Source organism: Saccopteryx bilineata, chromosome 5 (assembly GCF_036850765.1).
Source record: "Saccopteryx bilineata isolate mSacBil1 chromosome 5, mSacBil1_pri_phased_curated, whole genome shotgun sequence".
Lineage (NCBI taxonomy): Eukaryota > Metazoa > Chordata > Mammalia > Chiroptera > Emballonuridae > Saccopteryx > Saccopteryx bilineata.
The window spans coordinates 45,425,966-45,498,054 of NC_089494.1; the positions used below are offsets into that span (position 1 = coordinate 45,425,966).

A 72,089-nucleotide genomic window follows, 5' to 3' on the forward strand; every position below is an offset into this window, starting at 1 on the left:
CCCCTGGTCAAGGCACATATGAGAAAGCAATCAATGAACAACTAAAGTGCTGCAACAACAAAGTTGATGCTTCTCATCTCTCTCTTTTCTTGTCTGTATGTCCCTGTCATTCTCTTTCTCTCTTGCACGCACTAAAAAAAAAGAGGGGAAAAGCCCACAAATGTTTTCTTTTTTTATTTTATTTTTTCTTTTTTTATTTTTCTGAAGCTGGAAACAGGGAGAGACAGTCAGACAGACTACCGCATGCGCCCAACCGGGATCCACCCGGCACGCCCACCAGGGGCGACGCTCTGCCCACCAGTGGGCGATGCTCTGCCCCTCCAGGGGGTCACTCTGCTGCGACCAGAGCCACTCTAGCGCCTGGGGCAGAGGCCAAGGAGCCATCCCCAGCGCCTGGGCCATCTTTGCTCCAATGGAGCCTTGGCTGCGGGAGGGGAAGAGAGAGACAGAGAGGAAGGAGAGGGGTGGTGGAGAAGCAAATGGGCGCTTCTCCTGTGTGCCCTGGCCGGGAATCGAACCCGGGTCCCCCGCATGCCAGGCCAACGCTCTACCGCTGAGCCAACCGGCCAGGGTCTAAAGTTTTAACAAAACGTTTTGTTTAAAAAGACCCCCAACTTAAGAAACAGATAAAGTACAATAATTACGTTTGATTTTAAATTTATCTGAAGCTATCAGTGCTTATGCTGCTTCTTCCTTAACCCTTTCGTAATGGTCTCATTGGAGCCTTCACATTGGCCCACCTTAAGGAGCTGGAGGCAGCCAATATCTTTTAAATATCTGATTCCCCCCCCCTTCCTTATTAAGGACAAAAACCAAAGTAGAAACTATTATCACCTGCAAACTAATTCCTTCCCTAGTTATCAATGAGTCCCTTAAATAGGTGCAGTTTTTTTCTTTCATAAAATGAGAAACATAATGCCAAATTTGCTGGTTTGTGAAAAGGATTAATTAGGTCACAACTGTGACAATGAAGATAACCTTGCAAATTTTAAATACAGTTGCTATTTCTAGAATTTTTCCACTCAGTTCACGAAAGGGGAATAAACTGGATTGTAAAATTAGCCTCTTCCCTTTGTAATTAATAAATAATTTGTGGGTAAAATTTGAAGATGCAAATGAAGCTAAGTGAACCATGGTTTGAAATATAGCTAATTTTCTTTACCAAATCCCTCCATCTTCTCCGCCCTCTGAACAACACACAAAATACACCTCAACCTTTATTTTTTATTTATTTATTCATTTTTTTTTATTCTTTATTTATTTATTCATTTTAGAGAGGAGAGAGAGAGAGACAGAGAGAGACAGAGAGGAGAGAGAGATAGGGGGGAGGAGCTGGAAGCATCAACTCCCATATGTGCCTTGACCAGGCAAGCCCAGGGTTTCGAACCGGCGACCTCAGCATTTCCAGGTCGACGCTTTATTCACTGCGCCACCACAGGTCAGGCACACCTCAACCTTTAATCGAGGAATTCTTTCAGGTTTAGTCATGGATTATCAGTTTATCTGTAACTAACTTTGCTGTTGGACTCTCTAGGAAAATTACTTCAAATTTTATTTTTATTTATTTATTATTATTATTTTTTTTTGTATTTTTCTGAAGTTGGAAATGGGGAGGCAGTCAGACAGACTCCCACATGCGCCTGACTGGGATCCACCCGGCATGCCCACCAAGGGGCGATGCTCTGCCCATCTGGGGTGTTGCTCTGTTGCAACCAGAGCCATTCTAGTGCCTGAGGCAGAGGCCACAGAGCCATCCTCAGCGCCCAGGCCAACTTTGCTCCAATGGAGCCTTGGCTGCGGGAGGGGAAGAGAGAGACAGAGAGGAAGGAGAGGGGGAGGGGTGGAGTAGCAGATGGGCGCTTCTCCTGTGTGCCCCGGCCGGGAATCAAACCCAGGACTCCTGCACGCCAGGCCGACGCTCTACCACTGAGCCAACCGGCCAGGGCCCTAAAGTCTCTTTTAGAAGTGGTTCTGGTAGTCCTTCCTTTTCTCTGGTGTCACAACATGGATAATTTTTATTTAATTGGTCCATATGTTCCTTTATCATGAGCCAGACATTCATTTTAGTCTATCATCAAGTTCTGCTTCTTCATCATCAACAATAATCGCCGTTTTCCTCTGTTCCACAGTGAGTGTCCCTCAAGGACAGAGATGATATCTTTATACATCCAGTTCCAAACATTGTGCCTGGATACTTTTAAGCAGGTGTCTAACAAATGTTTAATGAATGAATTATTGAGTGATTGGATAGTCTTCATTTTTGTTCCCCTTGGCCTCTATTCTCATGGTTCAAGTTCAGCTTGACCACCTGAAGCTTCGCTGGACACTGCAACAGCACCCCAATCACTTCTTCCATGTCACAGCCAGGATCGGCTGAGAGCTCCTTGGAACACCTTAATTATTAAGGATCCAATTTTTCCTTTTGTTCCAATTATTTTAGGACTGTTTCACTTCCCTCCTCAAAAGCTTCTAATAGCTTTTCAAATTAAATAAGAACTTGGTGTGAGTCTCAAAAGATTTTATTTAGTGGCATTCTCCTTTCTGGATGTTTCATCTTTAATTACATTTTTATTTGAATTTTCTGCTCTAGTCCATTAAATTTCCCAGTGGTACCTAAATGCGACTTTTCTGTTCTCTAATCTGGGCCTTTCAGATGTGCTGGTCCCGAAGCAGTGCAACACCCTTTCACTTCTCTGCTTAAATCCCTGACTTTGGAATGGCTTGATATTTACTTCCCTTGGAAGCTTCTGCTGGAATCTAGACACTAGTAGCAACTAACCAGCTGATCAATACTCAGCCTACTTGTTTCCATATGTAAGTGTAGTTAAGCTTTGTCTGCATTGTAAAGTGATTACTGGGTTAGAGTGTAAAATGTATATGTAGTGCAGGCCACTCGGTTCAAAGGAGATTTGACAGAACAGGGTGCTGGACTTTGGCATCAAACAAGTGGACCAGCCCAGTAATACTGTACTTACTAGCAGCATGATAACTAATTATTGAACTCAAGACCTCTGTTTCCTCACCTGCAAAATGGGGGTGATAATCACCTTCTGGAGTTGCAGAGAGAATTAAATGTATTGCAGTTGGTCAGTGCTAAGAAATGATAAATTTGACAGATAGCCAATAGGCATATGAAAAAAATGTTCAACGTCACTAATCATCAGAGAAATGCAAATTAAAACCACAATGAGATATCACCTCATACCAGTCAGAATGGCGCTCATCAACAAATCTACATATAATAAGTGCTGGCAAGGATGTGGAGAAAAGGGAACCCTCCTGCACTGCTGGTGGGAATGCAAACTGGTGCAGCCACTACAGAAAACAGTATGGAGATTCCTCAAAAAATTAAAAATTAAACTGCCTTTTGACTCAGCTATCCCACTTTTAGGAATATATCCTAAGAATACCAAATTACTGATTCAAAAGAAGATATGCACCCCCATGTTTATTGCATCATTGTTTACAATAGCCAAGATCTGGAAACAGCCCAAGTGTCCATCAGTGGACAAGTGGATTAAAACGCTGTGGTACATATACACAATGGAATACTAAGCGGCCGTGAAAACGAAAATCTTATCTTTTGCGACATCATGAATGGAGTGGAGACTATTATGCTAAGTGAAATAAGCCAGGCAGAGAAAGACAAATATCGTTTGATCTCACTTATATGTGGAATCTAAGAAACAAAGTAAACTGAGGAACAAAATAGAGGCAGAGGTGGGGTCACAGGGAGCAGAGGGACAGCTATCAGAGGAAAGGAGGATAAGGGGATGGGATCAGAGAAGGTGAAGGGATTAGTGAAATTATATATACATAACACATAGATACAGATAACAGGACAGCAAATCCCAGAGGGAAGGGGGGAGTTAGGAGAGGGGGAGCAAAAGGGGTGTAAACAGGGACACGGGGGTGGGGGGATGAGGGTGTTATATTCAGTGGGACACTTGAATCCATGTTAATAAAATAAAATTAATTAAAAAAATTATAAAGAAAAAAAAAGAACAAACCTGTGAGCAATGTACCATAGGAAATAAATGTTTGTTATTCTTTCTAAAAAAAAAAAAAAGATAAATTTGATATATAGCACTATTACAATTACTAGATTGAGTATAAGCCTTGCCTGGCCGTGCTGGCACAGTAGACAGATAGTCAACCCAGAACACTTAGGTCACCAGTTCAAAACCTGAGGACTTGAAGTCCAAGGTTACTGGCTTGAGCCCAAGGTCGCCATGTCAGCCTGAGTTTGAGATCATTTGCTTTACAAGTACCTAGTGCTTGGCTTTTTAATAAGGGAGCATAGAACAGTGCCTTCTTTCTCCTGGAAACTATCACAAACTATCATGCTTAAAGTCTTGAGAAATGAGATCCTTCTCTCTTCACTTTTATTTTTTTCTCTTTGAATTAGGTAACCTCAAAATTATTTCTTTGAAATGCTAATTTTCATAAAAAGTATAAATTGCCTTCTAAATACCCAGAGTTAAGTACCTGGATATCTGTGGTATCTATCCATTATGTGAGCTGTCTTGTTGTCTTCTCATCTTTAAAAAACAGAAAGATGTGATCTAATTTAAGAGTTAGCCAATGCATGCAAAAGAAATTCACTCAATCTATATATGGCTATGTGACGATAGATTAACTGGCTGAATTCAAAAAGGAAAATGATGATCTAGTCCATTTTAACTGTTGATTGAAAACATCCCTACATTATGTTGCCAGGTACCTGAGGGTGGCAAATATGTAGAGTTGGCCCTTGAACCTGAAGGTTAGGGATGCTGACCCCCATCATCAAAAATCCACATACAATGTTTGATTCCTCAGTTAACTACTACAGGAAGTCCTACTGATTGTTAACAAACAGTTGATAAACACGTATTTTTTGTTAACATGTGTTATATTCTGAATTCTTGTCATAAAGTAAGCTAGAGAGAAAAGGTTAAGGAAATCATGAGAAAATACACATACAATGTTTACTAAAAAAAAAAAATCGTTGTGTAATATAAGTGGACCCACATAACTCAAACCCGCATTGTTCAAGGGTCGACTGTACTTTTTTAAAAAACGTTAACTAAAATAATGAGATCTGGGAGGCCTACAGTACGAGGACATGGTACCAAACAAATCACTTTTGTCTTCTGGGAAGGATAAGAAATAGGGTGGGGCTCGACCACAGACATTTGGTTTAACAGTTCACAGTTGGGGATGGTAGGTAGTCTCGGAAAACTGTAAGATGCCTCTGCTGAGCCAGTAAATGGTTAAGATTCCACCTACGTATGCACTTCTTCAGTATCTTCCTACACACTTGAGCCTAAGTGACCTGTCAACAGAGGGTGTCTGTGGCAGTTAGAAGAGAATGGCCTTACTTGATTAGGATTGTGTGTGGGTGTTGAACATGGTACTTCAACATAAATTTATGAAGTGCAAACTTTTAAAGCAAAGATGACTCATAAGCTTTCAGAATGTGTAAATATGAAGCACAATCTAACTTAGACCGTCACTGGTGCTCACCCAGAGCAAAACTAGCCTGTGTTGATTACCAAATTGGACTACCAGGAAATTCAGTTTGTCAATAAGAAAAGTTCTTTGGTTGATTTTAACAGTTGTGTGGCACTACCATTTTTAAACACTGCTATTTGTATCTAACCTGCACTTTGTGACATTGTTTGATGGGAGCATTCAATTAACTGTATTTCTCCAAGATTGTCAATTGTTTTGAGACATAACACTGAAAAACTTAGACAGCAATTATATAATAAAGTTAAACAAAACTTTCTCATTGAAGTGTCTTGAATCAGGCAATAAAACGAAAAAAAGGATCAAAACTAAACATTTCATATAGGTGTTGAAATAAAACTAAGATTAGTACTTTGTGTGATTCATTTCCCATGTTCCTTGTTTGAGAGTTGTATCCAATTGCTACAAAAATATCATAAAACTTCCTGTAATTAAAGATGAACTGTTTAAGACTAGACCTTTACTATTACTGTATTTAGCTGTCAGAATAACCTTGGAAATTGTGACCAAATAGATGCAAGCAGGAGACAGAGAATTTAACAGGATGTTGCTTTAATAATTAAAGATTTTGTAACTCTTAAAACACAGGAAGAATATGAAATAAAGAAATAAGCTTAATTAACTGATTTTTATAAATGGAACCAATCATTTTTCACAGTTCCCATAAAAATGGTTGATAAAATTTGCTAAACTTATAAAGATTTGTAACATGAACAAAAATATGAAAGAATAAAGAAATAAAGCTTAACTGATTTTATAAATGAAACCAATCATTTTTCAGTTCCCATAAAAATGGTTAAAATTTGCTAAACTTATAAAATTTGTAACATGAACTTAAAAAATAAATTTCTTACTAGCTTTTTCTGAACAAAAAAATAAAAACACCTTTGAGATTTTTCTTTTTCATTTTCATAGGTGAGTAGAAACAGAAGCCAGAAAAGGTTTTAAAGCTGTAACTGTTACATACTCAAAAGATGAATTAAAAAACTCCTTTTCCTGTCACTTAGCTTTTGATCACTTTTATGTAAAATAAGAATCATCCTACAGGGTCCTATAGTTAACAGTAAGGTTTTAGAGATTAAACATATTTACAATAAAAATGGATATACGACACTGGATCATTCTTTTATTAACTTCGGAGGCCCACTTAAGAATTTCATTGAGAACACTCACAGATAATAATGAATACCACCCATGCACACAGCTGGACCATAAGGTCATTTTTAAATAGTAGCTACCACATTTGGTCATATGCTTCAAACTGTTACAAACAGCACATTTGCTCAATTCTAACTTTGCCTATTTACTACTTGAATTCATTTATTAGAGACAGATCTCCCGGTTTCATCAGGTTAATACCTTGGTCCATTTTCTTTTGAAGACTCTGTGTATTAGTCATAAGCAAAATGGGGTATCGTGTCATTAATAAACATTTGAGTAGACAACTAGCAAACCATGTTAGGAAAATCCATGCATGTTTACTTAGGTTTAAGTCTTCAATACTATCAACTACAATTCTAAAGCTACACTAGGGGCTAGTAGCCTCATCATAGCCAAATTCTAAAGCTTTTACCCAAGTTGTTTTACTAATTAGGAACAGAAAAAAGCCCATTTCTTCTATCCTGTCTTTTGACATGTTCAGTGGGACAGTCAAAAGAATTACCCCATAATATCTAATGGGCATTCAGCTTCAAAATAAAATGGTAATTTTTAAAAGCTACCTCAGAGTGAAATGCACTACCACTGCGGCTCTGTATCATCCTACCACTTTCTGATAACTGCTTCAGTCCTGGCCGCTCTCCTCTGAGTCTCACTCACTGAATGTGCGTTCTTTCGCCTGTAAAGTGCCTAGAAACATCGAATGCACTTAAACGTCAGCTCCTATTCATTCCAAGTTTATAACACAAAAATCTGTGTTTTTATCTGAGTGGCATTAGTTTCGATTCAACTAGGTATTGGGCTCCCAAAAGGCAAAGAACATGTCTTATATTTCTTCTGTGGCCTCCACCTCACTGCAGCACCTGGCACATGATTGACACAATGAATATCTTCATTAACCTGCTAAAGCTCATCAATTAAAGTATTGCGAAACTTTTGCTTATTTTCTATCACAGTTTAGCTCAATTTCATATAATTTCCGTTAAATACTGAAGGCAAATCACAATAACAAATTAATATATTATAAATGTTAAATTCTAATGTTTTTACTTACTACTTAGTTGGTTAGATATAATTTTTAAAATGTCTTTGTAAACATCTTGTGAGAACACACCAAACTGTTGGACCAGAGTCAACTGAGTACTTGTTTGCTGAATAACGTTCTAGAAAGTAGGTGACAATATTTAGTCTTGATTTAAGACATAAGCCACTGGCCCTAATTCCCAAGCCCAGACCAAGTACTCGGGAGAGAGAGGCAGAGTAGCTAATATCACCTACTATGGAAAGTGCTATGCAGAGAGTTCTATGAACATAATAAATGTGTGAGGCACAGGAAATCTTTATTGCCACAGGAAGCAAGTGCACTCATCCCACCTCACCAACAGCTTTAAGAGTCACATAAATGCAGACTTCACATAATAAAATATAACACAGACTGAGGGAGAAATAGTCCCTTGGAGTATATTGGCTATAATAATGAGGTAACCAATTGACCTTGTTCAGTGAAAATACCTCTAAACACAATGAAAAAAATCAACCTGTTATAACATCCAATTCATATATACAATTCAAATAAAAATATATATTATTTGCTTCAATGTATAGCAAGTTTAATACATTAGTGTTTACAAAATAAAAACTGTATTCTACTGAAATTTTTCTTGTGCTTCCCTCTTATCACTAAGCTTGAAAGACCAGAGAAGGATGATACTGAAGGAAACTTATTTATGGGTTTAAAGATGCGGTTCGTCGGGTCATGAAAGACGGATAATATTAATTGGAAGATTACAGCATCTTTAAAAATTGTTGCTTATTAAAATCTACAAACTTGAACTGTAAGACACAATTTAAAAAAACTCACAAAATTTCTCCAAATAGATTACAATACAGGAAACGTTTCATGAAACTACTGAGATACTAACCAGTTCTATGGCTAATATTAAAAACTGAACAATCTATTTCAATCGTACTCATACTATTTCTAAACACAGTGAACAACACAACCACAATAATTAACCTCAAGCTAGCAACAAAGTTGCAAGGTCCATAGAAAGCTTCCTCAGTGGGCAAATACAGTGGTACAATTAAAACATTTAGGAAGGGAAAAAAGCCTTTTAATAGTATAGAAGTTGTTTACTGGTGTTTCTACTATAAAACTATTATACAAATCAAAATGAAAAAGCAATTATATATGTAACAGTGACCAGAGACTACAGTACAGATATTTCATCTAACATTTGGCTGATGAATTTTAGTATAACAGATTATGACTTAATCTTTTTTACACAGTTATGGCACAAGAGCAGAACTGAAAACCAAAAAACACGTAATTCCAAGTCAATATAATCTTCTCGGCAATATCTGGGTTTAGATGAGTCTGGAGGAAGTAGGTAAAGCTGTCAAACATTATCTCTTATGCCAACAGAAAAAAACATAAATTGGTAATAGTAGTATTTGTTTTTTTACTATGGATTCCAATGTGAAATTCTCAGAAGTATGCAAGTACATTATTAATATTCAAAAGCACCCCCACATATATGCACACAGCCCATTAATTAACTAGGGGGAATTAAAATATACTTTCAAATGAAAATAAATTTTAAGAAAAAAACTGCATTCACAAATCTGAAGGTGTACAAAAATGAAATTATAAAATAAATAATGAATATGCATCCACTAAACCGCCACAGAAATATGCCTGCAAATGTGGAGGTAGTGATTGTCCACACTTACGAAGGTCTGGGTGAGAAGACTTTCCCTAGGGAGGCCAGCTAGTTTCTCTGACTCCAGTACCCAGAGAAGGATTTCTGGATATAAAACGGCATTTATTATATATTACAGCCTTTGTTAACAGTCACCATCCTTATCACATTTAGGGTTAACTTACTATGTCTTAATCTCTTGAACACATTCTAAAATAGCAATGTTTAAGTCAAGGTTTTTACACATCAGTCCTCTTGTTTCAAATTCTCTGTCCAAGTAATAGCTTTCTATTTTTGTTATATTTTAACCAGCTATCTTACAATGCAATCTGGGTCAAATAGGTAAGAAAGACTTTCTACTGTATTTCTCATCTTTTTAAGTTTACTTCAGTATTTATTAATTGTATATCTATGTCTGATTAAGCCAGTAAAAATGACCTTTTACTACTTTAAGTGACATTTCCTATTAAACAAAATCAATTTCATCATTAAATTCAAAATATTTTCCTTGGTTTAAACTGTTTGCTAAATTTTATTTTTCCAAAGCCATTACAACCTTGCCAATAACTACATTACTTAAACTTTCTTTTTTATGACTGCAAAGATCCTAAACTCTCACATATAATATTTATGCTAAATACAATTAAAGTAGACAATGAAATTTCAAGTAAAATAAACTGTATCCACCCCTACTGGACTGAACAGGTCTCAACATCTAGATTTTATTTCCATAAATTACACAAATACATCATACATTCTTAAATAATAAATGCTTACAATATTAATTTGTAAGCCTTTCCACATAAAACAACTTACATAGGAATGTGAATGAATCAATATTTCTGTTACAACATTCAATTTTTTTCTTTTGTGGCTGTTGTTCTGTCTTCCTGGTTTCTATAGACTACTTATTAGTCCTTATGCTTTGGCTATGAAATCTGTTTGAGCTGAATGAGGCAACACTGGTTATTAAGGCTTATTTCTATGATGGAGCATTATCCTTAAAACTGATGCCATTTCCAAAGAACAGTGGGAAAATCACAGCTATCTTGAATCTTCAGGCTCTGTTTTGATGACTTTCTTTTCTAAAGTAAAAGCTGAGTGAGGGTAGTCTTTTAAAATCCCAAGGCTCTCTGCAAAAAAAATTGAAACAAAGTATATTAATACTTTAAATCAGCAGGTTACAAAATAAACAAAAACAAGCCCCCCAAACTCCACAGCATTGTACCAATTATTACTAATTCTGCAATTCCATATAAAAACTTTGTTTACTGCCCTGGCCGGTTGGCTCAGTGGTAGAGCGTCGGCCTGGCGTGTAGAAGTCCCGGGTTTGATTCCCGGCCAGGGCACATAGGAGAAGCGCCCATTTGCTTCTCCACCCCCCCCCTCCTTCCTCTCTGTCTCTCTCTTCCCCTCCCACAGCCGAGGCTCCATTGGAGCAAAGATGGCCTGGGCGCTGGGGATGGCTCCTTGGCCTCTGCCCCAGGCGCTAGAGTGGCTCTGGTCGTGGCAGAGCGTCACCCTGGAGGGCCAGAGCATCGCCCCCTGGTGGGCAGAGTGTTGCCCCCTGGTGGGCGTGCTGGGTGGATCCCGGTCGGGCGCATGCGGGAGTCTGTCTGACTGTCTCTCCCAGTTTCTAGCTTCAGAAAAAAAAATACAAAAAAAACCAAAAAAAACCTTTGTTTACAGGGGTGTGGTTAAAAGTTTGAATTCTGTGTTTAAATCCCATCTTTGCCAATCATTAGCTATAGCCATCCCTGAGAATTTACACGCCTCTCTAAGCCTTAGTGTCTTCATCTATAAATTGGCAACAGTATCTTGTAGGGTGGTGTGAGTTAAAACATGAAATGCACTTAGCATATAGAATATCTTGATTTTTATTTAATGACTGGTCCAACATGATAAATAAAGTATACTGCTCACAAAAATTAGGGGATATTTTATAGCTTCATATTCATTTTGAAATATCCTCTAAGTTTTGTGAGCAGTGTATATAAAGTAACACTAGTCACTCAGATACAACGAAGTTTCTAGCAAAATTTTTACTATCAACGAAGAAAATGAGACAGAAAAACATCTTCCATGTTTAGATATGGAACTATTTTTATAAGTTTCTTTAGCCACGAAACATGAAAGTGGGAGAAACAGGACTAAAAGAATGAAAACTTTACTTTCATAAGGAATCATTCCTCAGAGTTACATGTGTAGTTATTTTTTTATTTCTTAAAGTTATTTCAATGTCACACAAATATTACAGGATGACAAAAACTGTCATATTTATGTGACGTACTAATACTGGGGGATAATAATATACATGCATGCGTGCACACACACACTTAGAAAAGGCTTCTCGAAAGGTAATCAATACAATAGCTTATCTGAAATTAGGCAGTACTTACCCCCCCCCATACAGAAGTGGATTTTAAATTCAGTAAAGAGTAATAAAAATAGTGGCTACCATTTATTAAATTCCTATCAGCCAGGCAATTCAAATACACTACCTTGGCTAATCCTTACAACTACTCTATTAAATTATTTCTATTTTACAGATAAAGCAACTGACTTCAAGTGACTCTTTTTTTTTTTTTTTTTTTAATAAATTTTTATTAATGGTAATGGGATGACATTAATAAATCAGGGTACATATATTCAAAGAAAACATGTCTAGGTTATTTTGTCATCAAATTATGTTGCAAACCCCTCGCCCAAAGTCAGATTGTCCTCCGTCACCCTCTATCTAGTTCTCTGTGCCCCGCCCCCTCCCCCTCACTCTCTCCCTCCCTCCCTCCCATGTCCTCCCTCCCCCCCCACCCTTGGTAACCACCACACTCTTGTCCATGTCTCTTAGTCTCATTTTTATGTTCCACCAATGTATGGAATCATGTAGTTCTTGTTTTTTTCTGATTTGCTTATTTCACTCCTTATAATGTTATCAAGATCCCACCATTTTGCTGTAAATGATCTGATGTCATCATTTCTTATGGCTGAGTAGTATTCCATAGTGTATATGTGCCACATCTTCTTTATCCAGTCTTCTATTGAAGGGCTTTTTGGTTGTTTCCATGTCTTGGCCACTGTGAACAGTGCTGCAATGAACATGGGGCTACATGTGTCTTCACGTATCAATGTTTCTGAGGTTTTGGGGTATATACCCAGTAGAGGGATTGCTGGGTCATAAGGTAGTTCTATTTGCAGTTTTTTGAGGAACCACCATACTTTCCTCCATAATGGTTGTACTACTTTACAGTCCCACCAACAGTGAATGAGGGTTCCTTTTTCTCCACAGCCTCTCCAACATTTGCTATTACCCGTTCAAGTGACTCTTAATGTTAGTTTAACTCAAAGACTGAATGATAACAGATTCTTTCAAATGGTATTGTTCTCTAACAATTTAACTTTCTCTAACTCACTTCACTTGGTTGAAAAGTATGTAAACATCTAACTATAGTAAGGAAAAGCTTATCCCTTTATGGGGTTCAGTTTACTTTTGAACTATGATTATCATCTCCAAAATGTTTTTGCATGGAAAGTTTAGATTCTGATACACATGGTTTCTCATCATGAGAGCAAACGTAATCCATCAATTTCATACTATGAAAGGCCAGAAAAAAAAAAAAAGACAAAGTTATATAACTCAAACCAGCTTTTTATTATTTGGTTTAAAGTTTTGTATAAAGTCACCATTCACCGATAGCTAATCAAGATAATCTCAACCTTCCTGAGATTTTCCCCTGCCAACTCTTTGGAATACCATGTTCTCAAAAAAGACTGGCCATTATTATGGCAATTTATTATTTCCAAGGGGAAAAAACTGACTAGTAGTATTGTTAGTAATACATTTTTTGAATTTAGAAAGGTAGGGGGAATAGAATTAAAAGATGCTTTATTCAAATTTTTCTCTCCCTGATCATATCCCATATTCTCACCTGATGAGTGGGACTTTGTCTCACTGGAGTAAAGTCTATTCAGCTCCCCATCCACCAGAAAATGATGGGGTTGTCTGCTTTGTAAATTAGGCATTCGGAGATTCAAAGGTCTTTCCCCTAATGAAAAGGAAAAGAAAGCCATATAATTATTAAAAACACAACATGGTTTTTCTTAAAAATAATTTCCACAGACTGCCTCAACACTCCTTAGAAAAGGAAAAAAGTCAACAGGTGCTGAGGAATTTAAATAATAGTTGGAGACATATTTTATGAAATAATATAGGATGAAAATGGCAATTCCTGCTAGTCTCAAAGTTTATAATTATGCCAGGGCATTTTATGAACTAAACAAAAGACTGAGATTTTAAGTAAGCACTCTAACTTTGGCATATAATATAAATACATCCCCTGTGTAAAGCATTTTCTAACTAGTGCAACTTTTGCCAAGGCACATCATAACCGCATAACAAATATTAAGAGAGACAGAGATAGCTTCAAGCCAACTGCCTATTATTAAAAACAATAACAATAACAAAACCTACTGCAAATCCATGAAAAAAAAAGAATGATCACAGATTTGACAAAAATGCTTTATACAACAAAGCATATTCTGTCATAAACCTAAATCTACCCCACTTAGCCAATTGTCACCCCACACTGAATTATCCTAATGTCACAAATTGGTCATCAAAATCTTTCATTAATGCTTTACTTTTTAACTCTGAAGTCTTAACTGTCCCGGATGACTGAGGAAGTTAAACAAGACCTCAATAAAAAGTTCCTATTACATTTTAAAAAAGGAAGAAGATTCTCCTCCCCTACCCTGATCTGCTGATTGATATGTCTATTTTTTGCTCTATAGCCTGAGAATGTGTAACGTGGTATTCTTACTTAGAAATATTTTTTTTGATGTAGTGACCACCCTCTAGAAAAGAATGACAATAATATATTTAAAAAGAAGGTCCTACGAAATTACTGTTTTTCTTCAAACACTTATTGCTATTTGAAACTAGAGGATGTATTTCTATACTTATTAACCGTATACCTCCCTCCACTAGAATGTAAGCACCAACAGGCACGGACTTCATCTTGCTCAATGCTGTAGCGTCAGTGCCTAGCATGCCTGGCACACAGGAGATACTAAAAATAAATGTGTTGAAAGAGTAAATGACAATGGCTTGAGAATTTATTCGTGTGTGAATAAGAAAAAAATTTTTTTAAACGATATAAATAAAAAAATCATTGCTTTCTAAACCTAAGAGTTTAAGAGAATAATTTCCAAAGGTCACACTACACAAAATATTTTCATAGGGATTATAGGACACTGTGAAGCCAGAAAGGAGGCAAAATTTCTTCAAGCCTCTCCATTCTCATTCTGTCTCTTCAAACCTCTGTGCTCTGTCATAATATATACTTTAGGAAGCAGTCTCCACAGTCTCTTAGGAGCCAAGTGTTAGAAATTTCAGACAAATCTGTTTTTGAAGTCTAAAAAAATAGGAAGTTTTGATCTTTCAAATGATAAAGATCTCCCATGGAAACCATGTCTTTGAGAAAAATGATCTGTACAATCAACCTATATATTCACAGATTCCCCATCCACAGACCAACTGCAAAATAAAAAATATTTGGAAAAAGTGCTACCTTATTGCTGAGGTGTATCATTTACTTAGGCCTACAATGGATGTGGATGCATCCGTACTGAACACATACAACCCTTTTTATCTAGTCATTATTCCCTAAACAATATAGCGTACCAACTATTTATATAGCATTAACAGTATATTAGGTAGTATAATCTAGGGATGATTTAACGTATACAGGAGGACATGCATAGACAAATGCAAATACTGCACTGTTTTATATAAGGGACTTGAGCACCCAGCTTTTGGTATCCACAGGGGTCCTGAAACACTCCTCCACCCCCGCCAATGCCCAGGGCCAACGGCACTATTTCCATCTCCCATTTCCACCCACTCTTCACAAAATATGTTATCAACTGAGTGTGCCAGTTGTTACGGATGATAAAATTTAAAAAAACCCAAAAATGTTTAAAAATTAAATTTGAAGGGTGAATTCCTTCCTTTTTGGAGAAAGGGACAAATTGAAAATTAATTTTGATAGAGAACCTGTAATTAAGCTCTTAAAAATATTGAGATTTAAAAGTAAGCATATTTTTGTTTTTCTCTGAAGGGCACACACAGTCGGCTCTGCAGGTGCAGGGCTTCCCTGAGAGACGCACCTTGCCCCTCGGAGCTGTCAGAGGGCAAGCCATTCGGGCTGTGCTCTTCCGAGCTCTGCCTGTAGAGCCCGGTTGACAGTCTTCTCTCCCCGAGCTGCAGTCTCTCGTAGCCGGCTTGCGTGCACAGGAACTCCATCTGCTTTGCCGTCACCTTGTCAGGCTGCTAGTAAGTAAAGCAAAAATAAGATCAGTTAACTAAAACATTCTAGATTTTTTAATGGTTTAAAGATGCCAATTTCAGACTCCAGAAAATATATTTGGGATTCATTAAAATTAGTTCACACTTCATGTGATATACATACTCCATAAATATGCATAGATGTCTATATCATTATGTTAAAACATTAAATGTTGGATTTTGTGCAAAAGAAAAAAATCTTTTTGCTCAATCCCAGAGAATTCCGCTTTAGCTCAAAAAGCAAAGTGACCTTAGCTTTGTTTTCCAAAGTACTCAGTCCTGTGAAAGATCTATTTTTTTTTTTTTTTTAAAAAGGGACCTCAGCGCAACAGCAACACTGCTATGAACTACTTCTAACACAGAGGGTGAAATCTTGGCATTTTTATTTTAGGATTTGGCACCACACAGACTCTGATATGGTGACAGTATTTTGGGGGAGAAAGGGTATAAAATGGCTGTCTAGAAGAAGACAAACACTCCTCCCACTAAAATTAAGCAATGCAAATTATGCAGAAAAATATCAGTGCCAACTAGGATCTTCATCTTCATCATGGAATAAAATAAAATGGTATATATTTTCCAACCAATCATAAAAAGACATATTTTAAAATATACAACTAGTAGGCTAAAACAAATTTATCTCTGCATGTGTTTTATAAGTTCCGTCTCTATCTATGTACTCTAAATTACTTATATGTGCTATTCAAAGCAGTGTATTGGTGTTACTTTGCCACAGAGTAATAATCAAATGCAGACATGAATCATTACCATGCTATATAAAAAAGTTATACAAGAAACTGCTATATAAAATCATTTACAATCCTAATTCAAAATAGTAAAAATCAATAGGTGAAAATATATAATATTAATTCATAGAATAGGATAAAAGCTTAAACTTACACTATTTTCTCTGAATGCTCATAAACCAGATCAAACGAAACTGAACTTCAATTCATTTGAACTTGTTACTAATTAATTGATAAAGTTTCAATAAGACTTCTGAATGGGAAATGTATTTTTCATCCTCTTAACATGAAAAAACAAAACTTGGCACTATTAAATTTGACCAAAAGCAGTCACCAAAGAGAAGATCAACAGCAATAACGCAGTGTTTCCTAAAAGGTGATGTTTGCAGAAATGGCTTTTTTAAACGTTAATGTCAGTGTACACAATGAAATAACTTCATAGCTAAAGTACCTAAAGCTACATATTAATTGAACAATTTTTGTTATACTTTAATTGAAATGATTTAACAAAAGCTACTAAGTTAAATTAATATTTTATTGAAAACTAGTACTGCTTTATCTCAGAGTTGTATTTCACACAGACATAGTCAACATGGCTGCTTTCCCAGTATCAAATTACTTCTGAGTTTTCCTTAGTAGAGAATCTATCTTACTTCCTACAAAACTACAAAGAATAAGTATCACTGTTGTTATTCCTATCTTCTTGTTGATACAGCTGTTTATAAGAACAAGAAGAAATAAATTCAGTCCTTAAATGCTTAAAACTGAAACTACCTGAAGTAGCCATTAGTTTTCAACCCACAGATATTATTATAAAATATTAACTGGTGGTTTACATTACCTGTGAACTAAGTTCTTCACTCTTAGCTTTAGCCTGCTGGAAGAGGGTTTGCACAGAGTCCTGAAAATCTGGAAACCCATCCTGTAGATCAAAGAATAAGTTCTTTTTACTTAAGAGTTTGTAAATAAAATAAATTATCAAGACCTCAGAAGATAAAAGCAAAAGCAAACCTTGTTAACTGTACTACCACACCAATCATGATTAAGATTTTACTGTGCAATATTTCATTTCAGTCCTTTATGGTACAACTACCTTATTCTACAGTGGTATCCTCAGTAAAAACATAAATGAAAAAGATAAAAAGATTCATACATCCACATTATTTTACATTGGAAGGCAGAATTCATGATCATTGATAATAATGGTTATATATAACATTTCATCTAGTGATTTGACTATCTAACCATTACCCTCAGATTGGACATCTAGATTCCTTTTATTTATTTTTGGTTTGAAAAACATTTCAAATATTTCCACAGAAATAGCATTTCACATAGTTTAGATTATCCAATATAAGAGATTCTCAGGAGCAGAATTATCGCACAGAGATGAACACAAAATTTTTTCTTTCACATATTTTCTACGAGGGCCTTTAACTGGTTTGATACAGAATAGGCCATATTTGATAGTTCTCCAGGCCAGCACTGGGTGTTGTTGATTTAATTTTTGCCAATTTATTTTTGTTTTAATAGTCAAAAAATTCAAAAATTGTATATGCTGTAGCTGCATAACTTGGATTTTATTTTGTAGTTTCTTCTATTGGTATAATGTTTAGAAAAGCATTCTGCTTTAGAGATTTGAAAGTATTCAACTCTACCCTCTAGTTTTTCTAAGCCTTTATTTTGTTGTTTAGTTTTTAAATTTAACTGTTAACCCAACTGGAATTTATTTTGTTATATGTAACGTGGTAACTATCCAAAGTAAATTTTTGTTAAGGCACCACCCAATAATCTGAACCGGAATTTCTAAAGAATTCTTCCACGGTGGCTTGTGATTTCTCCTTTACAGTTACACCCAACACGCAGCAGAGCTGTGGAATTGGAAAAGACCTGCATCTGTGGTCCAGCTCTACCACTTGCTAGCTATGTGACACAGAACGAGTACAATGTGACCTTTCTAAACTTTAGTTTCCTCATGCAAAATAAGGATAAGAAAACCTATCTTTTAGAGCTATTGTGAAGACCAAAAGAGAGAGAGTAAACGAGATACTGCCTTTAGCATGTAATAACTGCTGACTAAGTATATCTTACCTACGAAATTCTCAAACAAAGCTTATTGCGGGCACTCTACTCTTGGACATCACTTCAATGTAATTGTTTGTTTTATGCTTTATATATACATATTAATGCCAATCCATCTACTACTTTTTGAAGTGGCTTCTTTTTATCCGTTTCTTGTTGTTCCACATGAAATTTGTAACTACAAAATATCATGGTAACATGGTTTTAGTAACTTTACTTAAAACTACTAAAGGATTCCTGACAGAAATTGTCATTAACTTCTAAAACATTTTTTTTGCGGGGGGGGGGGGGGGCAAGTGGGAGATGAGAAGCATCAACTTATAGTTGCATCACTTTAGCTGTTCACTGATTGTTTCTCAGACGTGCCTTGACCAGGGGACTCGAGCCAAGTCACTGAGCCCTTGCTGAAGCCAGCCACCATGGGGTCATGTTGATGATCCCACGCTCAAGCTGGTCATGTTGGGGTTTGGAACCTGGCTCTTCAGCATCCCAGGTCGATGCCTTACCCACGGTTCCACCACGGGTCAGGCTCTCCTCTTTTTTAATAAGCTATATATTTATCCCAAAGGGTGAAGCATTAAAAATCAAAGTTCTAACAATAACAACAGAAAAAGATTTAACAACAAAATATTTTATCTTCTTTGAAATACAAGATACTCATTTAAATATTTCTCCCCATCAGGGTTTTTCCAAAAAAGTATTTCCCCACTATAGACCTCATGATTTCAAATATTTCATCTACCAAAATTTACTTCCTAAGTAATAATTAACTGGCTATTTAAAAAATTCAATGCCGGCCCTGGCTGGTTGGCTCAGCGGCAGAGCGTTGGCCTAGCGTGCAGAGGACCCAGGTTCAATTCCCGGCCAGGGCACACAGGAGAAGCGCCCATTTGCTTCTCCACCCCTCCGCCGCGCTTTCCTCTCTGTCTCTCTCTTCCCCTCCCGCAGCCGAGGCTCCATTGGAGCAAAGATGGCCCGGGCGCTGGGGATGGCTCTGTGGCCTCTGCCTCAGGCGCTAGAGTGGCTCTGGTCGCAACATGGCGACGCCCAGGATGGGCAGAGCATCGCCCCCTGGTGGGCAGAGCGTCACCCCATGGTGGGCGTGCCGGGTGGATCCCGGTCGGGCACATGTGGGAGTCTGTCTGACTGTCTCTCCCCATTTCCAGCTTCAGAAAAATGAAAAAAAAAAAAAAAATTCAATGCCATGAAATGAAATAAAGAAAAAGCAAATAAATTTAACATCTTGAGATAGTCATATGTAGCTTTATAGCAGGTTATAATCAGCATTTTTAAACTATTGAAAATAGCTACCTTTCTAGGCTATTACATGTCATCAAGGACACTTGGCTTAGAGGAATGTATAGAAAATAATCATTAAGTGAGCTAGAATTATTACACAAGTATACGGTCTAAATTTAAGTCATTCAATTTTTCTCCTAAGAACTTATTTAGACCTAAAAACCCAACTTTCTCTTTAGCAATCTCTCCTTTGGGTTCTCAAGTTCAATGAAGGAAGCTGGTAGAACACTTAGCAACAATAAAAGCAGCTATTATTTTTTTGAGTACCTACAATGTATCAGTTCCTGAATATGTTCTTTACCTTACATACATTATCTCATTTAATTGCCCCCCTCCCCACACTGAGTTTCCCCCATTTTACAGCTACAGATACGGGCTTCCAAGCCTATGCTCAAACCATAAATTCCTAGAGTTACAACCCTTTATGAAACTCACAACAGTAAATATATGCATTTCTCATACAGTTCTGTTTTTCTTTTTTAGATATATTCTTTAATTTTTTCATTTATTTGAGGAGGGAGGAAGGGAGCAGGGGAGGAAAAGAGGAGAGGGGAAGAGGAAGAGAGAGAAGCATCAACTTGCCATTCCACTTAGTTTTCCGTTTAGCTGTGCACTCGCTCGTTATTTCTCCTACATGCCTCGACCAGGATGGAACCGTGACCCTGGAGTGCCGAGACACTCTATCCACTGGGCCACCTGGCCAGGGCACAGCTCTGTTTTTCAAAAGCTCAACTGGTTTAACTATGATTTGCAGAGTTTAAAATCCAATTCTACTACTTATTTATGCTAGACAGACCATTTAATCTTTGTATCTGTCTCACCATCTATAAAATGGGGTGACAGCAGTATTCAGCTAACTTTAGAACCATTTTAAGGAAACAAAAAACTCATGAAAAACAACACAATGCTTTGCACATAGAAATTACCCAATAAATTTTTGCTACTGATATGTATTAAGTGCCCCCACCCCCAAACCAAAGATTTAATCAGAGTAAATTAGATATCTTGCTATAAGTTATTTACTATACCTCAATGGTACTGCGGAAACAGAAATTTTAGGGATATTTACAATACATAGATACCTGAGAGAATGAGTAGGAACTAGGCATTCAACACTAAAACTGACTATACTGGTGAGGAACTGTTTTAGTGAAAAAAAAAAAAAAAAACAATGGAAAACTGGAAACACCTGTTTATTCATTCAACAAAAATATCCTGTTTTGCCCACCAGATTCTACATTCTGTGCTCAAGGTTGAGGATACAATGACTCCTGCCTTGTTGACAAATAAGTCTAGAGAGGCAGACAGAGATCAGAGCAGAGCAGAGGGCCCTGTCTCAGGAGAGCCAGAGGGTGTCACACCTAGTGAGATTTGAAAGAGAGAGTTCTCTAGGGCAGTGGTCCCCAACCTTTTTTGGGCTACGGACCGGTTTAATGTCAGAAAATATTTTCACGGACTGGCCTTTAGGGTGGGACGGATAAATGCACAAAATAAAATTATGTGACCGGCGTAAAAACTGTGGTATTTTTAAATATAATTGTTGAACTTATAAGACAAGCATCAAGAGTGAGTCTTAGATGGATGTAACAGGGTGAATCTGGTCATTTTTAAAAAATAAAACATCGTTCAGACTTAAATATAAATAAAACGGAAATATTGTAAGTTATTTATTCTTTCTCTGCGGACTGGTACCAAATGGCCCACGGACCGGTACCGGTCCGCGGCCCAGGAGTTGGGGACCCCTGTTCTAGGGGAAGAGAGCAGCTTATATACAGGCCTGCAGGCAAAGGAACAGCATACACTAGAGAAGCAGGAAGAAATAAATAATACAGGTAACACAGGGAATACCCTGAGAAAGGGAGTGGGGAGAGAAGAAGCTGGATACACAGTGCCCAGGTCTGCCAGGCCTGCTAAGCCCTGTGAAGAATTTTAGACTTTATCTTAAATGTAAAGTGAAGGAACACACATGGGAGGTCTCAAGAGATTAATTAGCTCTGCATTGTACAAAGCCCAACCCAATCTGGAAACACTGGGGACAGTGGACCGGGGTGGTTCTAGGACGGTGGCAGGGCACTGGGCGGAGGGCTGCAGCTGGAGACAGAGGAGTGGCCTCGCCCCGGACAGTAACGGACGGACGACGCAACGGAGAAACCCGAATTACTGGGCCAGGGCTCTGGCGGCTGGGAGTTTGGTGATAACAGGCACTAAAATAGGGAACTCAGGACCGGGAAAGCGGCTTGGGAGGGAGCACAAAGCTGATGAATTCAGCTGGGGACTGGGGTCAGACTGAGCTGCTGGGAGACCTCCCGGCAGATGACCTTGTCAGGCAGGAGCACTGAGATGTGAGGCAGATACCCTTGTCAGGCAGGAGCACTGAGATGGGAGGTAGATACCCTTGTCAGGCAGGAGCACTGAGATGGGAGGCAGATACCCTTGTCAGGCAGGAGCACTGAGATGGGAGGTAGATACCCTTGTCAGGCAGGAGCACTGAGATGTGAGGCAGATGACCTTGTTAGCAGGAGCACTAAGATGTGAGGCAGATACCCTTGTCAGGCAGGAGCACTGAGATGTGAGGCAGATACCCTTGTCAGGCAGGAGCACTGAGATGGGAGGCAGATGACCTTGTTAGCAGGAGCACTGAGATGAGAGGTAGATACCCTTGTCAGGCAGGAGCACTGAGATGTGAGGCAGATGACCTTGTTAGCAGGAGCACTGAGATGTGAGGCAGATACCCTTGTCAGGCAGGAGCACTGAGATGGGAGGTAGATACCCTTGTCAGGCAGGAGCACTGAGATGTGAGGCAGATACCCTTGTCAGGCAGGAGCACTGAGATGGGAGGCAGATGACCTTGTTAGCAGGAGCACTGAGATGAGAGGTAGATACCCTTGTCAGGCAGGAGCACTGAGATGTGAGGCAGATGACCTTGTTAGCAGGAGCACTGAGATGTGAGGCAGATACCCTTGTCAGGCAGGAGCACTGAGATGGGAGGTAGATACCCTTGTCAGGCAGGAGCACTGAGATGTGAGGCAGATGACCTTGTTAGCAGGAGCACTGAGATGAGAGGTAGATACCCTTGTCAGGCAGGAGCACTGAGATGGGAGGCAGATGACCTTGTTAGCAGGAGCACTGAGATGAGAGGTAGATACCCTTGTCAGGCAGGAGCACTGAGATGTGAGGCAGATGACCTTGTTAGCAGGAGCACTGAGATGTGAGGCAGATACCCTTGTCAGGCAGGAGCACTGAGATGGGAGGTAGATACCCTTGTCAGGCAGGAGCACTGAGATGGGAGGTAGATACCCTTGTCAGGCAGGAGCACTGAGATGTGACGCTGCGGCAACATTAGGGCTAGAGAACCACACTAGAGAGTTCCTCCAGTTCATCAACAGGCCCTGAGTGGAGGGCACCCAGGCCAGAACCTCTGATATCTCAGTACTGTTTTTAAAGGAGCTTACAGATGAGAAAGGAGTGATCTAGTCTTCTTATGTTAGGAACTAGATGTGTGAGTTCAGGCAAGAAAGTTAACCTCATTCTTTCCAGTGTTTCCAATTTTTAAATGGCGACTATGCCATCTGCTTTATCTGCCCAGTGGAGATTTGTGGGGATTAAAGAAAGAAATGCAAACAGTAGGTCTTTGAAAAGTACACACTGCTACACAAACATACGGCGGCACCAGTGTCGGGATTATTCAGTCCTGAGACCACGGAAAAGCTGGGAGGGGAAAGTTCACACGGTACATGTGAAAATTTTGGAAAATGGACACTACTCCCTCATTAATAAAGAGAAATAAAGACAATAAATAACAGTATCCAATAATCAGTAGTCCCTGCCACTGAGCACATCTGTCATTCCCGTTTTCTTCTACAGTCTCTGACAGTTCAATGTGGATGGAAAAACGACAGGATTGAGTAGCTATCACTTCATGACATACAAAGTAGGTTTGAGAAACCCAAAATATCTGACTTAGAAATAAAAGTGAGAACATTCCCAAGAAACTGGTCTCTTTCACATGTTTGGTAGAGGACTTTTGTTATGTCTCTCAAGCTTTTTTCCCAAGAAACCAGCTGTACCATGCTATGAGCAATTTATCTTCATGTCATATTCTTGGCTGCTGCCATTAATCACAATGTTCCTTTACTGGCGAGACTCTGAGTGTCAGCACTGAGAAAATAAGATACAGGGTGGGATGCTGCTTGTGACCTAATTACTCTCATCCCATTGGTCTCCACCTCTACGCCTCCTCAACCTTCCCACCAAACCCTAGCAAGTTGCTTTAAAGTTACTGCTTAGCTGTCTTTAAAAACGACTTGTTTCAGCAGATGTTCTCAGCCTCACACGTGCGTTTTCCTTTTTTCTTCTCACACTTTCTATATGAATAGCAGATTGTAATGCTTCTGTTTTTCTGATCCAGAGGGGAAGAATCCACATCAAATTAGACCAGCTTTCTTTTCAACAAGCTCAGTAACAGCGTAGGTGGGTATTCTGACCCTCTACCCCTCCTCATGCTCCCAGCCCCGCCCCGCCCCACTGGAACTGCTAGCAGATGTTTCCTGAGTCTTTCCTCTTCAAGGCCCAATTCTCGGACTTTCTGGTCTCTATTAACAAACTTCATTTCTTTCATCCACTTATCTCTGATTGCTTTGCACTCCCAGCCCACACAGGGTCAAGAATGCTGTCATCTCTCAGCCCTCTGCCTAGTCCCCCGCAACTGCAGCGAAGGAGAAAAGCGACAGCTGGGGCCTGAACCGGAGCAGCCCTCTGCTTAGCTGCCGCAGCCAGTCCTGGGACTGGCTGTTTTCTCACACGTGCTCCCTCTGCTCCTGAGACACTGCTCGTAACGCTGGAGATGATGACAGGGTCTGTTCATGGCACACAACCTGTTCTTAATGAAAAAGGTTATATCAACTGAATCCACTTCTAACTGATGTTTCAAAAAAAACGAGAAGACAAGAGTGCCAGAGCCTTCGGCTCTTGATTTTTCATCTCCTTTAACTACTGGTCAGGCTGTCTTCAATACTGGCTGCCATAGGGACAATATAAATAAACCCAACTACTTTTTTATTTACTGTTTATCTTTCCAACAGAATTTTTCCTCATTCAAAACAATTAGTCAAATGGTAATGTCATATTTCTATTGTTAACTTTTTATAATTTATACTGTTAAGTGTATTTTATTTATATTGTAATTTATACTGTTAAGTTTTCTACTCAAACTTTATAATTGTTTATTGGATAAACGTCCTTGGATAGGAAAATGATAACTGCCACTCTTTCCCCCTTCTTCAAAGTTTACCAGTCCTCTGCATACTTTGCCCTCATCCCATACCAGAAGGAAGAAAAGTATAATCTCAATAGTGTTTTGCACACCTAAGGTGCTTTGTGAAACGCCCCCGGGCAGCCAGGAAGGCGGGATGCTCTGCAGTTCAGGGGTCAGACCTGGATTGGAAGCCCTGGCCCTGCCACTAGGTAGCAGTGTGGCAGCTTGGGCAACTTCCTGAGCCTTTCCACGGCTCTATACAAAGGAAATCATAAAGCTTTCACATAGAGAAGATAAGAAGGTTTGTGAGAATGAATTTCAAGTGCCTAGAAGAGCAGGCATGTAACAGTCAATAAAAAGTAGTTATATTTGCAATGGCCCCAAGAGCTAGATTTGGGGTCTCTGACAAAAAAGAAAAAGAATAACTATAATCATGTTCGGTTTCAGTTTAGCTGAAACTGGACTCACATACAAGGTCGTCATCGCAGGTGGACAAGCTATTCATCTAGCCTGGGCAGGAGAAATACTCCTGAACCTCACTTACTAACGTGGAAGGGCTGACGAGCTCTCCTCAGAGGCCTCATTCCAAGTGATGGGTTCCCCCGAGGCTATCCAAGCAAGCAGGCTTTCCCCTTGTGTCTATCTCATACATTCTAGGAAACGGAGAAATCAAGTTCAAAATCTCTATGCTTTTTAATCTAACATGCCCTGTAGGAAGCAGTATTTCAGGACAACAGATTATCCTGAGTACTTGAACACAGCATGTACACCAATATTAAACACCACCAGCAAAAATAACCAAATAAATAGCTAGCTATCCTTAAGGGGACAACCTACTACATAATAATAATGAAAGTCAAAGATTTTAAAACTTCATTCCACCTAATATTTCACAAAGAGATCAGGAAAATAAAACATTTAGTAACAAGAAATCATCTTACTGAGCTTAAACAAAGCACTAGTTTTATTAGTGTATAGTAATGTATAGATAATGGCATGGAAGAAAATATTTTTCTTTCCCTTACCTGTCTATTAGGATGTCATTTCTATTTTACCTACTGGACATTACATTTTTTTTCTGATTACTATAAAAATTGTCTTTTTAAAATGAAAAAAATGTCAGCAACTTGGCATGTATGCTCATTCGTCACTATCAAGGATTTTGGAAAAATAAAGATAAAAAGAAAAAAAATTGTCTCATTAATTTGGGCCTTGTAATTAGGACTCTTATATTTTACAATGAGCTAAGTTTACCTTTTTATTACTAAGCTAAGAATCACAAAAGAAATATTCAAATAAAATAAAAGAAACAAGTATGTTCAAAGAATTTCTACAACCTTTCTAGTTTTACTTATGAAGTCCTCTGTGTCACCTATTCTGTTCGGTTTTTTTTTTTTTTTTTGTATTTTTCTGAAGCTGGAAACGGGGAGAGACAGTCAGACAGACTCCCGCATGCGCCCGACCGGGATCCACCCGGCACGCCCACCAGGGGCAACGCTCTGCCCACCAGGGGGGCGACACTCTGCCCCTCGGGCGGGGGGGGGGGGGTCGCTCTGTTGCGACCAGAGCCACTCTAGCGCCTGGGGCAGAGGCCAAGGAGCCATCCCCAGCGCCCGGGCCATCTTTGCTCCAGTGGAGCCTCAGCTGCGGGAGGGGAAGAGAGAGACAGAGAGGAAGGAGAGGGGGAAGGGTGGAGAAGCAGATGGGCGCTTCTCCTGTGTGCCCTGGCCGGAAATCAAACCCGGGACTTCTGCACGCCAGGCCGACGCTCTACCACTGAGCCAAACGGCCAGGGTTGTGTCACCTATTCTGGACAAACTTGTCTCAATGCTCTCTAAACACACATAGTATTTCCTTACCTTCCCGTCTCTGCCCATACTAGTCTATCTCTGTGATGCCCCTCCATCCTCCAACCCACATTCCTACCCTCTGAAATCCTACTGTTCTTTTGAAACCCAGTTCAAATGATAACTGCCCAATAGAACCTCTCCCAATTTTTTCTCATGCCAGAAATTCTCCTGCTCCTCAGCAGCCACAAAAAGTAGACATAAACAAAGCACTAACATGTGGTAAAAAGTCTTACGAAGGTTAATAGTAGTGTAAACAGCCAATGCTAACTACCTTAGTATCAGCTTCCAAAACCAAACGAATAGCTCTTGTATCTCAAATTTAACTTAGAGCACACAAGAAAATTTAGACAATGATTTATGCCAATATTGTATATTTTGCAAAGAATTACACTATATATATATATATGTGTGTAGCTATAAACACATACTGCACACAGACACATACACAATAAAGATATTGATGCACTGAAATATGTGAGTGTTCTTAAAAAGCAAACCAAAAACCAACAAAAAAAGTAAACTAATGTCCTAAATTCAAAGCTATAATACCTATTTCTGGGGAACAAAATCAAGTTTAATGTCTATAAGAGTGATTATAGAAGCTTGGGATTGATTACTCATTGTTTTATTTAGAAAAGGTTAGAATTGCTATTCACAGATCAGGAAACACTCATTATCTTAATTCTAAATTCAGAACTGTTCAAATGGCTAAACACCAGTAAAACAGTAAACTAACCATATAGAACTCGAACTCCATTATCGCTAGTGGAACATATATATTGAGAGGAATAGAAGGGCCACATCTAATGTTAAAATCCAGTATTCCAAGCTACTAAAAAAACTCAGAACACTGTAAATGTGTACAAAAAACATTTTGCTTAAATTTCACATCAGGGCCATTAACAGAGCCAGAAAGACTTATCAATAAAACCTAACAAGATCCTTCTCAATAACATGAATGGACCTGGATAACATTATACTGAGTGAAATAAGCAAATCAGAAAAAAACTAAGAACTATATGAACTCATACAGAGATGGGACATAAAAATGAGACTCAGAGACATGGACAACAATGTGATGGTAATGGGGGGTGGGATGGGGGATGAGGAGGGAGCGAGGAAGGAGAGAGAGGGAGTGGGGGGAGGGGAGGGGCACAAAGAAAACCAGATAGAAGGTGACGGAAGACAATTTGACTTTGGGTGAGGGGTGTGCAACATAATCAAATGTCAAAATAATCTGGAGATGTTTTCTCTGAACATATGTACCCTGATTTATCAATGTCACCACATAAAAATTAATAAATTAAAAAAAAAACCTAACAAGAAAAACTGGAGCTCAAACAGTCCATGAGATTCATGATCTCAAACCTCAATGTTCAACAGTGGTCCCTGAAGCCCGATAAAAAGGAAAGTGGGGTTTAAATGTGAAACAGCCTGAATCACGACCACATTGAGGGCCAATGGGGAGAAGGAGAGGTGGGCGTCGTTTCCAGCACAGCAGCTGACTACCCTTCCAGGCCACTGGGGAGGTTCTGTACCTCTTCCTCTCCACCCCCTAACGGCACAAGCTTCCTCGGCAGTGTCTGTGTTAACCTGACTTCCCTTTCAGTGGCAGAGGCACTAACAGCTAAATCTGCAGGCAACCTCTGGCTTGTTATCTTGCAGTGCAATAGGACAAAACTAGTTCACTAGTTAAGATCATCTTTCAAAGGCCTTTTAGATAACTTCCAAAACATTTTGAGTCGTACCTGAGGCGAACCCATCTTACACATTACTCCAGAGTTAACAGTGAGTTAGCTTATAAACAAAAGCACAATTTTTAAAAACATGGCCCCTTTTTAGACAAAATTCTTCTTTTCTTTGAGGACCATTGGTTTCGGCTAAAGATTTTAGAAGTCAAAGATGCTTATTCAGAGACAGTTGTTATTTCATCTAACAGATTTTATTAAGAGCCTATTAAGTGTAAGTTACCACTAAATTCAGTATAACATAGTAGATACACAGATAAAAGCTATATTCACATTTAGTGAGGCAGAATGATAATAAATTAAAAACAAATATATAATAGTACCAGATACTAGTAAGTACTAGGAAAACAAACTAAACAAACCCTGAGAATGAGTCTAAATGTGATTTTAGGGTACGGGTGTTCCTTTTAGAAAGGCAGGCAGCGAAGTCAAGGCAACTTATAGCCATGAGCTGAAACCATAGGAAAATCTCAAGATGTAGTAGAGAGAACAGTGAGTGCTGAGGCTCAAAGAGATTGGCCTGTTCCAGGAACAGAAAACCGGTCCATGTAGCTGGGACGCAGTAAGAATGGGGCAATGTGGTAGCAGATGAGCATAGAGATGCAAGCCAGAGCCAGATTATGTGGGGGTTTAGATGCCTCAGGAAAATGTAGACTTTATTCCATGTATAGTAGAAAGCCACTGGAAAGATTTAAGCAAGAAAGGGATTCATGTTTTTAAAAGATAACTGTGGCATTGGTATAAATGAAAGACTGTTCCATACAAATGGATGCTTAGTAAGAATAATTTGATGGATATTTGGGGTAGTCAAACATAGCTTACTTGCTTTAACTTGAAATTAAATACCAGATGGCTAAAAGTACTAATCCCTATCTCCTACCCAAGATAAAAAGGAAGGTGCCAACTGACTTCAAAATCTCTATTCTGCTACCAACTGGCCTCTAAAAAAGTACAGCAGCCCCACCGTATTCACTAGGAATACACTCCCAGACGCCCAGTGGATGCCTAAGACCACCAATAGTACTGAACCGTGTATGTACAATATTTTTTCCTAAAGATACACAGCTGTAAACAAGTTTAACTTATAAATTAGGCACTGTAAGAGATTCTCAATAACAATCGAAAAGAACAATTATAATATACTGTAACAAAAGTTGTGTAAATGTGGTCTTTCTCTCTATAGTAATTTTTGTACCTTTCAGCCTAAACCTACTCCTGCATCTGTGTAAACGTCCCTTACTTGCAGTAAATGGCTTGGTGTCTTACATACAGGCTCCATGGTTTCTGGCACAACACTCTGCCATCAGTAGAAACATTTTCTACTCGTGTCTTCCCCCCACAAACTGAATGCCTTTTCCATCTTATCTCAGCACTTATCACACACCGTGGCCATAACTTTTACAGCTTAAGGTACAACAGCAAAATTAACACAAATTTCTTTTTCCTCCCCTCCCCCACCCCAGTTTCACGGACTGAAAATGTTCTGACTGTATATCTTAGTAACATCAGCATATGATTTTCTTTCTTTCCTCATTATGTCAAGAACTTTCACCTTTTCCCTGCAGGAAGCACTTCCCAGCTTCTCTTTGGCATATTCAAAATGCCAGCCATCACTCCTCCAGCACTTTGAGCCCTTATTAAGTAAAATAAGGATTACTTGAACAAAATCACTGCAATACTGTCACAGTCAAGCTGGTAACCTAGCTGGCTACTGAGTGACTAACAGGCAGACAGCACACACAGCATGGACACACTGGGTAGCGGGATGTTATACGTCCCAGGCGAGACAGAGCAAGATTTCATCATGCTGCTCAGAATGGTGAAGAATTTAAAACTTATGTTTATTTCTGGAACTTTCCATTTAATATTTCAGACTACAGTTGACTGTGGGTAACTGAAACCATGGAAAGCGAAACCATGGCTGGGGGAGAGGAGACTACTGCACTCAATCCAAATTAAGGAACAGCAGTTCTGAAACTATCCTATGGTTCTGAGAGCCCCAGAAGAACACACTTCTCTGGCTCAGCCCCCACCTTTCCTCGGGCAGGTCTCCCATCAGACGAACAGCCTCAGCCATGACCCCCTAAGAGAGGCTTTAATTAGGGTCTCCATACTCTGTACCTACTAAATCGTAATTTCCCTCAGACAGTTAACATAAATTAAATTTTAGCTCCTCTAAAAAATTTGATGATTAATGATATAAATAAGATTATAAAATAGTTTAAGCAATAGTTTCATATTTGTAAAAAAAACTGTTCACAAATCATAAACTGATTAGACATCAATCATATCGTTGTTGTTTCTAAGAACTTCCTTAGTATTCTAGTTCAAATTACTATAAATACTTCAAGCAAAAAAATTCACTATTTTTTTTAAGATTCTACAGTTCATATTTTTCATTAGTTTATGGGACCATTCTTTTTTTTTTAGTTTGTAGTACTAAAGCAAACATTACTGGCATAAGAAAAATATAATACATAATCATACCTCCACTTTAATTCTCTTCGGGGATAATTCATCTCTTTCTCCACATTTTGACCTAAGGGGAATTGGGAGAGAGAGAAAAACTTGAGGAAAGAAGTTTTAGTCTAAAGGCATCTCTATCTATAAACTTCCACCGAAACATATCATATATCCCTGAAACCCTGGACAACAGAAATAAGACAAATGAATACTAAAATAATGCAAACTAGACTTTTCATCATTTCTAAATTACACTAAAAATATGCAGACACAATTATATTATACATTTAAAAGACCACTACCCAGAACTCCCCACACAGAAAGTACTCATTAAGTATGTAATTATTATCACATAATGAAAAAATAAGTCAAGGAGGATTGTAGTCCATAATATCCCTTTATGGATCAGTAAAAACAATTTAGGACAAAATGACAATGGCCATTTAAGATGAATACTTGAAGTTACATAAGATTAAAATGCGGCCCTGGCTGGTTGGCTCAGTGGTAGAGCATCGGCCTGGCATGCAGGAGTCCTGGGTTCAATTCCCGGCCAGGGCATACAGGAGAAGCGCCCATCTGCTTCTCCACCCCTGCCCCTCTCCTTCCTCTCTGTCTCTCTCTTCCCCTCCTGCAGCCAAGGCTCCATTGGAGCAAAGTTGGCCCGGGCGCTGAGGATGGCTCTGTGGCCTCTGCCTCAGGTGCTAGAATGGCTCTGGTTGCAACAGAGCGACGCCCCAGATGGGCAGAGCATCGCCCCCTGGTGGGCATGCCAGGTGGATCACGGTCGGGCGCATGCGGGAGTCTGTCTGCCTTCCCCTTTCCAACTTCAGAAAAATACAAAAAAAAAAAAAAAAAAAGATTAAAATGCATTTTTGCTACCTACAGAAATTAGAGATGCATTTCCCCTTGACTAGAGATCCCTTTGCTGGGAATCTAGCCCACAGAGGTGCCAACCCACACATGAACTACTACTGCCAATTAAACTATGACGAGCCATGAATTATAAATTACTCCAACATAAAACATGTGAAAAAAGTATATCTCAGAATCAACAAAGTAAGATATAATGTTTTTTGTTGTGGTATTATTTATAATGAAAAAGACTAGAAACAACTCAAGTATCCATCAATAGGGGAGTAGTTAAATGAATCATGGCACATCAATGTAATGCTATGCAGCTGTAATAAAATAACTAGAACGATATATACGTAGTAGTATTTATGGCAAGATCTCTAAGACATGTTAAAATAAAGGCAAAATACAGAATGTAGACACATACATGCTACCTACTGTTTTTTTTTTTAAAGAAAGGTATAAATGAGAAACTATAGTTATATTTCTTTGCACGGGTACAAACAATGCAAGGATAATAAACTTTAAAAGCTATCCACCTCGAGGAGAGAAACAAGGTAAAATGAGGCAGAAATGAGAGCAACTTTTTGTACTACCTATTTACATAGCTTTGTCTTAGGAATTATGTAAAAGTGTTATGTATTTTAAAATATATTTAACTTAAGAAGGAAATAAAAAGGTAAATACTACAAGAAAGAGCTAAAATTTATATAAGTGGTTGCCCCCGGGTGCCGTATTGAGAAGGGGGGGGTAAAGGGTGGAGCAGGGGACTGCGGAGTGTCACTGTGAGCCTTGTGTACTATATGACTTCTCAAATCATGTACGTGTACTACTCTGAGTCAAGAAGATGATTTAAGTACAGCACTGAGAAGGAAAATTTATATAATGAGTCAAGAAAATGAAAAATCACTAAATCAGCTTTTGATTAGCCAACTCCCCCACCAAAGAAACTTGTAAATAATCCTGTAATATTGCTGTATATTCTTACCCTGTTCATTTAGTCTGCAGTTTTACTTGTCAGTTTGTAAATATGTGAGCTCCTCAGTAGGGTAAAATATGAAGTTGCTATGAGTTAGGAAAAATAACATCGATGACAGCAAATGCCTATTAAGTGTTGTTTTCAAACTTGAATTAAGCACATGAATCACCTAGGATGCTTGTGAAAGTCTGAATTTCAGGCTCTGTCACCAGAGATTGTGATATATTAGGGTGCTCAGGATGTGGCTTTTCAACACATGCTCAGTTAGTCTAATTCAAGTGGCCGTCTGCATTTACTCAGAGAAGCAGTGACACACACAGATGACTATGTGCTGGAAATCAGAGTCATGTGGAGCCAAGAGAACAAAATCAGAATGATCTTAGACCTGCAGACAATGCTTAGGGTTCAAGAGAGGAGAAGGTGAAGATTAATATGGTCTGTTTACATTAAATTTTAAAGCCATCACTTTTTTTAAAATTAAATTTTTTAAATTTCAAACACATGTTCTATATCTCACTTGTTAGTTAATTAAAGTATCTTCGAATATTCCCTTAAATACTGGTCAATGAAGTCTTTTTTTATGTATTCAGTTCATCTCATTAGAATGCAAACACCTTGCAAAAGGAACTAATTTGCTTCCTCAGAAGTTCAAATCCATGTAGTTAGTGATGTACAAATAAGTCTAAATCCTGACTACACCCCATCATCATACTCAAAACCAAAGCATCTACATGAAAGAATGTCTAAAACCCTACCAGAACAATGCTACAGTGCTAGGGAACTATTTTTTAAAAGAAAGATAAAAGAGAATTAAACAAAACAACAACAAAAAAACACTTTAGCGATAATGTTTTAAAAAGTCAGTTTAATTTTATAGAACTATAATCACACTTTTTCCAGAAATGCTTATTATACGGTATTGCCAAGCTCTACTTCTATCAAGCAATACAAAAGTGCTGCCAATTAGTTAAACTTACTTGGTAGTTCTGTAAGTGTATTTATAGGTGACTTCTCGAGAAATCTGCCTAGCCAGGGCAAAAAGTTCATCTCTTCTTGTCAGGAGGGCATTATCCTTCACACAGAGCTGAGCAGCTGCTTCATTAACAGTGAGCTGCATACCAAAATAAAATGTTACAAATTATAAGCATTTTTATTTCATCAATATATAAAATATTTTCCTTAAGACTATAAAAGTGTCATATCATTATATAATGGAATCGTAATTTATAAAAATCAGGATAGTCCTAATTGCTCCTAATGCCAAATTTCAAACAAAAATCAAGTCATCTACCATCCCTCAGAACTCGAACTAATCAAAATAGTCATCTTAGTTTTATTTATTGATATGCTTTATTTATTTTTGTTTAGCTATGAAAGTTTATGTAAAATAAGCAAAATAAAAATAAACAGTAGAAAATGTTCTGCATCTCATTTTTCTTATGAAAAACCAAGGGATTTGACTATGTGATAATATTTTCCTAACTGAAAAGTGAGTATACATGGCCTGACAAATTATTTTTCAATGTGAGCTGACATGAAAATACCTGAAAAAATAAAAATTATATGATTTTAGTTAAATATTTACCAACTCACTTAGTAAGATTGCAAAAGAGTGCTATAATGGAAAAGCAAGGTCTGAGAGTCACTGAGTCTCTAAAAGTCACCTAAGTCTACTTTTTCCTCTAAGAGTTAAATATTGCCAATACAGAGTTGTTAGCTGATCAAACACCCTGTCTTGAAGTTTAAAATAGCAAATGTTATCCAAAATTCAAAACCTGCAATTGTTTAATGAATAGAATTTTTTTTCACATAATTTTGTCAATTTAAATCAGGGGTCTCAAACTCAACTCAGCATGTGGGCCGCAGAGCAAGATCACAGCCGTTCGGCGGGCCGCACTAGGTCTACAAAAGGCAACTGTTATGCAACACTTTTCTCACTGCAGTTGAAAACAAAAAAAAAATCAGTACAACAAGCACAATCGTACATGCAGTTTACTCAGTGTCACAAAATGACCAGAAACTGTAGTTCGCATCACAACTGCTGTTAACTAAGCTAATAATATCTAGCTAGGATGTTAGAGAAATGAAAAATACAAGTAGGCCCCTAGGCTTACTTAATTTTATCCAAAATATTTTGAACTTCGTGGATTAGTCCGCGGGCCGCACAAAATTGTTTGGCGGGCCGCGAGTTTGAGACCCCTGATTTAAATAGATGTAGGGAACTGCCAAGAGTTATCATGTACCTTTAAAAGACGCACAAAACATACTCATTCAAGGCATGATTGATGGCAAAAGAGAATGGGATCTGATGGCAGACAGACCTGAGACGAGTCTTGCTCCATCATTTACCAACTATGCAATTTTGGTGTAAAACTCACAGTCTCAATTTTCTCAGTGCCCAACAGGGATAATATCACTACCTCAAAAGACTCAAACAAGAAGTAAATGAGGAGAGCCTGACTAGGCGGTGGTGCAGTGGATAGAGCGTCGGACTGGGATGTGGAGGACCCAGGTTTGAGACCCCGAGGTCACCAGTGGACTCATCTGGTTTGAGCAAGGCTCACCAGCTTGGACCCAAGGTCACTGGCTTGAGCAAGGGGTCACTCAGTCAGCTGTAGCCACCCCCCCACTCCCTACCCCCGTCGAGGCACATATGAGAAAGCAATCAATGAACAACTAAGGGGCCGCAACAAAGAATTGATGCTTCTCATCTCTCTCCCTTCCTGTCTTTCTGTCCCTATCTGTCCCTCTCTCTAATTCTCTCTGTCTCTGTCACAAAAAAAGAAGTAAATGAGGAAATACTCCTAGCACCAAGTTGTTGTTAGTGTTCTTGTTCTTTTATAAGAAATCAGGCATTTACTGTTTCTCCCTATTCAGGCATCCCACTTTATTAACAATAATTTTTCTTAAATTAAAAAAATACAGAAAAGGCCTTGGCCAGCTAGGTCAGTGGTAGAGCGTAGGCCCAGTGTGTGGAAATCCTGGGTTCGATTCCCGGCCAGGGCACACAGGAGAGGTGGCCATCTGCTTCTCCATCCTTCCCCTACTCTTTTCTATCTCTCCTCCCTTCCTGCAGCCAAGGCTCCATTGGAGCAAAGTTGCCCGGGTGCTGATAATGGTTCTACGGCCTCTGCCTCAGGCACCAAAATGTCTCCGGTGGCTATGGAGCAATGCCCTAGATGAGCAGACCATCTCCCCCTGGTGGGCATGCTGGGTGGATCCGGGTCAGGCATATGTGGGAGCCTCTCTGTCTCCCCACTTTTCACTTCAGAAAAACACACAAACAAAAAAATACAGAGGCAAAAAAAAAAAGACAAATACAACATGCAATCCTTCCATCCAAACTGACTTAATACTTCAGTGCCTATGTGTCCAATATTTCTCCATGTACATATACATTTACAGTCTCCTTTTTTCACTTATGTATGCTGTATACTTTTATCATGTATTAGAGCAGAGACTTGGCTTGTTTACATCAGCATTTGGCATGGATTATATGATCAATAAATATCTGTGAGAAAAACTTGGGGTAGTTTAATGTCCAGAGTGAGGTTGATTTAAATATACTGACTGATAACGTTTCAGAAGTACCAGCTTATACACAACTACAGAAAATAACTTTTCAACATAAACTGAAAACAATGTTCTAGAATTCCTTCCATCATCCCACCAGAAACCAAGAAAAACAAACATAACACATTCTTTGTTTCTGAATTCAGGCTCCACCAAACCAAAAAGGTGGACTGAACTCTCCAGACCCTCAGGGAGCTTTCTGGTATAAAATTAAGGCTGGAGAAATAACTATAGCTCACCCTAACTTGTAGGAAGAAGCCAATCACCAAACTTCCCCATCAAAAATGCATTTTATGTTAATGTTTTCTAAATTACATGCTCCCAGTCACTAATAATTAAACCAACTATTATATTTTTAAAATGACGCAAATACTCCAAAACAGTAGCTGCTCATTGTGCCACCATGCTAGTTTTTAAAAAATTCTAAGTTTCTAATTTTGTTAAAAGTATAAAATAAGATAGTCTCCCTAAGTGGTTTACTTACTCCTCCACTTCCTCTTTTCGGGGCCCAAAATAGCAAAATTCCATTCATAGCTTCATGTAAAAAATTTCTCAAAGTTAGCTTTCTATCCTAACTAGACTTAAAAACTCTCTTTATTGGTAGTTAAAATTATAACCTTTAACAATCAAATGATTGCAACTTGAGGTTCAGTGTTGTTAGCATATACATACTATGTGAGTTCTATGTGTCAGAAAGGCTCAAAAACAACCAAGACTTTCATTCCCAGCACAGGGAGGGCTAGGTATCATGACTGGCCCTTCTCAAAGATAACAATGAAAACTTCTAGGCAAAATAGAAGGGAAAAACATTATCTTAAATACATCAACAATCAACGAACCAACAAAACAGTAAGGACCTATTTAAGTCAAAGTGAATGAAGACAGTAACTCAAAGGAGTACATTAAGGGTAATTGCTAAACCAGATGAATCTGAGCTTCAACCTTCACACTTCATGGGGCTGGTGAGAACGGAAGGAGAGTCATGAGAGGAAAAGTGAGTGTGAGGTTCAAGTAGTGAGAAGAAACACCCAGGATCCACGAAAGATGAGGAGTCTAAGACCTCTTCGCCTCAAAACTGAAATCCCAAAGCACTATACAAACAATGTAAGGCTGACTTAGAAATACACCTGTACCCTCAGGGGCAATGCAAGGGAAATTACCCGTCTTGAGTCTTGTGAGAGAGAACAGAAGATATTTTCTTGGGGTTTCACAACCTTAAATCAGCCCTCATATATTTTCAGCCCTAACTCACACTAGGTAGGCTGAGATTTTATTTTCACAGGTTCCCAGAGTAGTAGTGTGCAGAGGACAGGTGCCTGGTAGAAGCAAAAGCAAAAGCAAATAGCCTCTAGTCTAGGAGATCTATTTCACTGCCTAGGCCTCAAAACATTCCCCCAGTTCAAAAACAAAAAAAGAGAGTTCATAACATCCAATAAAGCAAAGCATCAAAAATAAAAACCAGCAGAAACAGCAGATTAAAGAATCAAAGACTTCATTTAAAGAAATAAAAGAAAATACAACTAGAGTAATATAGTAAAAAAAAAAAACCACCAGCAAAAGGAGAGAAGAAACTGGGCAGACGCAAACAGATTTCAAAAACAGGCAATAGTCAGATAATCACTGACATCTAAGCACAACAAAAAGAGCCAAAAGCCAAGGAAATGTTATCTCCAATTACTAAGACAAAATAACGGACAATATAGAATTTAATATCCAGAATAAATATCAATTTAGAATCAGGGCAAAAAGAAAAAAAAAGAATCAGGGCAAAATAAAGATATTTTCTAGTGGGGTGGGGAAGGACAGAATTTCCCATCAGTACACCATCATTAAGAAAATTCTACACTGCTGAGGTCCCCGGTTCAAAACCCTGGGCTTGCCTGGTCAAGGCACATATGGGAGTTGATGCTTCCAGCTCCTCCCCCCCTTCTCTCTCTCTGTCTCTCCTCTCTCTCTCTCTCTCTCTCTCTCTCTCTCTCTGTCTCTCCCTCTTCTCTCTAAAATGAATAAATAAAAATAAATAAAAATAAAAATTTAAAAGAAAATTCTACACGATGCACTTCAGGCTAAAGTAAACTTATTCCAGATGGTCACTTTGACATATAGAGTTGGAAACACAATACAAATTAACAGATATAAGTTCAAAATATTAGTAAATATAATAAATGTAAATGAACCAAATATTCTAGATAACAGACACAGAATGTAAGACTGGATTTTTAAAAAATCCAGCTATTGGTATTTATAAGAGATGTATCTAAAACATGGACTAGGAAAGACTGAAAAGGATAGAAAAAAGATCAAACAAGCTATATATATTACTAACAAAAAGGAAGCATATGTATATAATGAATATAAAAAATAGGTTTTTAAAACAAAATGCATTATTAAATATTAATAAGGTTTACTGCAGAATACAAAGAGAAACAGACAATTCTACAATCACAGCAGGGGATTTTAATGCACAACTCTGTTACTGATAGAGCAAGTAAAAAAAAAAGTAAGACTAGAAAATTTGAATAACAGTTAATAAGCTTGTAAAAATAGACACATACAGAACAGTCAGTCTACCACAACTGCAGAAACATAAAAAACACTCATTATATACTGAGCCATAATTAAAATTTCAACTAATTTTAAAGGGTTGGCAACATGCAAACCATGTTCTCTAACTACAATGCAATTCAGTTAGAAATTAATTAGAAAAAAATAATTAAGGAAAAATATCCTCATATTTGAAGAATGAAAAACACTTCTAAATAATTCATGGGTCAGAAAATAAATTACAAATAGAGAAATAATCAGAATTGAGAAATAATAAGATAAGTTTGTATCAAAACTTTTAATTTTAATTCAATACATAATGGGAATTTAAAGCCTTAATTGCATATATTAGAAAAGAAGAGCTGGACATTAATGAATTAAGCACCCAACTTAAATTAGAAAATAAACAATTAAATAAACTGTAAGTAAATAGAACGAACACACACACACAGCACAACTAACAATGTCAACTATGGCTGACCTGCGGTGGCACAGTGGATAAAGCATTGACCTGGAATGCTCAGGTCACCAGTTCAAAACCTCGGGTTAGCCTAGTCAAGGCACATACAAGAAGCAACTACAAATTGATGCTTCCTGTTTGTTCCCTGTTGCCTTTCTCTCGCTCTCCCTTCCTACTCTTTCTTAAATGAATAAATAAAATCTTAAAAAGAAAAAAAAATAAACTAAGCCAAAAGTTGTTCCATCAAAAAGATTAGGAGTTGGAAAGCTTTTTTTCAGTAAAAGGTCAGATAGAAAATATTTTGGCTCTATATAGGCCAAATAGTGTATGTTACAACTACTGAACTCTGACATCACAGCTCAAAAGCAGTCACAGACATAAACAAATAGGTATGGCTGTGTTCCAATGAGAGCGTATCTGCCAAATCAGGAGGTGGGCCCTACTTGGCTCACAGGCTCTAGTCCGCAGCTCCCTGAAAAGATTAATAAAACTGACAAAGCTCTGGCAAGATTGATCTGGGGAGGGGGGAGATTTAAATGTACAAATACAGTAATATTAGGACTTAAAGACTACAAACAACTTTATGCCAGTGAGTTTAAAAACTTAGATGAAATGAATACAGTCCTAGAAAAATGTAACTTACCAAAAATAACTCACAGAGACTATCCTAAAAGTCCTATAATTCATTTTTTAAAATGATCTAAAGGAAATGGCCAACATTTGTTTTTAAGTATTAGATGCTGAAATCTATCCATTCTCAGCTGAGTGTTCAAAATAAAGCATCATAACTTACTAATGAATGTGTTCAGGTCTATGGGTTTCCCAGATTCAGCATTCCTTTCCAAATCACAGTTGTTGAACTTGGCAACACTCAGCCTTGATTGCTCAACATTACAATGAAAACTGACTTAAACTTGGCGTCATCATCCTTGTCTTGATACTGTCCTTAGACTCCCAACTCCTGTACAGGTTCCACTCGGTCTACAACTTAACCCATCGACTCTGTCTACATGCCCCTCTGCCCCTTTCTATCTTTGAGTTCCAGAGTTCTTTGGCTGGAAGTTGCTACCCCTGACAGATACTCTATAATGCCAAGTTGTCTACTTACTTATATTTCTGAATATTACAAGGGCCCACATTCTTTATCATCTTACTATTTTCAACTTGTAGTTTACCGCTCACCATCCACACTGATTTGAGACTGACACACACTGCTTGTTTAGTTTACCACATACTCTGCTAACACATCTTTAGATAGAACACTGCCTTCCTGGACCTCTTTCTAGTCTTGCTTCTGGGTTTGTGCCTTAGCACCAGCCCTCCACCAACAATTAGTGTGGTTCTAAGCCTCAGCTCCTCACACTATCTTCATGGTTTTCTTTAAACCAGGCCAAACCTAGCCAGTTCCTAAACCAGCACTGATTCTTTAGCTTATAAAAAAGTATTTTATAACAATAATTCATTCCATAATTGTGAGTTGAACGAAATCTTTTCAGATGTAGATAATCTCTAATTTTCATCCACCTGTTACTGATGTACAGCTCTGCCTTGAAAGATGAAAAGAACACTGTCCACAGGCTTTAAATGAAAAAAAAAACACAAACAAACCAAAAAACCCTCTCATAAATACTACCAACAGTGAATTAATAATAAGTCATAAATTTCCTTATTTGGAAATTGAGGATAAACCAGTGACATTTGTTAATCTGAGGAATTTAGAAAAACTCAAAAATCTTTCTCTCATTTTAGCCTGACCTGTGGTGGCTCAGTGGATAAAGTATTGACCTGGAATGCTAAGGTCACCTGTTCAAAACCCCGGGCTTGCCTGGTCAGGACACATATGGGAGTTGATGCTTCCTGCTCCTCCCTACTCTCTCTGTCTCCTCTTTAAAAATGAATAAAATCTTTTAAAAAAAAAAATCTTTCTCTCATTTTAAATAAGTGAAAAAAATGTGAATTATCATAATACGTAAAAGGTACACTTAATAGTACTTCATTTCTCTTAATTCTCTCAATATTTCATAACTTCCACCAAGGTTTTGAATGGTTACTACTTCAAAAAAAAATCCTAATTTATAAACTTCTATCTGGAATTCTATTATTGGATCAGATTCACAAACTTGAGTTACAAATAACAAGTGGTATAAGTTAAGTTTCAAAAACACAAGCCACATTTTCCAAAGTCCTTACCCCCACATCTCAGCCTACTAGCATTCATTTTAAGTGTTTCCTTATTTTGGGAAAACCATGATGGTTTCGTTACTTAAATACCATCTGTACCTATTTACCCAAAGAAGCAGAGAGCCCCTTAGCAAAAGGCAAGTGTAAAATAATTTTTTAGATTTTTTAAAGGTAGGTTATAATTTTTTTAAAAAAGTGAAGTTGATTTGGTTTATTAAAGTCATCTCTTTAACATACTTTTGCTTTGATAAAAATACAGGTCTTTTAACTATGTGTTTCATTTGCTATGTTTCAAAATTATAAGCTGAATAAAAAGCATGTAATAAAATTGTCAACATGTTATACCCTTTGTTTTCTATTACTGACAACCATAATAGCCTTTTAGTAGATTCTTTTAGGGTTCATAGGTAGTGGAAGTATCCAAGTGTATCTAAATTATAACATTAAGTGTATTTTCTAGTTCCACTCACAAGCTCTCCTGAGTCAGTTATTGTGTGGTAACAATAATACATAATAACAATTGCAAAAAGAATATTCCCAAAATAGATCAAATCACAGATTCACTGTAAGTAATTTTGCTAACCAATTCTCTGATCTTAAGCTCAAGTATACTCATATCTAAAATAATTTATTTAAAAAGATCAAATCGTAAAATTGCTGCAAACATGATTAACATACAAATATAGCCAGTGAGAGCAATATTTTAAAAAGTGAAAAAATATTCATTTATAATTACATCCCTTTTATATCTTATATATTTATATATCCAATATAAACAACATACATTTACATGTACATATATTATAGACATTTAACATATATGTTATTTAACACATATATAATAGAATATAACATATATATAACATGACATTTAACATATGCATATATAAATATATAAAATACAAAGCATATGACCTAACAAGTAATGTGCACAACCTACATGATTAAAAAATCACTGAGGAATATAAAATATCTAAATAACTAAATGCACACACTGTATGGGAGTTTTCATTATTGTGTCAATTTTTTTTTCACAAATTAAGCTATACTTTTAAGCATTTCTAATGAAAATACCAGCATAAATTTTAGGGAAATCTGATAAATGCATTAAAAATTTTCATTTGGAAGGAGAAATACATAGGATTACCTAAAAACAGAAGCTTTAAAACAAGGCTATTGAAGGGGTGCCAGACTTGACAGACATCAAACTATATTATTTAGCTAAAGTTAAATTAAAATAACTCTATACTGGTGAAGGGCTAGAGAATCATACTATTGGATTCCTACAATGCATAAAATTAAACTTCCACATGGCAAACCATCTGATGGTCAAAGGACAAATGAGAATCTGGAAAAATGTTTACAATATAAGACAAAAGGTTAATATCTTTCAAATATAAAATGTTTTTACCAATCAATTTTTTAAAGGTAAGACAATGTGAACATTAAAGACTGTAAACATAAAACTGATTATCTGTTAAACATATGAAAAGATATTTATCACCACTAAGCAAAGTGAATTTGAGCAATGAAAAATTTTCCCTCTACTACACTGGCAAAGATGAAAAATAATAATAAATAGTCAATAATATTGTAATAACTATGCATAGTGCCAGGTAGACATTGGAAATATTGGGAGGAACACTTTGTAAAGCATATGATCATCTAACTATTATGCTTTACACATGGAACTAATACAAAATACCAAATGTAAACTCGTAAACTCTAAATTTTTTTTAATTAAAACAAGAATGGTAAACACATTATTTGCAAAAGCATGGAGAAATGGGCAGTCATATAAGAACCGTGGAAATGTAAACTGCTGCAGTTTTTAGAAGGCAAATTAGCAGCATCTATTAAAATTTTAAATCTACATAGCCTTTGAGCCCAAAATTTTACATGTTGGAATCTATTCTATAGTAAAACATGCAAAAATCTGTAAAGGTGCATGTGTATAATGTTCCAGTAAAACCATAGTTAATATAAAAAAATGGACACAACCTAAATGGTATCAAAAATTGAATGGTTAAGATAAATAATGGACTACAGTAAAATGCAAGCCATAAATAAGATAGCTCTATGTGTACTGACTTAAAAAATAGCTAATAGTATATTAGCATATAACAGTACTGTGAGTGTACTGCTAAGTTTTCAAAAGAAAGGAATTTGGAGAACTCTGCAAAATATATATGACCCCATGTTTGTCTATGTAAAGAAAAATATCTGAAAATTCACAGATTCAATCACTTTATATTCTTCTGCAATAACTGAATGCTTCTGCAATAAGTATACTGTATATTCCTTTTTGGTGTTAAAGTACAAGTCTGAGGGTAAGATCTCATGTTTCTAACATGAAATTTTGCATCCAACTGAACATTTTTTCAAAGAGGACTTATCCTTTTACAGTTTGAAAATGCATTTATTTTCCAAGCATTTGTTGGGTATGTTAGGCTCTGAGGATATAAAAATGAATGAGACATTTATCTTGGCCTGGAAGAAATCCAAATATACTGAGGGGGACCGACCAGTATACAAATAAGTACAATAAGGTATTGAAGTTGTATAAGTAGAGATAGAAATGGAAAGAAATAAAAAAAGTCCTTCTAATTGAGGGACAACACATCAGAAAAGAGATAAGGTTATGCTGGAGCTAAATCTTAAAGATGATGTGTTGGCCACACGGACAAAAGAGAGTAAATGCAAATGAGATATATATGCAGTTTTACACTTAAGAAGAATATTTCTGGATAGAGTGCTATGAAGATAAAACAATTTTAATGCCAAAAACGTCAAACCAAAACAACATAAATCCAAATAAATAAAACCAAAGTTATCATAATTCTTCCAAAATTTATCTAATATAGCCTTGCATTCTCTGCTACCTAAAAATTATTTTAAGTTCTGGTTCTTTCTATAAATTTTTTTTCCCTAAAATAATGTCTACAAAATGTTTTTTAAATAAATGGTTATATTTAAAATCCTATTTGATCCCTTAATTAAAAAACAAACTGCCTTGTAATTGCAAAGACCTTATACTTTCACTGTTTTAAAAAGTCTGACATTTTTTAAATCATCCTACAATGTAGTTCCAAAGTATAACATGTTTGAGTTCAACATAAAACTACCCTAACAATAAAAATGGTCTATTTTCATAAAAGACTTCTATTTTGCTAAGACCTAAATGTTTTCAATACCTCTTTCAGGTAAATTACCTCCTCAGATGCAAACTATTACCAAACTTTATTCTAAGGAACACAACATGCCCCATCCAGAGAAAAAAGTGGGTTTTTTACCTCATGAAGCGTGAGATGCTTCCCATCCTTCCTCTTCGAGTCAAACCTGCCATATATTGCACTGTATTTTCGAATTTCTTCCTCTTTGTGTGGGTCATCATCGCTCATCTCAAAGATGTGACCGATCATTTTGGCCAACTTCTTGTTGGTTTTTAGCAGCTCTTTCGCTTCGCTCAAGTCACTTTTCGGCAGCGTGGAGGCCATTCGCTCCACACACTCGGCTACGGAGAGCGCAGCGGCAGCATCCAGAGCCTCGCTGCTTTCCTTTGGGGAGGCTGGGGAGCCGAGGTCTGCTGGGGAGAGGCTGTGCTCGCTCTCGGTGGCATGGTGGCCTTGCCAGAGTCTGGACTCACCAAGACCTTGCAGTGCTAGGCTCCCCACCACATCGGATTTCCCCTGTCCCAAGCTCTGCACACAGGTGATGGCCGCACACTTGGGGACTTTGACATGAGGTTCCCGGGCACTGCTATTCCTTTCATAACTGTTACAGGATATTCCCAGCCAGGTTGGTGACCCCTCTGGCAATTTATAGATGGGTATGCTACTAACAGGCAGGGAAGTCAGCGGCTGATTGAAAAGGCCAGGGTTTGTAACCCAGTCTCTCAAAGCCTTCTGCAGCCTTCTAACATGGAGGGGCTTGCTAGCCATGCCCACAAGAGCCATGATTTCCAAGAATTCCTCTTCTCCAGCTTCACAGAGTTGCTGGACATCATCACCACCTTGTTGGATAAAGGCATCAAAATAAGAAAGCAGATTGGCTTTTTGTAATATTCTGTACAGTTGCAACTCCCCCAGGGTCCTGGGTAAGGCCGCAGCCATTACTGTAGATGTGCTTAACCTGTAAAGAGAAGAGAGGAAATATTCATCACATGTGCCCCAAACTTTTTTTTTTTTTTTTGTATTTTTCTGAAGTTGGAAACAGGGAGGCAGTCAGACAGAGTCCTGCATGCGCCCGACCAGGATCCACCCGGCATGCCTACCAGGGGGCGATGCTCTGCCCATCTGGGGCATCGCTCTGTTGCAACCAGAGCCATTCTAGCACCTGAGGCAGAGGCCATAGAGCCATCCTCAGCGCCCGGGCCAACTTTGCTCCAATGGAGCCTTGGCTGTGGGAGGGGAAGAGAGAGACAGAGAGGAAGGAGAGGGGTGGCAAAGCAGATGGGCGCTTCTCCTGTGTGCCCTGGCCAGGAATTGAACTGGGACTCCTGCATGCCAGGCTGATGCTCTACCACAGAGCAAACCGGCCAGGGCCTGCCCCAAACCTTTTAAACCTAGTATTTGTTAGACACTACAGGATTTAAGAATGCAGCATGAGAACAAAAACGAGAAACATTAGTATAGCAACTAACTGTTCAGGAATCATGCTCTGCATGTAAGTTATCTCATTGTACTCATCTAACAATCCTAATGATCACTAGAACTGTTTCTACTTTAAAGAGAAAAATATAAAGATTCAAAGATAGTAAGTGCCTGACCAGTCAGTGGCGCAGTGGATAGAGCGTCAGACTGGGACACAGAGGACTAAGGTTCAAAACCCCAAGCCCACTGGCTTGAGAGTGGACTCACCACCTTGAGCACAGGGTCACTGGGTTGAGCCCAAAGGTCGCTAGCTTGAAGCCCAAGGTCACTGGCTTGTGCCCAAGGTCGTTGGCTTGAGCAAGGGGTCATTCGCTCTGCTATAGCTCCCGGGTCAAGGTACATATGAGAAAGCAATCAATAAACAACTAAGGAGTCCAAGGAACCACAACAAAGAATTGATGCTTCTCATATCTCTCTCCCTTCCTGTCTGTTTATCCCTATCCGTTCCTCTCTCTGTCTCTCTCTCTGTCACACACGCACACACAAAACATATATAAAGTAGTTTGTGTGAGATCTCTCTCACAAGTAGTTAAGCAGAAGTTCAGGGACATAACCCAAGGCTCACAGGGTTCTCTATCCCATATTTCTAACTGCATTTGCTGCTTCTGTGGTTCATGGACATGAAGTGAGAGATAATCAAGTCAGAAGGAGGTAAGAACTATATTATTCTACCATTTGCTGAATACTTATTTTGCGCTAGGCAATATGATATTACATTATGTCTCATCCTCACCACAGCCCTGCAAGATAGGTACAGTTATTCCCATGTTGTCAAGAAAAAAATAGCAACATGAGCCTGGCGGGTGGAGAAGGATAGCTTTCAGTATGAAGGTGAGAAGACAGAAGGTAAATATATCAGGAACCGAGAAAAAGAGAGGCAGGAAAAATTCAAACAAATAAATGACAAGACTTGGTGATCATTTAGGTAATAAGAGATGAAGGAGAAAAAACGGTTCCCATTTTTGACACTTTCCATGGTTCCAGGAAGGAAAAAGTAACAGATGCCTGTGGGGTTACACATGTGAGATCCAGAACTGTTAAAGACATTGGGGACACAGACAAATCAGGATGAGATTCCCTTTTGAACACATTGCACTTTATGGCACAGGACTGGAGTCTAAGTGAGTGTAAGGGGAAGAGAGGATGAAACCAGGGAGGATGAGAGAGCCCCCCAAAGAAGCAACAGCGAGCCTAAGATAGACCCACGGAAGAAACAAATTTTAGAGCCTAAGCCAGACACAGAAGCCTACCTTTAAAGAGAAAGAACAAGACCCAGCAAAGTACTTCTTGACCTCCCGGCAGCCTTTAAAAGTTATTCACAGTTGCTTGGAGACCTCCCACATACAAAGGAGTTGGCCAGGCACTTTCATTTAAGAGAAAAAACCTTGTAATAATGCACTCTCTTGGGATTAAAAGGACCTGTAGCCCTCTATGGAGAAAATTACAGAAGGTCGAAGAAAAAAACACACACATCAGAGGAAAATGGAAGCTCCACTCTCAATTCAAAATAGTATGGAGCAATCATTAACTGGGAGATAGAATATTAGGAACATCCCTGAAAGCTAGGAGACCAAATCTGGGACCTCAACTTTATGCCATCAATCAGAATTCTAGTCTCCATCTTCCATTCCAAAGAGAATGCATCTCCCTACCACCCTAAGGACTGACTTGTGGGAAGCCCCATCTCCTGGAACCTCTGTTGTCATCCACGATTTGCTTTGATCAACTAGTGACCGCCTCAAATTTTAAGGCTTTTTATTTTATAAGAGTATTGCCAGGTGAGCTGATGACTTTCTGGGAGACATAAAATACACTGAACTGGAGTCCAGTAGATTCTATGAACAGCCAGGAAATCACTTGGTGTGCTTTTTGAAAATACAATTTTCCAGGTTTCTGAGTTATGTCTTCTCATGAAACTCCCAGGATTTGACAAATTTGGCAAACTACACTAGAAGGTCCCTATTTAGTATACCCGCTGGGCCTCTCAAACTCCTGTATGTTGTGATCATCTCTAGGTTAAGGTCATTTTCATGATCGTGCCACCTCCGTCCTCTGGACAACATTCTTCCATCTCCTAAATCACCCACAGGATGAATCACGTGTCCTCCCCTCCAGGGGTGCCTCTCCAGGGAGCGAGTCTCTCTCCCAGCTGGAAACCAACCCACAAAAACACAAATCTCAGGAATTACAGACACAAGTTAAATTGGGTGTTTTATTTTTACCATAAAACCCAAAAGAAAGGCTACTAGAAAGTATCTAAGGTAGAAGAAAAGAAACGTCCTTTCTCATCATACACGTAATGCAATAAGCTCCACAGGCTATGAACTCAAGAGCCTACAGCCTGACCAGGCAGTGGTGCAGGGCACACAACAACGGACTGGGACACACAGACGAACCAGGTTCGAAACCCCAAGGTCGCCAGCTTGAGTGCGAGCTCATCTGGTTTGAGCAAAGCTCACCAGCTTGAGCCAAGGTCACTGGCTTGAGCAAGGGATCACTCTGATTGCTGTAGCCACCCCCCACCCCCCCCACCCCCGTCAAGGCACATATGAGAAAGCAATCAATGAACAACTAAGGTGTTGCAATGAAAAACTGATGCTTCTCATCTCTCTCCCTTCCTGTCTGTCCCCATCTGTCTGTCTCTCTCTGTCTCTGTCACAAAAAAAGGAGCATACAAAAAAATACATTTACACACCTATGTGCATGCACACATACACAAAATCTTTTTATAAGAGGATAAGAGGGTTATAACTTGGCAAAGTTTATGATATCATCAATTATATCTTCATATGTACTCCCTCAAATTATGAAATAGGGAAAACTGAGAAAATCTAGAATAGAGTTTTAGAATCTTTTTATGAGCAATAAGAAAAAAAATACATATATATATATACACGTTAGACAAATTTTTAAAAGGAAACAAAAAAGAGAACTAAAGATCCAAACTTAGGTTTTATTGTAAGACAATGATTTTACAAAATAATTGATTTTCACTTTTTCCTTTCATTTTTCTTTTTTATTGAATTATTGGGGTGACACTGGCTAATAAAATTACACAAGTTTCAGGAGCACAATTCTACAACACATCATCTGTACATTGTATTGTGTGTTCAACACCCCAAGACAAGTCTCCTTCCATCACCATTTATACCCCCATACCTGCCCCTACTGGCAACTACCACACTGCAACTGTTTACCCTTTCTCGTCTTTAACCATAAATAAAGGAAATTCCCTAGTTCCTAAGATAAAATGCTCATGTCCAGGTGAGCATAGTAGTCACGATTATAATCTCTCTCTAAGGACTGACAGGACCAAGTGTAATTTCCAAAGATACCAAACGAAAGATAACCAGGTGAACTGTCGAGTCCCCGGAGGCCTTCCAACGGCCCACACTCACGGCTGGGAAAGGAGCCTTCTCCCTGTGCTTCCGCATTAGGAGAATGTTTCAGTCTCCTACAAAAGCACGTGGTGATCATTTAAACACCACTTCATACATTAATTTGATTTAATTTAAAATAAAATTTTTATGAGATGAGATTTTGTTTTTACAAACTCTATTCATGCTTCAACATGAAGGTCAAATAAATCAGAGAAAGCCTCCAGCTGCACCTCTCCAACCTGAAGTAAATATAAAGGAATCCAACACATCATACACAGGTGGCTAGTACAGTGTATCTACTCAGCTGTTCCGTGACTCCATGTGTATCACTGAGCATACATTTATCACAGTGCTTATGTGTCTGTTTCCTTGTCTGTCTCCTCCCTCTTACGTAATTCTCCGTGAAGGACCATCTTTCCTCTGTATCCTCGGGACTGGCTCAGTAACTGGCAAAGTTGAATGAGTGAAAAATGAGGAAGAGAATGTACTATGGGGTTTGGAGAAGGGAGAGGAAACCTGTAGCCGGGGTGTGGGAGAGGCTTTTTGAATAAGGCCCTGGAAATGTGAGGGAATGAGGAGGTCTGGTTTGGGGTCAGAGAAGCAGGAGGCACATCTGAGGAATGTCCAGTGTATCTGGTCAGTAGGAGCAGAGGGGCGTGGCAGGGACCAGAGAGAGCTGGGAAGGTAGGTGTGTGTCTGGGATGCCTATGCGAGCAGTCTGAGTTTCTTTCTCTACCCAAAGGGGAAATTTGCACAGGTGAGTCAAGAGTCGCACCCCTACTTTAGGAAATTAAAGTTGGCAATGCCATATGGCATGTATTTATTTTTAACTTTTTATTTATTGATTTTAGTGAGAGAGGAAGGGGGGAGGGAGGGAGGGAGAGAGACAGACAGACAGACAGACACAGGAACATCAAGCTGTTCCTGTGTGTGCCCTGACCAGGGATCAAATGGGCAACCTCTGTGCTTCCAGATGATACTCCAACCAACCAAGCTATCTGGCCAGGGCAGTTACACTTTAAATGAGTTTGTTTGTTTTTTGTTTGTTTATTTAGAGGCAGAGAGACAGGAACATCCAGCTGCTCTTGTCTGTACCCTGACCAGGAATCTAACCAGCAACCTTTGTGCTCATGGATGAGGCTCCAACCAACTAAGCTATCCAGTCAAGGCTTAATTTTTATTGATTTTTTTTTTAGTTTATATTTTATTAAGTCATAAAGTATTTATTTACTTTTTATTTGCAAAATGGACATGTCTGAGAGGCATCTTCCATAACCAGTGCTTGGTGTGTATTTGGATTTGAGAATATTCCGCAGTACCTCATGGCCCTGACCCGTGAACCACTGATCCAAGCTACACTTAGCAATTTGGAGGTTAGTCTGCTGCTCGAGGTAATAACTCAAACTTGGGAGTGGATGTGATCATCAAGGGAGAATATAGAAAAACAATAACAAAGAGTTCTAATTTGAAGTTTGGAACTTAGCAAAGAATTGCCAAAGGAAGACAACATAGTTTAGGTAAGAAGCCTTTCAATAACTGATGTCAAGCTGCGGAGAGGTTAAACCAGGGGTCCCCAAACTTTTTACACAGGGGGCCAGTTCACTGTCCCTCAGACCGTTGGAGGGCCAGACTATAAAAAAAACTATGAACAAATTCTTATGCACACTGCACATATCTTAAAGTAAAAAAACAAAACGGGAAAAAATACAATATTTAAAATAAAGAACAAGTAAATTTAAATCAACAAACTGACCAGTATTTCAATGGGAACTAGAGGCCTGCTTCTGGCTAATGAGATGATCAATGTGCTCCTCTCACTGACCACCAATGAAAGAGGTGCCCCTTCCAGAAGTGCGGCAGGCCGAATAAACGACCTGAAGGGGCCGCATGCGGCCCGCGGGCCGTAGTTTGGGGACCCCTGGGTTAAACAGATGCCAGAGATAACTCAATAGCTATTCCAGAGTTTTGAGAGTTGTGGAGCCACACTGCAGGCTGAAGCTTGGAAGAGAGGCAGGATTGAAGGAACAGTTCTTTTCACTAGTGACCACTAAGGACCTCTGTCCTACCCTAAATGCCCACATCCCAGCTTGGAGAATGTCAGCCAAGTTTTGTTTCCCACAGCCATATTAGGGGCTTCCTTGTGGTTCAGGAACTAAGCAGGAGTTATTGTTAGGTTATAAGCTCCCTGAGGGTAGGAACTAGGTCTCATTCATCTGTTACCCCCCTTTATTCCTAGCATGGTGTTCAATAACATCTCTATAGTGGCTGCTCTCATATTAAACACAATGTTTGAGTCAGAATCTGATTAGCAGCCTCCTTTTAGATTCCAAAGGGGATGCCTTCCTGTCCTAGTGAATTACCAACCTAATAACAGCATACCCTGCTACTTTACCTACAATCCTCTTCCTTCTCTCATCCTTTATACCAGTGGTCCCCAACCTTTTTTGGGCCACGGACCGGTTTAATGTCAGAAAATATTTATATTTTTACGGACCAGCCTTTAGGGTGGGATGGATAAATGTATCACGTGACCGAGACAAGCATCAAGAGTGAGTCTTAAGACGGATGTAACAGAGGGAATCTGGTCATTTAAAAAAAATAAAACATCGTTCAGACTTAATTCTTTCTCTGCGGACCAGTACCAAATGGCCCACGGACTGGTACCGGTCCGCGGCCCGGGGGTTGGGGACCACTGCTTTATACATCCTCTTTCTTATAAAGCTATATGGTGAGTTCCCAGAACATAGGTATTTTCTCAAGAGATCAAAGGATGCTCTCCCAAACATAGGAACTGCTCATGCTTAGTGTTATGTATACATCATGTGTTAGTCTAGCCCCAACCAGTATTTTAAGAAGCCAATTTTAGTCATGAAAGATCCTAGGTCTTTTTCCTTAGTGTTCGTATAAATTAAAATGCAGTATAAGCTATCCCCAAATAATATCAATCTTATAAATGATCATTATATTCAAGTGGATTCATAATCACTACTCCTAAATCCTCATGATAGAGGAAATACATATATATATATTTATATAGATTTCATATCTGTATCTATACATATACATACACAAATAACATGTGTATACACACACTTTTATAAAACCTATCGCTTTCCAGAGACACTCTGCCACGAGCAGGGAGAAACCAGGGGCAGAATCCCAGGAAGATCCGGCTTACTTATGCAGAGAACTATAAATTCCTTCCTCCCAACCCAGCCTGAAAATTTTACTTAAAAACTATCGAGATTAACAGCAACCTCTTACAGACTTATAAAAAATGTAAAAAAAAAAAAATCTTGGGAAGAGTTAGTTTATGAGTCATTTACAGATTAAGGTGAATTAGTTCCACCAAACTGTTTCCCCGTCACATCTCGATGAGATCCGGTGCACACTAACAGAGTGGAAGACAGGGACGGGAAACGGCAAGGGGGGAACGGGAGAGTGAGGGCAGATACTACCTTTCAAGCCTCTGAAGTACCACCAAGTCTGGGAGAGGGCGGAGGGAAGGCCTGGGGAAAAGGGTGCAATGGGCACACTTAAAGGCTGAAACTGAAAAGGCTCATTATAAAAAGAATTTGGCTTAAGGAAGGATGAGCCTTAGGCCCAGGAAATGAATTCTTCTCACTTCTACCCTAGTCCTAGAGCTCAAGCTAAAATAATGAAATGCAGTTTAGTTACATTATGGATGATTTAAGATTGTGGCACTGGCCTAGGTTCCTGGCTGGTAAACTGCGGGTCGCGAGCCACATGAGGCTCTTTGGCCCCTCGAGTGTGGCTCTTCCACAAAATACCATGTGCTAGTTTGATAAGGAATGTACCTACCCATATAGTTTAAATTTTAAAAATTTGGCTCTCAAAAGAAATTTCAATCATTGTACTGTTGATGTTTGGCTCTGCTGACTAATGAGTTCGCCGACCTGGCACCTAGGTAGTCAACCCCTGTGTCCGTGTTTCAAGTACCAAACAATTTACCCAGGGGCATGTTAGTTAGTATTCAGTGACATATTTTAAATCAAGGTATTTTTGGATCTTATTACTGTCATATCTATGAATGAAACATTAGTTTCTAATGAATTAATGGCAATTTGAAAAACTCATATTGTTTTTCTCTATTGATTCTTATCTGAATTTTGAATGATGCTGGAAAAAAATTCTTACAGACTCCTTGAAATTTTAAGGAAAGTTTAAGTTTAAATTTATCAAAATAAGAAAAAAGTAAACTAGATTTATTTTGCACTTAATAACTACATTAACTTAACTACAATACCATTGGTAAATACCATGACCACATAAATATGGCTGGAAATTCTTCAACCAAGAAGTCATTCATCAAACATTAAGCGCCCTCTGATCATGTAGTAAGCACACTGTATACAATATACATCTTATCTTTTCCAAAAATTTCTCCTTAAAAATGATAAAATTAACATACTGTTTAAATTAATATGCAGGCCCCTAAATACAATGTATTGAGAAATGACAAACTATTTGAGAGCTTAATGGTATGTTTTAGCTGTGAGAAATCTGACAAGATGAGGATTACTACAGTTCTTCCCCAATATAATTTTTCTAATTTCCCACTTGTTCCATCATTAAGTTTAAGAGTGTATTCTATTGTACTAGTTATTGAACATGTCAGATCAGAAAGGAAATTTGCACTTAATATAGTAATTCTTCACTCTACTAAAACGTTATGAAAGAAGCAGGTAAAATGAAGTCCAAAGCAATGGGGCTAGCAAGCTTATATTATGCTTGAGTGGGTATTATTTATTCCTTAATATCATTTTCAAGAAACATAACAAAATATATTACGGTTCTGTGGTATCCAGAATACAGCTTCACATTTAAAGGTAATTTTTACAGAGCTTTCATTTTCAATAATGCACATGAATAGCACAAACAAAAACAACTGGATTTATTAATGGAATAGATATAGCCTTAATCTTAGGGCAGATGAACACAAAAACCTGACCTACTTCCATCCAACCATCTTTTGCTTTAAATATTTAAAATTCATGCAATAAATTCTTTAAAGGTCTCCCCCATTTTGTAATATATGTAATTTCTTCATTCAAAGAATCCATAGTGCAAACCCCCAAAATCCTTAATAGCAAACTAATATCTTAAAGTAGGATTAAAAGAAAATATCTAATGCTTTAACTGATTCTCTAAACAAGAATTAAAATCTATTAACTTTCCTATATACAGCAAAGGAAGTTATTTACTACTCACACAAAAAATTTAAATTAACTTAGCTGAGATTATTCAATTTTACCAATAATTCTGAAATAAGACAAGATATAAAGTATTTATTAAATACAGCAAGTTATTTATTAGATATAGCTCATTACATTTCCTTATATCAGCTACTGTATTCCTAAGGCTTTCTGTCATTTTAATCAGAAGACAATGAAATAAAATAAAAATCTACAGTACCTCAGCGTTTTTATTCTTTTATTACTGATATTCACATATAACAGGAAATCACCAGAGCCAAGGAAAACTATTTTCTAGTACCAAGATGGCATATTAACTTTTTGTGCACGGTGCTAGAATAAAATGGAAACAAGAAACCTTCTGATGGTTCCTTGAAATTATTTTCTTTCAAGATCTAATTCTCCAGTATCTAATTCCCAAATAGGAATAAGGAAGGTTGACCTTGCCAGCTAAATCTATAAATTCTCATGAGAACTCTTACATGCACGTTAACCTGTAAGGACACGTAATTTTTAAAAATGAAAAGACAATATTAAATGTCTTAAATAATACCAAAAAAAATGGAGGGAAAAGGATACCGGTGACCTAAGAGCCACTTTACTGGCACTTAGATTAGAAACAGCTCTTTTAAGTCTTCAGGAAGACATTAGCCTTCACCCAAAATAGATACAGTAAATCCTATGCATCTTCTCCCAGTATTTCTCCTTAAAACTCACACTCAAATTATGGCATGTCATAATTTGCTGTTTTACAGGGAGAAATTTTCAAAAAAGTGAAACTCTAAAGAAGGTAAATCACTTCGTGCACACTTTTCTAACAACACAGCCTAGCATTTCCTACGTGACTAATCTATTTTAAATTCCATTCCTCTGTTCCTATGCAATCTAACATAACCTATTAAAACTGCCAAAATATTTTTAAACAAGATCAGAAATTTTCCCTTTCAGTTTCTGATCTTTGCACTCCTTAAGTTTTGCAAGTTTGCAGACACATCACTGGCAAACCAACTGGTAGTGAGTGGCAGGTGAACTCTTTCGGATGAAAATTTAAATTGACAGCAACCTCCAAATTTTGTATGCTTCCACGATCTCACAGAGTGAGAGAAAAGTATATGCTAGTCAAGGATTCCTCCAGATCACCAGCTGCAGATCCTACAAATGATTATTCCTACTCAATTATTCTTTTCCCCAAAATCGTATTTAGGCTTACTGCAAGCGTAGTTTCATATCCTTAAGCCTTGTAAACCCTGAGGTTGCAGACCATAAATATTTGATAGCACCTACAATGTTTCTCCATGAATAAGGTCACACACCTCTGCATCCAAGGCTTGTGTGTTCCACGTGTGTTTGCAAATTCCACACTCAGCCTTAGCGAGCACAATGAGTCTCTCGCTTGCCTGTACCTCGGTGCCGAGTTTCTGCAAGCCACTTCCATGCAAAACTCTCCTTCCGCTTTTAAAAACTACCTTCGGAGGGTGAGGATGCCCAGAACGAAAATTAAGACTGTAAGCACACCACTTTTATAAAGTAAACAAACAAACAAAAAGATTCCGCCTTAGTGGAAGGTAGGCGCGCGCGCACCTACCACGCAACCCCACCATTGCTCCGCGCGCGGCGCGACCACCCCAGGCGGGCTGGAAGGGACTCGGCACCCCCGGCTCTCTCGGAGGGGAACCTCACGAGTAAGGCCCGCAGCCTCGCTCGTCGTCTCCCCGCGGTCCCTGCGCACCGAACTGCTCCGGGATTCGCCCACAAGAGCCCGCCGACGCCCCTCCTCCTGGCGGCGGCTGCGCGGGGCCCACTGCCCTGGACGCTCGCCTTCCCCACCCCCCAGCGCTCGCGCGGCGCCTCCGCCGCCCCAAGTGCGCCCGGGGCTGCACGAGCGCAAACGCGTCCGGCAGTGGGCGGACGGCGAGTTGGTACGTACTCGGCCAGCGGTCTTGGCGCGCTCTCCCCCGAAGGCTGCTCAGCCCCGATTCCGAAGTGGCGGCCCCCGGCTCTCCCTCCACAGACTGCAGCGGCGGCCAGGACGCCCCCGCTCCCATCGAGGGGGAAAGGGAAAGTGGTGGGGGCGCTCTCCAGCTCCCCCCTCCCAGCTCCGACCCGCCGCTCCTCTCCGCCCGTCTGCCCCGACGGCGCTCGCTCGGCCGCGGCGGCGGCTGCGGCTCCTCCGGGCTCGGGCGCGAGGCGGCGGCGGCGGCGGCGGCGGCGGCGGGAGCGCCTCCCCCGCCGCGCCCTCCCTCCTCCTACTCCCTCCCCTCCCCGCTGCACCCTCCCCGCCCCCTCCCCCACCCGCCTCCGCCACCTCCACCCCCGGCGCGCTGTCACATTGGGAGATTCCGCTCTTGCTACATTCGCCGCTCCGGCTCCCGCCCACGCGCGGCCGAGTGACGCAGATCCCGGCGTGGGCCGCCGCGGAGCGGGGGTGGCGGCCGCCGGGGCCGGGCACGGCCTCTTCCCGCCGCCCCCTCCGCGGAATCCGGAGGTCGGCCCATTCACACGGCAGCTGGGAGGAACCATGTGGGCGCCCAGGAGGGGGCGGCTCCCGCGAGTGGGGCTCCGGGCTAGAGGAGGGGGCGGGAAGGAGGAAAACGGGAGCGGTGGGAGGGAGGGGACTCCGCCTCGGGCCTGCTCTATTGCTGCCGAGTGAACCGGGCAGGTTTGCTATTTAAAAAAAAAAAATTTTTTTTAATGTGTGAGGTTTCCAATATAGTATTTCAAAGAGCACAGTCCGCCAAATCCAACTCCTCCGGAAGACAGACTTTAAAAAAAATAAAAAGCGTGCTCTAGGCGGCGGGTTCGCCCCCCATCCTGGTCCCCGCAATCTGGAGGCTGGTGGGTCAGGTGCGCCCCTCGCCCACAAGGGCGAGGCGGCCCGCGGAAAGTTGGCTGAGACAGTGCAGGTAGGGGCGGCAGGTGCGTGGCGCTGAACGGAAAACCGGTGGAAGAGAATCTTGACCTCGCCCATCTTGCTCCCTCCCCACCACAGTCCTGGCTTTGAGAGTGGGGGAGGACAGGAGGAATGGGAACCGACCAACCCGAAGTGCAGCTTTGACAAGTGTCTTGCTTGCTGGTAACTTAATTCCAACCTTGTCAACCACCTGAAAGCCTGCCTGTTATTTTACAGCTTAATATTTTCTATTTCCATGGTGTAGAAATACGGCTGGGCTAGAACAGTCCTGGGATGTGTAAAATAAGAGTTTCCAAGACACTATAGAATTTTTGAGTTTGGCTTGCATGAACTTTTCCAACCAAAGAAAGTATTATAACACCTCCAAAAATGTATTTAAAATAATTGCCAAAATTTTGGAAAAATTTTTATAGAACCTATTTTTCCTTTCTTCGCAAAAATGGGAAAATGAAAGACTTCCCCGATCTTAGCGTTGCTTTCTTGAAGGGTAGAGAGCTTTTTAGTAAATGTGAAACTAGTTCAAGTACAGGTAGAATCCTATTTTAGCATACATATAAAAACCCGGTTTTATAGGAGGCCATGCCCACATCCTGGCTGGCCTCCCAGAGAATGCCTACTGATGGGGATACAAGGCATTCTTTGAGATGGGAAATGCTTCTTCATACCACCTCTTTATGTTGAAGCAATGGATGGGATAATAACATTGAAAGAAAAAGGCCTTATTAGAGTACTGAATCTTTTCTTTTTGTTTCTGTAAAAACATGTTATAGGAATGAGTAATGCCACAATGGAATATATATAATTAAACCTTTCTCCTGTGTTAGTGAAAGGTCTGTCTGGTGTACTTGTGTTGATATTTCAAATGAATAAGCATGTTTGCTTCCTGGAATTCTTCAACTGAGGGGAGTCACTACTGGAAGTTTGTCTTAGCCTAATTGTCAGTTTTGCATCTGTGAATCTTGTTCTGCCAAAGAGAAAGTTAACTTAGGTTGCTACAAAATAAAGACAATTTCTTGGAAAGATACAGGTTAATAAATTTTCAGGCAATGAAATTTGCAAAATTCTTCTCTTCCAGTTCTTCTCTGGAATCCTGATGTTTTGCAAACATTGTTGTTTCTAAACAGCTATAGGAAAATAACTTTCTTCCACAAAGATGTACAATCAGTGATTCACAAGTCGAGAAATAGTAGTTTTACCAGAACTAATTGAGCCTCCCAGTAGAATTGTTTCCAGAGTTGGAAGAAATAACATTAAATCCTCTTCCTTAATTGTATAGGTCTGACCACTAGTGAACACAAGGCTGGAAAGGAAATATGTCAGGCAGATACTTTTCTTCTGCCTTGCAACTGGTTGTTTTCTACATTTAAACACCGAAATCGCTCCATGTTTGTTTTCTGGGGGTATTTAGATGGTATATTTTTCCCACATTAAGCATGGTATTTTTGGCCCACTTTGCATTACTTTCGATGCCTTTTGGTGCTGGGGCAAGTGGTGGGAGGAAGAAAAATGAAGGACAGGCAAAAGTTTAAGCTTTTAGGCATCCAATTCTGTATGTGTGGCACCGCTTGATAGAGTATGACTGCTCAGAAAGAGAACTGAGACATTCACCTGTGTCTGAGACCACTCAGATTCTTATTTATCTCTTTAGCACTTTTGTCACCCAGCCCACCCCTAAACACCACCTCCATTCCTGCAGCACGCGTGCACGCGCGCACACACACACACACACACACCTCCTCATCTTCTCCCACAGCCAAGCCCTAGTGTTTTGTGAAAGGAAAGCATTCCATCATGTAAGAACAATTAATGGTGTCTGTTCCAGGTTCCATTCCATCCTGTAAATGTATCTTGTAGTTCTCTTGAAGTCAGTGAATATATGTTTAATAGGATTTTTTCAATTATTGTTTAAAAATACTTCAATTATTAGTACATTTGCAAAAATAAGGAATTCTTTAGATAAAAAAAAGCATTTCCACATTGTAGAACTAAAAAAGTGTTTAGTAAAAATAATAATGTAGAAAGTTTATAGCAGTTCTGACATATGAGTGAAAATTTCACTGAAAGAGCATTAATTTATTACTTTTGGAAAGCTTCCTTACTGTAAAATACTTCAGTGATTCAAAACAAAAGAACTCATAATAGATTTAAAATGTTCTTAGAGGAGAAAAAGAATAACGTGGTTTATAACCTATGAGAGCTAAGATACAGTATTATTTTATTCTTCTGTTCTATTATTGCCTCAGAACAATTCTATACTTAATGAATTTTCTGCTCAATGTGGTTGTGGCCCTACAATTAACTGAATCATGTGCAAAATTTATATTACCAGAAATATAATTTAAATTTCTCACATTTTGCAATATGAAACTTAAAGCTTTGGATGTGAATTGTAGATTAAATATATTTTTCAATGTAGAGAGATTTGAATATTTTAAAATATATGGAAATTATAAACAACTTTCTTAAAAGTAAGGTAATAGGAATATGTATAATGGCTGATCATTTCAAAAGCCTTGTCTTTAAAAATGCCCGCTCTTCTAAAAAATAAGCAAACCTTCATACATTGCGTTTTGTTGTAAGATACTATAGAATTATAAGATGTAAAGGATTATGAAATTCAGCTAGCTTAACCTCCTTTGTACAAAGTACAGTTAATATACTTGCAGAAATTCAACATACAACTAGTTTAGTTTCCAGTAGTTTATTTATGTATAAATTGGTTGCTTTGAACTTGTAATGCAGTACCTGTTGGGAAAAAAAAATGAAATTGTCGATTCCCAGGATTGGCTACAAGTGCCTATAAAATGCAAGTGAAAAGACAGAATTATAGAGTTTGGGACTGGAGAGGATATTAGGAACCATCTAACCCTATTGACTTCTCCAGATAAGGAAAGATATACTATACATTGCTAATATAAAGAGCAGGAAAATTCTAATGTTAGGCAATAAATACAAGGAAACATTTAATTGAATGAAGAATACTTTTGATTTCATTTTAAAAGCTGTGTTTAAGACTGAAGGGAATGTAAATGGAAACTTTTGAAAAGACTTTTTAAAGAGAATTTCCGGACATTTTTTTAAGGATTAGAGCCTTGTTTTTCTTCCTCTATCCAACTCAGCTGCTCTTTCCCTGCTCTTCCCACCATTTCCCTTCTCTCCGGCATCCACTGTGGAGGACTTACATAATTAACTGTTCTGTACCGCTTTCAGGTATCAACAGCTGACTATTGTCCACTCACTCCTGGCTGTCACAGACAGGATGTTTGTGTTCCCCCAAATTCATATGTTTAAATCCATGCTTTGGGAAGTGATTAAGTCATGAAGGTGAAACCCTCATGAATGAGATTAGTGCCCTTAAAAAAGACCCCAGTGGTCCTGGCCACTGGCTCAGTGGATAAAGCTTGACCTGGGGTATGGACATCCCAGATTCAATTCCCAGTCAGGGCACACAGGAGAAGTGACCATCTGCTTCTCTCCTCCTCCCTCTCCCCCTTCCCTCCCTCTTCCCCTCTGCAGTCAGTGGCTTGATTGATTCCAGTGTGGCTGGGTGCTGGGGATAGCTCTGTTGGAGTGCATCAGCCTTGGATGCTGAAAGTGGCTAGGTACTTGATCATCGGCTGCTGATGGGTTGCTAGGTGGATCCAGACTGGGCACATGCTGGAGTCTGTCCCTCTACTTCCCCTCCTCTCACTGAAAAGAGAAGAGTAGAGAAGAGAAGAGCGAAGGGGAGAGGGAGAGGGAGGAAGGAAGAGGGAGAGAGAGGGAGGGAGGGAGGGAAGAAAGGAAGAAAGGAAGAAAGGAAGAAAGAAAAGAAAGAAAGAAAGAAAGAAGAAAGAAAGAAAGAAAGGAGGGAGGGAGGGAGGGAGGGAGGGAGGGAGGGAGGGAGGGAAGGAGAGAGACCCCAAAGAGTATGAACCAGGAAGCGACCCCTCACCAGACACCAAATCATCTGCCAGTGTCTTTACCTTGGACTTTCCAGGCTCCAGACTGTGAGAAATAAATGTTTGTTGTTAAGCCATGCAATCTATGGTATTTTGTTAAAGCAGCCTGAATGGACTAAGATATTGGCCATTTATAATTCTCAGCTATCTATGTAGATTAGTTGGAAAGTAGGTAAAAAAAAAAAAAAAAAAAAAAAGATTATTCTGCTCATAGTCTCTGGAATTTATCCAAATCATCTTCTATTTGCACACTCTATTCTTAGCTTTCTTGTTCCTCATGATACATTGTTTTTTGCTGATACAATGATACAAGAGCTTTTGCTCTTCTCCACTGAATTTGCTAAGACTGGTAGCAAGTCTGTGCTCACTCTCCCTTGTCTCAGCTTCTCTTCTCCAGATCTACACTCTGCAGGCAAAGAACCCACCAGCTAGAGTACCCCTTTTAAACCTTCCACATGAGGGTGTATAGAAGGTTGTGTTAGTTTCCTTGACAATGGTGTATGACCTATCAGCCAAGACGTGGGGCTTTTTCTAGCGCATAAAAGGAGCAGGGAAATAGGGAGCCATTTTTTCTTTTTAAACTTAAAAAATTGAATTTATTGGAATGACTGATTAATAAAATTGTACAGGTTTTAGCTGCACAATTCTACAATACATCTGTCTATTGCATTGTGTGTTCACCACCCAGAATCAAGTCTCCCTCTCATCACCATCTGTCTCCCTTTTACCTTCCTCCGCCTCCTGCAATCCCCACACAGTTGTCTGTGTCTATAAGTCTTTTTCTCTGCTTAATCTTTTCACTTTTTTTACCCAGCCACATTACCCCCAGACCCTCCAACAGCTGTCACTCTGTTCTATGTATCTATGAGTCTATTTCTATTTTGTTTGTTAGTTTATTCATTAGATTTCACATATGAGTGAAATCATATGGTACTTCTCTTTCTCTGACTGGTTTATTTCACTCAGCATAGTAATCTACAGGAACATCCACGCTGTCACAAAAGGTAAGATTTCCTTCTTTTTTATGAGCAAGTAGTATTCTATTGTGTAAATGTAGCATGGCTTTTTTATCCATTCATCTATTGATGGCTGTTGGGTCTGCTTACAAATCTTGGCTATTATAAATAATACTGCATTGAACATAGGGGTGCATATATTCTTTCAAATTAGTGTTTTAGATTTCTTTGGATATATTCCCAGAAGTGGAATTGCAGGGTCATGAGACAATTCCATTTTTAATTTTTTGAGGAATCTCCATACTGTTTTCCACAGTGGCTGCACCAATCTGCCTTCCCACCAGCAGTGTGCGAGGGTTCCCGTTTCCACATCCTCGCCAGCACTTGTTGTTTGTTGAATTATTGATGATAGCCATTCAGACAGATGTGAGGTGATATTTTATTGTGGTTTTAATTTGCATTTCTTTGATGATAGGGATGTTGAGCATCTTTTTAAAATTTCTGTATTTTTCTGAAGTGAGAAGGGGCAGGGACAGACTCCCACATGCGCCCAACTCGGATCCACCCGCCGGCATGCCCACCAGGGGGCGATGTTCAGCCCCTCTGGGGCGTTGCTCTGCTGCAGTCGGAGCCATTCTAGCACCTGAGGCGGAGGCCATGCAGCCATCCTCAGCGCCCAGGCCAACTTTGCTCAAATGGAGCCTTGGCTGCGGGAGGGGAAGAGAGAGACAGAGAGGAAGGAGAGGGGGAGGGGTGGAGAAGCAGATGATCACTTCTCCTGTGTGCCCTGGGTGAGAATCGAACCTGGGACTTCCACACGCCAGGCTGACGCTCTACTGCTGAACCAACTGGCCAGGGGTAATTGAGCATCTTTTATATGTCTTCTTTGGAGAAGTGTCTATTCAGGTCCTTTGCCCATTTCTTAATTGAGTTGTTTGGTTTTTTGGTGTTGAGTTTTATAAGTTCCTTGTAAATCTTGGATATTAAAATTTATTAGATATATCGGCAAATATGGTCTCTCATAGAGTGTATTGTCTTTTCATTTTGTTGATGGTTTTGTTTGCTGTGTAAAAACTTTATAGCTTGATGTAGTCCATTTGATTATTTTGTCTCTGGTTTCCCTTGCCCAAGGAGATATAATAGAGAAAAAATACTGTATAAGAAATGTTTGACATTTTACTGCCTATGTTTTCTTCTAAGATTTTTATGGTTTAGAGCCTAACATTTAAGTCTTTAATCCATTTTGAGTTTATTCTTGTGTATGGTGTAAGAAGGTAGACCAGTTTGATTTTTTTTTGTATGTATCTGCCCAATTTTTCCAACACCATTTATTGAATAGACTATCATTACCCTATTTTATATTCTTGCCTCCTTTGTCAAATATTAACTGACTATAAAAATGTGGGTTTCTTTCTGGACTGAAGAGAGCCTTTCTTAAAGTAAGTGGGCAAGAGTCAGAAGAAACTGGGGAGAGAGCAAAGGATGAAATGAAGATAACCGCACTTGTGGGGAGCTGACTAAACTGGACATAATTATTCTGGGAGAAGTGAAAAACAAAAGAAAAGGTACCCAAGTACGTGACTGTCCTGAAGAGGAAAAAAGAGAGAAGAGATTATCTTCGCATCAATTCCTCTAAGTCATACAAGTGTGCTTTTGACCTGGGACAGATGGCAATGATGAGCTGGAGTAGTTGGGACAGTTCTGCAGGAAGAATGGACAAGCAAACAGTAGTCAGTCTCCTCTTCACTTGAAGAGAGCCTCTGTATATCTTTTAGTTAGATTGGAAGAAGCCGAGTATGTCAGGCACAGGTATGTATCAGGAAAAGGAAAGAAAAGCAGAATGGGTTCTAAAACTCCACACCAAGTATGTTCACCATGCTGGTTAAGCTATAAAGAAATTGTCCTAGCCCTGGCCGGTTGGCTCAGCGGTAGAGCGTCGGCCTAGCGTGCGGAGAACCCGGGTTCGATTCCCAGCCAGGGCACACAGGAGAAGCGCCCATTTGCTTCTCCACCCCTCCGCCGCGCTTTCCTCTCTGTCTCTCTCTTCCTCTCCCGCAGCCAAGGCTCCATTGGAGCAAAGATGGCCCGGGCGCTGGGGATGGCTCTGTGGCCTCTGCCTCAGGCCCTAGAGTAGCTCTGGTCGCAACATGGCGACGCCCAGGATGGGCAGAGCATCGATCGCCCCCTGGTGGGCAGAGCTTCGCCCCTGGTGGGCGTGCCGGGTGGATCCTGGTCGGGCGCATGCGGGAGTCTGTCTGACTGTCTCTCCCCGTTTCCAGCTTCAGAAAAATGAAAAGAAAAAAAAAAAAGAAATTGTCCTAACCGGCTAGCTTGGTTAGGTAGAGTGTGTCCCAAAGTGCAGAAGTTGCCAGTTCGATCCCCAGACAGGGCATATAAGGGCACATACAGGAACAGATCTATGCTTCTCTCTCTCTCTTTCCCCTTCCCTTTCTCCGTCTCTTTCTTCGCTCTCTTCCTCTCCCTCTTTCCTTTCCTCTCTCTGTAAAATCAATAAAATAATTTTTTAAAGATATAAAGAAATTACTGTTAATAATTAGTTGAGCTATTTGTCACAACAAATTACTCAACACTGACTGCCTTCTAAAAGCAGACAATTTGAGAGGATAATGGTTGTGTTGGACAAGAAATTAAAAATTATTGAAAAAAAGGTAAATCAGATATGATTCTATTCACATATAATGGCCAAGGAACATGTTTACTGTTTAAATTAATATTTTTGTGCTTACCCAGATTTAGACATCGTGACTCATCAACTGGCCCAGGATTGGCAATAATATACGATAGTCAATATTTTTAGGGACTTTGTTTTCTTCGTTTACAATCTATTGCTCTATTTTTACCTCCTACTATAAAAATAATCTCTAGTAGTGAGAGAATGAGAGTTCCTTCCAACTATAAAATATTTCTTAAATAAAAATTTCCAAATCTTCCTGTTGTTGGTAAAGTTAGGGTAAATTTCTGATAAAAAGATAAACAGCCTTTAGAAGGGCAGTTTGGCAAATTGAACCACGAATTTCAAAGTGTTCATATGATTTGATCCAACAGATTCACTTCTAGGATTTCCTCCTAAGTTTATAAACATTTAAGAAGAGGATATTTATCACAACTATATAAAATTAAAAACCACACATTCAAAGTAATGTTTTTCTGAGGTATATTTCATTTTTATGATGGAATTTATTCAATTAATATTCAGTAGTATTGGGAGATGCTCATTATACAATATTATTGGTCAAAATAGAACAGTACAATCTATAATCTCTCTATCTGAGTAAATATGGCAGGAAATTTACCAAATGTTAATAGTAGTTATCCCTGGCTGATGATATTATAGATAATTTTCATTTTCTTTATGCTTTATTAATTTTCAAATTTTTCAGCAATAAATATGCATTACTTTGAAAATTTGGAAATTTTAAAATGTTATTTTTAACAAATATCTTGTTTCAAAAGTGTTTTACAATGTATTGAAAATTAAAACAAAATTACACTTATCTATTTGTTTGAAGAGGACAAAAAAATCAGTAATTGATCCAACAATAAATTGAGCCCTGTGTATGGAACCAGTCTTATATAACCCACATGTCTTGAGAGTCTACTACTGTCGGAAACAGATAGTTTGCTTGAACTGTTTTAATTTGTCATTAGAAATAGTCATTAATTTTTCTGATTAATCATTCAAGCATGTATCCACTTGTATCTTCTTCTTGGAGATGCCCCTACAAAGTACTACTATAGTCCCAAGGCTTTGTAATTCAGAGTGACATTAGTTCCTTGGGCTTTCACATCCAGACAGTGACAGAATGGGTGTCAGGGCAGCCTCTGATGTCACTGTTTCTCAGTGCCCGGGTTTTTCTGCTGAATACTGGGCCCACCAGGTCCAGGGCTCACCCAGTGCTGCTGGAGCCCCTTTGGCAGGCGGCTGTGGTGATTAGGGGAAGACAGAGGAGCCCACTGTCTCCAGGGCTGCAGCTTGCAGGGCTCTGCTCTTCGCTCATTTCACCAGCACCACCATCTCCCAAGAGCGTGGGGTTCCATGCTGGCCTTGACCACCTCCTGACTCAAACCCACCCCTGTTCCTATCTCCAGGATTAAACCAGCAGCAGTGACTCGCCTTCAGAATACTTTCTGATAGATTTTAGTTTTGTTTTACAGTATCTTTTCTGGATTATATCCATTTGAGTCATTCTTCTCATTCCTGTTCTTCCAACCTCTCAGTTTGCCTAGCAATCGAGGCTCATTTGAGTGAGGACTATTTACATTACTGTGAAGGTTCCTGTGGCAGGCTGCCCAGATGCTTCGGGTCCAGATCCTCTGAGCACCAGGGCAGCTACACAAGGCCCCTCTGTGTGTCTCGTTGTTGCCCTCCACGCCTACCCACACATACTATGGATGGGTAGGAGTCTGGAAGAACTGAACGCTCCACCTTCCTTGTATGCTAAGGTCAAGAAATAGGCAGGTTTCTTATTAGGTGGCATTTCTCAAGCAAGAATGGGCACTCAGAAACAGCCTCGGGATAACAGAAGCAGGGAAAGATGTAAAGAAGTTGGAACAGTCTAGGCTTCCCACGCAGCACCGTGGTCTGACAACTAGGGGTCCTGTCTGAGAAAGAAGGGAGGGCTCGGGTGAGGCAGGTCCCCCAGTGCCGCCTGCAGTGGTCCCGCTACTCCTTTCTCTGCAAGGCCGCCAGGGGTCTGGGCAGCATCGCTCTGGTTCCCCACCTCTCCCTTTATTTTTTATCCCATTTCTTTCACTTGCTTTAACCTTCCTTTCAGGCACCCAGTGTCTTCAGAGTGTCTTCGTTGGTTTCCTGACAACAGAGAACATGATCTGATCCACGTCTGCCAGGGGGTATTTATGTTACTGTGTGCCACTCTTCCAAAGACATGCATACCTATGGTAAACAATTAAAGACACGGACTCAGGAGAATATTAAAGAAAGAGATCTCTGTCCTGATTTCTGGCCTAGAAAGGGGAATAGACATGTAAAAGAACAGTCGCTCCACATTGTAAGATGTTCTTGGTCACGTTGTGGAAAGAGTGATGGTTTTACTTTGTGTGGGGACACAGGGGGAAAATCATAGGACTTAATAAGAAAGTGACAATTGGACAGGTCTTGAAAGATGCATTTAACAGACTCAGGAACTAGAGGCAGTGAAACAGCATGAAGCATGAGCAATGAATTAGGGCAATAATTGTAAAATGAAACATAACTGGTTCCAGATGACTTGAGAAAGAAATGTGAAGAGGACAGAGGTAGAAGGTGAGGTTGCAAAGACCAAGTTACGCAGTGGCCTCATCTGACATTCTAAGCAATGTGGATGGATTTTATCCTGTCGCTGTGGTTCCCATCTCCAGAGACTGTAAGAATCAAGCTGGTAGTGTTAGATGGCAAAATAGTAGTTACAATGAGGGAAGAGGGAGGTGATTGGAAAGGGCTTCTGAAGTTCTTACAAGGCTCTCTTTCTTGTCCTAGGCTGTGGTTACATGGATGTTCACTTTGTAAGAATTTATTGTACTGTATAGTTTTGTTTTCACTGTTTAATGTGTTATACTTCTCAATTGTAAAAATAAAAAATTTTTTTAAAGATCAAACTGGTAATTTATTGAAAGCACAGATTCCAGGGCCTCACATTCAGACAGTTGGTTTGAGGCTCTAAACCACAAGGGACCTCGAGACCAAACTCTGAGAACACTGCTGGGGCTCTTGGGGAGTTACCCAAAAGGTTTAAACAAGAAATTAAGAACAAAAGATTTGCCTGTCTGAATGTGTGGATTAGAGAGAGGAAGAAGGGGAGGGTGGCCTCTGTCTCATACCTGATGGCATTTGCATGTCCTATGCCCCTTTCCCTTTGTGTTTTTTAAAGAGTTGTGACAAATAAGGTGCTAATGATTTATTAGTACTAAATGTATATTTTGAGATGTGTTTTCTTTTGGAGATTTCTTAAATATGAAAACACTTGATCCCAGCACAGTAATTTCTAATAGTTGGATTTAAGGCATAGGACAAGTCCCTAGGATAGATATTCTGGGGCAAGGAACAACTTTCTAGAATTTTTAAAACGAGTGCATTCCCAGCCTATGAGTAATCGCTGTTCAGCTACTGACACACCAGCATTATGGCATGTGCTTAGTGATGACAGATTTGCATGGATGCAGCTAATCTTGTACCCCTTCATAATCAGAGGGATATTTTTGTGAAATAATGCAACTAACATGGTATTCTTCCAAACCCTAATCTCTATGGGAAAAAAAGAGACAAATTTTGTTACAAAATTGTTTTTCCTTTGGTGTCCACAGAATTGGAAAGAGAAAAGGGAAACTGCTTGGCCTTAAGCCGGGGATGGGAAAGTCCAAAAATCTGACACATAATTAGCCCAGAGTTTTCCTCATAACTGAGGTACTAACGAAATGCCATGAGGTCATTTAATTGCCACAGTTATTAACTTCTTTGCGACCAGAGTGCATCCATTCATCACATCAGCAAAAGCTTTAAAGTCTGATAACACAGAATGTTGGCTAAGATTAAGAATATAGGGATTCATTTACTTCTGCTAAAAGTAGAAATTGTTGCAATCATTCTGAGGAGCAGTTTGGCAATATTTAGGAAAGTTAAAGGTGTGCATGCCCTTTGACACTGAAATCGCACTCCTGGGTATAACCTCAGGGCAGCTTTCTTCCAGGTGCTCAAGGAGATAAGTACAAGACTATTCACAGTAGCATTGATTGCAATAGTGAAAAATTGGAAACAGCCTATATTAGATCAAGAGAAGAATTCATAAATAAATTGTGAGGTATTCACACAGTGCATATAACCATGAAAATAAATTTAAAAGATCCACGTACATTCTGTGGAAGAATCATACAACTATGATGTTGAAAAAACAGCATGTTGCAGATGAAAATATACAGTATAATGTCATTTTTATCCGGATTAAAAACTTGTAAATACTGTTGTTATGTGGGAAATTGCCGCAACAGAAACCTGTCAGTATAATTACAGGCAAGCTATCCAAGTGATCACAGAACAGAAGCGTTTACAGACCAAAATGATGTGCTAAAATCATGGGGTTTATTAAACCAATTGAAAACACACAGCAAGAAGCAAGATGAAAGCAATGGGATAGTTTAATACAGTGGTAGTCAACCTGGTCCCTACCGCCCCCTAGTGGGCGTTCCAGCTTTCATGGTGGGCGGTAGTGGAGCAACCAAAGTATAAATAAAAAGATAGATTTAACTATAGTAAGTTGTTTTATAAAGATTTATTCTGCCAAACTTAGCGAAAATCTGACATAAAGTACTTGGTAAGTAATTATTATTATATGCTTTAACTTGCTGTAACTCTGCTTTATAAATTTTATAAAGTAAAGGTACTTCCCTACTTTATAAATCACCATTACTGTGGAACCGGTGGGCGGTTAGAAAACTTTACTACTAACAGAGATACAAAAGTGGGCATAAAAAGGTTGACTACCCCTGGTTTAACACATTTCAGATATGGTGTACGCAGGGTGGAAAGATGATACTGCCGGAATCTTTAGTCCTGTCTCTCTCTTCTTTGATAAGGGTGTGCTCATAAGGAGAAAATCTGAGATTTGAGCCAAGTCGTCCAATGTGTAGAACGTGCCTAGAGTCAAAACACAGTTACTCAGCCCTGGCCGGGTGGCTCAGCGGTAGAGCGTCGGCCTGGCGTGCGGGGAACCCGGGTTCGATTCCCGGCCAGGGCACATAGGAGAAGCGCCCATTTGCTTCTCCACCCCCCCTTCCTCTCTGTCTCTCTCTTACCCTCCCGCAGCCAAGGCTCCATTGGAGCAAAGATGGCCCGGGCGCTGGGGATGGCTCCTTGGCCTCTGCCCCAGGCGCTAGAGTGGCTCTGGTCGTGGCAGAGCGATGCCCGGGAGGGGCAGAGCATTGCCCCCTGGTGGGCATAGCGTCACCCCTGGTGGGCGTGCTGGGTGGATCCCGGTCGGGCGCATGCAGGAGTCTGTCTGACTGTCTCTCCAGTTTCCAGCTTCAGAAAAATACAAAAAAAACCCACAAAAAACAAAAAAAACACCACACTTATTCTGTGGGCTTAGAAAAAAGCTATAGCTCACTAATTGGTCCAAGGAACAGCTATGGATTTTATTTTGCATTCCTTGTGCAGGAGATATGAGGAGCCAATGGTTGTCCCAATTAAGACCTCATAATTAGTGAATGCCTTATATTACACACTTCATGTGTCTTTGGTGTGTCATAAATATTTGATGATTCATGGTCTCATCTATATTTAGTGTATTGTAACTACTAGGTGTCGCTTGCTCTTTCCATCCCTTTCTAATTATGTTTATTACACAAATGCTCTACTTATTTTCTATATCTAACACATCTCAGAGGTTACCAGCTTTCTTATTCTTATTTAGCATATTTTTGGATTTTTGCCTGTCTCCTAAGCTTTTTGGTTTTTTATTCATTTCATTTTTCTCCCTATATATTCATTTCTCTCTTTTTTCTATAACAATTGAATATTTTTAAGTAATTCAGCAAATACACAGTATAAATACATGTGTCATGTGGTTAAAATATAAAACACTTGTATAGCGTCATTCCCAAGTTCAGGATTTGACTCACAATGGTGGAGAGAAAAAGAGGTGTGTTCAGGATAGGCTTTGTGGGGCTTTAATTATATTGGCAATGTTTTCTTTCTTAATATCAATAGTGGGTGTATGGGTATTTATTATATTATTTATAATTTTTCGTATCTGAACTTTTTCTAAATAAATGTAAGGAATGTTTGAAATAGTAAATGCTGGTATCTTATTACATGTAATAGGCACTTGATACTGATTATTTTTATTTTAAAGAATGTGACTTGGCCAGCTAAATTGATCTGTCATCTTTCTATTGCTGGAGCATATATTTTTTCAACAAATATTTACTGAGTACATATTATTTGCAAGGAAGGCATTGCACCAGTTGACATGGAGGATGAAAAGTTGAATAAAACAAAAATTTTTGCTTTCAAATAAAAAGTACTCTCAAACCTGCAATTTAGTCAGGGATTATTGTCAGAATAGGTGGCGATCCGCAGAGGGTGAGTTCATAATCCCATATTGAAGAGAGAGTACAGTCAATCTGGGCCTTGAAAGAGGTAGATATCAACAAGCAGATATAGTAAAGAAAGCATTCCAGAAAAAGGAAATACAATTGACAGATAAAGTAGGGTTTGTTCAGAGAGCAGCATCTTGTCCAAATTGTTGTGTCAAGGGTGAGTATGGGTGAGCA

At 39.2% G+C, this 72,089-nt stretch overlaps 1 protein-coding gene across 4 annotated transcripts; it reads right to left on the reverse strand.

Annotated features, from left to right (window-relative positions):
- Positions 1-6,952: 6,952 nt before the first annotated feature.
- NAB1 (NGFI-A binding protein 1) lies at positions 6,953-57,228 on the reverse strand. 4 transcript variants are annotated; one of them, XM_066233138.1, is made up of 8 exons: positions 56,924-57,228; positions 45,042-45,879; positions 33,968-34,101; positions 31,184-31,235; positions 17,305-17,385; positions 15,540-15,702; positions 13,301-13,417; positions 6,953-10,507 (listed from the first exon to the last, which is right to left on the reverse strand). In XM_066233138.1, exons 2-8 carry the CDS (start codon positions 45,858-45,860, stop codon positions 10,419-10,421), a joined length of 1,455 nt encoding a protein of 484 aa, XP_066089235.1. In that variant the 5' UTR covers positions 45,861-45,879; positions 56,924-57,228; the 3' UTR covers positions 6,953-10,418. The 4 variants fall into 4 exon arrangements, with proteins under 4 accessions (XP_066089235.1, XP_066089236.1, XP_066089234.1 ...); XM_066233139.1 differs by lacking the exon at positions 56,924-57,228 and adding an exon at positions 56,582-56,704; XM_066233137.1 differs by lacking the exon at positions 56,924-57,228 and adding an exon at positions 56,310-56,549 and having other exon boundaries at positions 15,540-15,699.
- Between the last annotated feature and the right edge of the window lie 14,861 nt (positions 57,229-72,089).

What these genes read in the sequence shown, in the direction of transcription:
- NAB1 (XM_066233136.1), bottom strand. Translation starts at nt 56,431, where the DNA reads ATGGAAGTGGCTTGCAGAAACTCGGCACCGAGGTACAGGCAAGCGAGA. An exon ending in TACACTTACAGAACTACCAA is followed by an intron (nt 31,236 to 33,967) that starts GTAAGTTTAACT and finishes AATTCCCCTTAG; the next exon opens with GTCAAAATGTGGAGAAAGAG. An exon ending in GTGAAGAACTTAGTTCACAG is followed by an intron (nt 15,703 to 17,304) that starts GTAATGTAAACC and finishes TTTACTTACTAG; the next exon opens with CAGCCTGACAAGGTGACGGC.